General features: G+C 51.2%; 1 protein-coding gene across 1 annotated transcript; it reads left to right on the forward strand.

Annotated features, from left to right (window-relative positions):
• Positions 1 to 11826: 11826 nt before the first annotated feature.
• Positions 11827 to 53600, forward strand: LOC134341097 (alpha-1-syntrophin-like; the record flags this gene model as incomplete). The annotated part of the gene is made up of 5 exons (XM_063038847.1): positions 11827 to 12034; positions 14185 to 14315; positions 16534 to 16730; positions 51897 to 52087; positions 52264 to 53600. Coding segments are annotated over 5 exons (817 nt in total), but the record flags the coding sequence as incomplete, so codon positions are not given.
• Between the last annotated feature and the right edge of the window lie 18078 nt (positions 53601 to 71678).

Consider the following 71678-nt stretch of genomic DNA (forward strand, 5'->3'; position numbering starts at 1 on the left):
ATGCTGTCTGGATTAGAGAGCATGCAGAGGAGATTGACCAGGATGCTGTCTGGATTAGAGAGCATGCAGAGGAGATTTACCAGGATGCTGCCTGGATTAGAGAGGGTGGGGAGGAGATTGACTAGGGTGCTGCCTGGATTAGAGAGGGTGCAGAGGAGATTGACCAGGATGCTGTCTGGATTAGAGAGGGCGGAGAGGAGATTGACCAGGATGCTGTCTGGATTAGAGAGCATGCAGAGGAGATTTACCAGGATGCTGCCTGGATTAGAGCGGGTGCAGAAGAGATTGACCAGGCTGCTACCTGGATTAGAGAGGGTGCAGAGGAGATTGACCAGGGTGCTGCCTGGATTAGAGAGGGTGGGGAGGAGATTGACCAGGGTGCTGTCTGGATTAGAGAGGATGGGGAGGAGATTGACCAGGATGCTTCCTGGATTAGAGAAGGTGCGGAGGAGATTGACCAGGATGCTGCCTGGATTAGAGAGAGTGCAGACGAGATTGACCTGGATGCTGCCTGGATTAGAGAGGGTGCAGAGGAGATTGACCAGGCTGCTACCTGGATTAGAGAGGGTGCAGAGGAGATTGACCAGGATGCTGTCTGGATTAGAGAGCATGCAGAGGAGATTTACCAGGATGCTGCCTGGATTAGAGAGGGTGGGGAGGAGATTGACTAGGGTGCTGCCTGGATTAGAGAGGGTGCAGAGGAGATTGACCAGGATGCTGTCTGGATTAGAGAGGGTGCAGAGGAGATTGACCAGGATGCTGACCGGATTAGAGAGGGTGTGGAGGAGATTGACCAGGATGCTGACCGGATTAGAGAGGGTGGGGAGGAGATTGACCAGGATGCTGACCGGATTAGAGAGCATGCAGAGGAGATTGACCAGGCTGCTGCCCGGATGAGAGACAGCGTGGAGGAGATTTACCAGGATGCTGTCTGGATTAGAGAGGGTGTGGAGGAGATTGACCAGGATGCTGTCTGGATTAGAGACAGTGTGGAGGAGATTTACCAGGAAGCTAGCTGGATTAGAGAGGGTGTGGAGGAGATTTACCAGGATGCTGTCTGGATTAGAGAGGGTGTGGAGGAGATTGACCAGGCTGCTGTCTGGATTAGAGAGGGTGCAGAGGAGATTGACCAGGCTGCTACCTGGATTAGAGAGGGTGCAGAGGAGATTGACCAGGATGCTGCCTGGATGAGAGACAGCGTGGAGGAGATTTACCAGAAAGCTAGCTGGATTAGAGAGGGTGGGGAGGAGATTGACCAGGATGCTGTCTGGATTAGAGAGGGTGGGGAGGAGATTGACCAGGATGCTTCCTGGATTAGAGAAGGTGCGGAGGAGATTGACCAGGATGCTGTCTGGATTAGAGAGGGTGGGGAGGATGCTCTGGATTGACTGCAGGATGACCTGTCTGGATTAGAGAGCATGCAGAGGAGATTGACCAGGATGCTGTCTGGATTAGAGAGGGTGCAGAGGAGATTGACCAGGAGATTGCTGCTGCCTGGATTAGAGAGGGTGCAGAGGAGATTGACCAGGATGCTGTCTGGATTAGAGAGGGTGGAGAGGAGATTGACCAGGATGCTGCCTGGATTACCAGGAGAGAGGGGTGCAGAAGAGATTGACCAGGCTGCTACCTGGATTAGAGAGGGTGCAGAGGAGATTGACCAGGGTGCTGCCTGGATTAGAGAGGGTGGGGAGGAGATTGACCAGGGTGCTGTCTGGATTAGAGAGGATGGGGAGGAGATTGACCAGGATGCTTCCTGCGGAGGAGATTAGATTAGAGAGGTGCGAGATTGAGGAGATTGACCAGGATTGACCAGGCTGCTACCTGGATTAGAGAGGGTGCAGAGGAGATTGACCAGGGTGCTGCCTGGATTAGAGAGGGGAGCATGCAGAGAGATTGACCAAGGATGCTGCCTGGATTAGAGAGGGTGCAGAGGAGATTGACCAGGTGCTCCTGGATTAGAGAGGGTGCAGAGGAGATTGACCAGGATGCTGCTGTCTGGATTAGAGAGCATGCAGAGGAGATTGACCAGGATGCTGTCTGGATTAGAGAGCATGCAGAGGAGATTGACCAGGATGCTGTCTGGATTAGAGAGCATGCAGAGGAGATTTACCAGGATGCTGCCTGGATTAGAGAGGGTGGGGAGGAGATTGACTAGGGTGCTGCCTGGATTAGAGAGGGTGCAGAGGAGATTGACCAGGATGCTGTCTGGATTAGAGAGGGTGCAGAGGAGATTGACCAGGATGCTGACCGGATTAGAGAGGGTGTGGAGGAGATTGACCAGGATGCTGACCGGATTAGAGAGGGTGGGGAGGAGATTGACCAGGATGCTGACCGGATTAGAGAGCATGCAGAGGAGATTGACCAGGCTGCTGCCCGGATGAGAGACAGCGTGGAGGAGATTTACCAGGATGCTGTCTGGATTAGAGAGGGTGTGGAGGAGATTGACCAGGATGCTGTCTGGATTAGAGACAGCGTGGAGGAGATTTACCAGAAAGCTAGCTGGATTAGAGAGGGTGTGGAGGAGATTTACCAGGATGCTGTCTGGATTAGAGAGGGTGTGGAGGAGATTGACCAGGCTGCTGTCTGGATTAGAGAGGGTGCAGAGGAGATTGACCAGGCTGCTACCTGGATTAGAGAGGGTGCAGAGGAGATTGACCAGGATGCTGCCTGGATGAGAGACAGCGTGGAGGAGATTTACCAGAAAGCTAGCTGGATTAGAGAGGGTGGGGAGGAGATTGACCAGGATGCTGTCTGGATTAGAGAGGGTGGGGAGGAGATTGACCAGGATGCTTCCTGGATTAGAGAAGGTGCGGAGGAGATTGACCAGGATGCTGTCTGGATTAGAGAGGGTGGGGAGGAGATTGACCAGGATGCTGTCTGGATTAGAGAGCATGCAGAGGAGATTGACCAGGATGCTGTCTGGATTAGAGAGGGTGGGGAGGAGATTGACCAGGATGCTGTCTGGATTAGAGAGCATGCAGAGGAGATTGACCAGGATGCTGTCTGGATTAGAGAGCATGCAGAGGAGATTTACCAGGATGCTGCCTGTATTAGAGAGGGTGCAGAGGAGATTGACTAGGGTGCTGCCTGGATTAGAGAGGGTGCGGAGGAGATTCACTAGGACGCTGCCTGGATTAGAGAGGGTGCAGTGGAGATTTACCAGGACGCTGCCCGGATTAGAGAGGGTGGGGAGGAGATTGACCAGGCTGCTACCTGGATTAGCGAGGGTGCAGAGGAGATTGACCAGTGTGCTGCCTGGATTAGAGAGGGTGCAGAGGAGATTGACCAGGGTGCTGCCTGGATTAGAGAGGGTGCAGAGGAGATTGACCAGGATGCTTCCTGGATTAGAGAGGGTGCGGAGGAGATTGACCAGGATGCTGCCTTGAATAGAGAGGGTGCGGAGGAGATTAACCAGGGTGCTGCCTGGATTAGAGAGGGTGGGGAGGAGATTGACCAGGCTGCTACCTGGATTAGAGAGGGTGTAGTGGAGATTAACCAGGATGCTGCCTGGATGAGAGACAGCGTGGAGGAGATTTACCAGAAAGCTAGCTGGATTAGAGAGGGTGTGGAGGAGATTTACCAGGATGCTGTCTGGATTAGAGAGGGTGGGGAGTAGATTGACCAGGATGCTGTCTGGATTAGAGAGGGTGGGGAGGAGATTGACCAGGATGCTGTCTGGATTAGAGAGGGTGGGGAGGAGATTGACCAGGATGCTGTCTGGATTAGAGAGCATGCAGATGAGATTGACCAGGATGCTGTCTGGATTAGAGAGGGTGCAGAGGAGATTGACCAGGGTGCTGCCTGGATGAGAGACAGCGTGGAGGAGATTGACCAGGATGCTGCCCGGATTAGAGAGGGTGGGGAGGAGATTGACCAGGATGCTGTCTGGATTAGAGATGGTGCAGAGGAGATTGACCAGGATGCTGCCTGGATTAGAGAGGGTGGGGAGGAGATTGACCAGGATGCTGTCTGGATTAGAGATGGTGCAGAGGAGATTGACCAGGATGCTGCCCGGATTAGAGAGGGTGTGGAGGAGATTGACCAGGATGCTGTCTGGATTAGAGACAGCGTGGAGGAGATTTACCAGAAAGCTAGCTGGATTAGAGAGGGTGTGGAGGAGATTTACCAGGATGCTGTCTGGATTAGAGAGGGTGTGGAGGAGATTGACCAGGCTGCTGTCTGGATTAGAGAGGGTGCAGAGGAGATTGACCAGGCTGCTACCTGGATTAGAGAGGGTGCAGAGGAGATTGACCAGGATGCTGCCTGGATGAGAGACAGCGTGGAGGAGATTTACCAGAAAGCTAGCTGGATTAGAGAGGGTGGGGAGGAGATTGACCAGGATGCTGTCTGGATTAGAGAGGGTGGGGAGGAGATTGACCAGGATGCTTCCTGGATTAGAGAAGGTGCGGAGGAGATTGACCAGGATGCTGTCTGGATTAGAGAGGGTGGGGAGGAGATTGACCAGGATGCTGCCTGGATTAGAGAGGGTGCAGAGGAGATTGACCAGGATGCTGTCTGGATTAGAGAGCATGCAGAGGAGATTGACCAGGATGCTGTCTGGATTAGAGAGGGTGGGGAGGAGATTGACCAGGATGCTGTCTGGATTAGAGAGCATGCAGAGGAGATTGACCAGGATGCTGTCTGGATTAGAGAGCATGCAGAGGAGATTTACCAGGATGCTGCCTGGATTAGAGAGGGTGGGGAGGAGATTGACTAGGGTGCTGCCTGGATTAGAGAGGGTGCAGAGGAGATTGACCAGGATGCTGTCTGGATTAGAGAGGGTGCAGAGGAGATTGACCAGGATGCTGACCGGATTAGAGAGGGTGTGGAGGAGATTGACCAGGATGCTGACCGGATTAGAGAGGGTGGGGAGGAGATTGACCAGGATGCTGACCGGATTAGAGAGCATGCAGAGGAGATTGACCAGGCTGCTGCCCGGATGAGAGACAGCGTGGAGGAGATTTACCAGGATGCTGTCTGGATTAGAGAGGGTGTGGAGGAGATTGACCAGGATGCTGTCTGGATTAGAGACAGCGTGGAGGAGATTTACCAGAAAGCTAGCTGGATTAGAGAGGGTGTGGAGGAGATTTACCAGGATGCTGTCTGGATTAGAGAGGGTGTGGAGGAGATTGACCAGGCTGCTGTCTGGATTAGAGAGGGTGCAGAGGAGATTGACCAGGCTGCTACCTGGATTAGAGAGGGTGCAGAGGAGATTGACCAGGATGCTGCCTGGATGAGAGACAGCGTGGAGGAGATTTACCAGAAAGCTAGCTGGATTAGAGAGGGTGGGGAGGAGATTGACCAGGATGCTGTCTGGATTAGAGAGGGTGGGGAGGAGATTGACCAGGATGCTTCCTGGATTAGAGAAGGTGCGGAGGAGATTGACCAGGATGCTGTCTGGATTAGAGAGGGTGGGGAGGAGATTGACCAGGATGCTGTCTGGATTAGAGAGCATGCAGAGGAGATTGACCAGGATGCTGTCTGGATTAGAGAGCATGCAGAGGAGATTTACCAGGATGCTGCCTGGATTAGAGAGGGTGGGGAGGAGATTGACTAGGGTGCTGCCTGGATTAGAGAGGGTGCAGAGGAGATTGACCAGGATGCTGTCTGGATTAGAGAGGGCGGAGAGGAGATTGACCAGGATGCTGTCTGGATTAGAGAGCATGCAGAGGAGATTTACCAGGATGCTGCCTGGATTAGAGCGGGTGCAGAAGAGATTGACCAGGCTGCTACCTGGATTAGAGAGGGTGCAGAGGAGATTGACCAGGGTGCTGCCTGGATTAGAGAGGGTGGGGAGGAGATTGACCAGGGTGCTGTCTGGATTAGAGAGGATGGGGAGGAGATTGACCAGGATGCTTCCTGGATTAGAGAAGGTGCGGAGGAGATTGACCAGGATGCTGCCTGGATTAGAGAGAGTGCAGACGAGATTGACCTGGATGCTGCCTGGATTAGAGAGGGTGCAGAGGAGATTGACCAGGCTGCTACCTGGATTAGAGAGGGTGCAGAGGAGATTGACCAGGGTGCTGCCTGGATTAGAGAGGGTGGGGAGGAGATTGACAAGGATGCTGCCTGGATCAGAGTGGGTGCAGAAGAGATTGACCAGGCTGCTACCTGGATTAGAGAGGGTGCGGAGGAGATTGACCAGGCTGCTGCCCGGATGAGAGACAGCGTGGAGGAGATTTACCAGGATGCTGTCTGGATTAGAGAGGGTGTGGAGGAGATTGACCAGGATGCTGTCTGGATTAGAGACAGCGTGGAGGAGATTTACCAGAAAGCTAGCTGGATTAGAGAGGGTGTGGAGGAGATTTACCAGGATGCTGTCTGGATTAGAGAGGGTGTGGAGGAGATTGACCAGGCTGCTGTCTGGATTAGAGAGGGTGCAGAGGAGATTGACCAGGCTGCTACCTGGATTAGAGAGGGTGCAGAGGAGATTGACCAGGATGCTGCCTGGATGAGAGACAGCGTGGAGGAGATTTACCAGAAAGCTAGCTGGATTAGAGAGGGTGGGGAGGAGATTGACCAGGATGCTGTCTGGATTAGAGAGGGTGGGGAGGAGATTGACCAGGATGCTTCCTGGATTAGAGAAGGTGCGGAGGAGATTGACCAGGATGCTGTCTGGATTAGAGAGGGTGGGGAGGAGATTGACCAGGATGCTGTCTGGATTAGAGAGCATGCAGAGGAGATTGACCAGGATGCTGTCTGGATTAGAGAGCATGCAGAGGAGATTTACCAGGATGCTGCCTGGATTAGAGAGGGTGCAGAGGAGATTGACTAGGGTGCTGCCTGGATTAGAGAGGGTGCGGAGGAGATTCACTAGGACGCTGCCTGGATTAGAGAGGGTGCAGTGGAGATTTACCAGGACGCTGCCCGGATTAGAGAGGGTGGGGAGGAGATTGACCAGGCTGCTACCTGGATTAGCGAGGGTGCAGAGGAGATTGACCAGTGTGCTGCCTGGATTAGAGAGGGTGCAGAGGAGATTGACCAGGGTGCTGCCTGGATTAGAGAGGGTGCAGAGGAGATTGACCAGGATGCTTGCCTGGATTAGAGAGGGTGCAGAGGAGATTGACCAGGATGCTTCCTGGATTAGAGAGGGTGCGGAGGAGATTGACCAGGATGCTGCCTTGAATAGAGAGGGTGCGGAGGAGATTAACCAGGGTGCTGTCTGGATTAGAGAGGGTGGGGAGGAGATTGACCAGGATGCTGTCTGGATTAGAGAGGGTGGGGAGGAGATTGACCAGGATGCTGTCTGGATTAGAGAGCATGCAGAGGAGATTGACCAGGATGCTGTCTGGATTAGAGAGGGTGCAGAGGAGATTGACCAGGGTGCTGCCTGGATGAGAGACAGCGTGGAGGAGATTGACCAGGATGCTGCCCGGATTAGAGAGGGTGGGGAGGAGATTGACCAGGATGCTGTCTGGATTAGAGATGGTGCAGAGGAGATTGACCAGGATGCTGCCTGGATTAGAGAGGGTGGGGAGGAGATTGACCAGGATGCTGTCTGGATTAGAGATGGTGCAGAGGAGATTGACCAGGATGCTGCCCGGATTAGAGAGGGTGGGGAGGAGATTGACCAGGATGCTGCCTGGATTAGAGAGGGTGCAGAGGAGATTGACCAGGATGCTGTCTGGATTAGAGAGGGTGGGGAGGAGATTGACCAGGATGCTGCCTGGATTAGAGAGGGTGCAGAGGAGATTGACCAGGATGCTTCCTGGATTAGAGAGGGTGTGGAGGAGATTGACCAGGGTGCTTCCTGGATTAGAGAGGGTGGGGAGGAGATTGACCAGGATGCTGTCTGGATTTGAGAGGGTGGGGAGGAGATTGACCAGGATGCTGACCGGATTAGAGAGGGTGGGGAGGAGATTGACCAGGATGCTGACCGGATTAGAGAGGGTGGGGAGGAGATTGACCAGGATGCTGCCCGGATTAGAGAGGGCACGGAGGAGATTGACCAGGGTGCTGCATGGATTAGAGAGGGCACGGAGGAGATTGACCAGGATGCTGACCGGATTAGAGAGGGCACGTAGGAGATTGACCAGGATGCTGACCGGAGTGGAGAGGGTGGGGAGGAGATTGACCAGGGTGCTGCCTGGATTAGAGAGGGTGGGGAGGAGATTGACCAGGATGCTGACCGGAGTGGAGATGGTGCAGAGGAGATTGACCAGGATGCTGCCTGGATTAGAGAGGGTGGGGAGGAGATTGACCAGGATGCTGTCTGGATTAGAGAGGGTGTGGAGGAGATTGACCAGGATGCTGTCTGGATTAGAGAGGGTGGGGAGGAGATTGACCAGGATGCTGTCTGGATTAGAGAGGGTGGGGAGGAGATTGACCAGGATGCTGTCTGGATTAGAGAGGGTGGGGAGGAGATTGACCAGGATGCTGTCTGGATTAGAGAGGGTGGGGAGGAGATTGACCAGGCTGCTGTCTGGATTAGAGAGGGTGTGGAGGAGATTGACCAGGCTGATGTCTGGAGTGGAGAGGGTGGGGAGGAGATTGACCAGGCTGATGTCTGGAGTGGAGAGGGTGGGGAGGAGATTGACCAGGCTGATGTCTGGAGTGGGAGGGTGGGGAGGAGAGGGTGGGGAGGAGATTGACCAGGCTGATGTCTGGAGTGGAGAGGGTGGGGAGGAGATTGACCAGGCTGATGTCTGGAGTGGAGAGGGTGGGGAGGAGATTGACCAGGCTGATGTCTGGAGTGGAGAGGGTGGGGAGGAGATTGACCAGGCTGATGTCTGGAGTGGAGAGGGTGGGGAGGAGATTGACCAGGCTGATGTCTGGAGTGGAGAGGGTGGGGAGGAGATTGACCAGGCTGATGTCTGGAGTGGAGAGGGTGGGGAGGAGATTGACCAGGCTGATGTCTGGAGGAGTGGAGAGGGTGGGGAGGAGATTGACCAGGCTGATGTCTGGAGTGGAGAGGGTGGGGAGGAGATTGACCAGGCTGATGTCTGGAGTGGAGAGGGTGGGGAGGAGATTGACCAGGCTGATGTCTGGATTAGAGAGGGTGGGGAGGAGATTGACCAGGCTGATGTCTGGATTAGAGAGGGTGGGGAGGAGATTGACCAGGGTGCTGTCTGGATTAGAGAGGGTGCAGAGGAGATTGACCAGGATGCTGTCTGGATTAGAGAGGGTGTGGAGGAGATTGACCAGGATGCTGACCGGATTAGAGAGGGTGCAGAGGAGATTGACCAGGGTGCTGTCTGGATTAGAGAGGGTGTGGAGGAGATTGACCAGGATGCTGACCGGATTAGAGAGGGTGCAGAGGAGATTGACCAGGGTGCTGTCTGGATTAGAGAGGGTGTGGAGGAGATTGACCAGGGTGCAGACCGGATTAGAGAGGGTGCAGAGGAGATTGACCAGGATGCTGACCGGATTAGAGAGGGTGGGGAGGAGATTGACCAGGATGCTGTCTGGATTAGAGAGGGTGTGGAGGAGATTGACCAGGATGCTGTCTGGATTAGAGAGTGTGTGGAGGAGATTGACCAGGCTGATGTCTGGAGTGGAGAGGGTGGGGAGGAGATTGACCAGGCTGATGTCTGGAGTGGAGAGGGTGTGGAGGAGATTGACCAGGCTGATGTCTGGAGTGGAGAGGGTGGGGAGGAGATTGACCAGGCTGATGTCTGGAGTGGAGAGGGTGCGGAGGAGATTGACCAGGATGCTGTCTGGATTAGAGAGGGTGTGGAGGAGATTGACCAGGGTGCTGCCTGGATTAGAGAGGGTGCAGAGGAGATTGACCAGGGTGCTGCCCGGATTAGAGAGGGTGCAGAGGAGATTGACCAGGATGCTGCCCGGATTAGAGATGGTGCAGAGGAAATTGACCAGGATGCTGCCTGGATTAGAGAGGGTGCAGAGGAGATTGACCAGGGTGCTGCCCGGATTAGAGAGGGTGCAGAGGAGATTGACCAGGATGCTGCCCGGATTAGAGAGGGTGCAGAGGAAATTGACCAGGGTGCTGCCCGGATTAGAGAGGGTGCAGAGGAGATTGACCAGGATGCTGCCCGGATTAGAGAGGGTGCAGAGGAAATTGACCAGGGTGCTGCCCGGATTAGAGAGGGTGGGGAGGAGATTGACCAGGATGCTGCCCGGATTAGAGATGGTGCAGAGGAGATTGACCAGGATGCTGCCCGGAGTGGAGAGGGTGCAGAGGAGATTGACCAGGATGCTGTCTGGATTAGAGAGGGTGGGGAGGAGATTGACCAGGATGCTGCCCGGATTAGAGAGGGTGGGGAGGAGATTGACCAGGATGCTACCTGGATTAGAGAGGGTGGGGAGGAGATTGACCAGGATGCTGCCTGGATTAGAGAGGGTGGGGAGGAGATTGACCAGGATGCTACCTGGATTAGAGAGGGTGTGGAGGAGATTGACCAGGATGCTGCCCGGAGTGGAGAACATGTCTTTGAGGATAGGTTGAGTGAGATGGTGCTTTTCTCTTGAAAATCTGGAGCAGAATGTACAAAATGCTGGAGGAACTCAGCAGTTCATGCAGCATCTGTGGAATGAAATGGATAATGTCCTGATGGCTTTGTGCATCTACTAAAATACAAAACCTATTACTGGTTAGATTGTCACTGAAAGAGCAGGGCTGGACTTTTCTAAATTAGTTAATAATATATCATCTGATGTATTGTGCGAGGTAGAAAAGGTAAAGTACGATTTATTAATAACAACTACAGCTGGGAGGATGTATGTAAAAGACAGATTAAAAACTAAATGCAAGAGCATGTCCAAAAGATCACGACGTTGACTGCTCGTTCGCTCCCCACCATAGGTGGTGCCTGACGGGCTGTGATCCCCAGCGGTTTCTGTGTTACTCTGACTTTCTGTACGGTCGCCTGTGTGGACCGTACCAAGGTGAGGTGATGCTCAGAGGAGCTGCACGGCACCTGGCAGGAGTAAACCACCTGGCCCATCAAGGCTGCTCAACCCAGCCTTGAAAAAGGCCAATGACCCCAGAGGGAGAGAATATATTCAATTCATAGTGCTGTGGGTGGGTAGAAATGCCCCCTCCCTCCAATTTAACGTCCACCTGACTCGTCCTGGAGAACTGGCCAGTCCGCAGGTGGCAAATAACTCCTCCCTCCTCCCTCTACTGATACCCCCACCTCTTGATTCCTGAGATCCCCGCACCAGCTCCAAGCCCTGCTGATTAAGTTATGAGACAGAAATTGCTAGAATCACTCAACGGGTCAGACAGCGTCTGTGGAGGTGGAGAGGGTGAATGTTTCAAGTCAGACCAAGGGCCTGCCACTTGAAACATGTCAATCCTGTCTCTTGCTACAGACGCTGCCTGCTGTGCTCGAGGTACCGAACATTCCTGCTGTTGTTTTACATTTCCAGCTTCTGCGGTGTGTTTCATTTTCAGTTCCCTGCAGATTATTTTTTAGAATGAAAATCAGAGCTTGTCATTTTGAAATTCTGTGTGGATAACCCTCTCATTTCTGCCCGTTTCACTCCCTGCCTTTCTCCCCTCTGCTCTCACCCCACCCATACCTTTCTTACTCCTACCCTTCTTTCTCCCCCCTCCTCCCTCTCTCCCCCTCCTCCCTCTCTCCCCCTCCTCCCTCTCTCCCCCTCCTCCCTCTCTCCCCCCTCCTCCCTCTCTCCCCCCTCCTCCCTCTCTCCCCCCTCCTCCCTCTCTACCCCCTCCTCCCTCTCTACCCCCTCCTCCCTCTCTACCCCCTCCTCCCTCTCTACCCCCTCCTCCCTCTCTACCCCCCCTCCCCCCTCCTCCCTCTCTCCCCCTCCTCCCTCTCTCCCCCCCTCCTCCCTCTCTTCCCCCTCCTCCCTCTCTCCCCTCTCTCCCCTTCCCCCTCTCCCCTCCCCCCCGGTCAGGTACATTGACCTGGCTCCGGCAGAAGGCAGCTCCTCAGTGAGGCTTCGGTTGAAGGATGGGGCAGCTGCTCACTCCTGGTTCACTGCCCTCCTCTCCGCTGCCGCCGCGCTGCTGCCCCGGGTGAAGTCCGATCTGCGTGCACTGGCGGGCTCGGCTGGGATCGCGGGAAATGCCGAGCTGCGCCACGTGGGCTGGCTGACAGAGCAGGTAGCATCGGGTTCGGTCTCTGATCCAACCCCGGAGCCCCCTTCACCCCACCAGGCAGTGCTCACCATCCCACCCTCCTCCCGAGATCAGCCTCACTCCAGTCTGTCCGTCCGTCCCCTCAACCACGTATCCGCCCCGTCCAGTATTGTCCATGGTTGCCCCGCTCCCGAGATTGGATCCGGTCAGGTCACAGCTGGCAATGCCCCTCCACTACCACCAACACACCAGCTCCCTTCGTGCAGAAACCGCTCTGGTGATTTATACAGCTTGCAATGAAGTCAAATTTGACCACTGCTTCCTGAAAATGACCCTTTGTCATCATCCCACCACTGTCCCCCATTCCCGTCCCCTGCATCCAAACCCTCCCAGAAGGAGAGGAAATGAATCCCCACCATGATGGTTTCAGCCGCCTACCGGGTGGGAGAAGTGGGAGGAGAGGCTCCCTCCATAAATCTCCACCCTTGGGCCATGTAACACTCCCCATCTCCCAGGGCTGTCTGTCAATTCTCACCACCCCCAGTTCCACTTAAACATACATATCTTGTTGCTCTTTTTGCACTAATTGAATGTAATTGTTATTGTAATTACATTGCTCTGTACTGCTGGAAAACGTTAGCACGCCTCTCTTGGAGCTCAAGGGAGTTCCATTCCAGTAAGAAGTTTGTATGTTTGCACCTGGGTTTTCCCCGGGTGCTCCGTTCCTCCCACAGTCAGGGTAGGTTGGTTGGTCATTGTAAATTGCCCCGTGATAGGCTGGGTGTGCGGCTGGGTGCTGCAGTTCGGTGGGTGACCTGTGATTAGGCTGGGTGCTGTGGTTCGGTGGGTGCCCCTGATCAGGCTGGGTGTGCGGCTGGGTGCTGCGGTTCGGTGGGTGCCCTGTGATAGGGCTGGGTGCTGTGGTTCGGGTGGGTGCCCCGTGTTGGGACTGGGTGCTGTGGTTCGGTGGGTGCCCTGTGATTAGGCTGGGTGCTGTGGTTTGGTGGGTGCCCCGTGATGGGGCTGGGTGCTGTGGTTCGGTGGGTGCCCCGTGATGGGGCTGGGTGCTGTGGTTTGGTGGGTGCCCTGTGTTGGGACTGGGTGCTGTGGTTCGGTGGGTGCCCTGTGATTAGGCTGGGTGCTGTGATTTGGTGGGTGCCCCGTGATGGGGCTGGGTGCTGTGGTTCGGTGGGTGCCCCGTGATGGGGCTGGGTGCTGTGGTTTGGTGGGTGCCCTGTGTTGGGACTGGGTGCTGTGGTTCGGTGGGTGCCCTGTGATTAGGCTGGGTGCTGTGATTTGGTGGGTGCCCCGTGATGGGGCTGGGTGCTGTGGTTTGGTGGGTGCCCTGTGATGGGGCTGGGTGCTGCGGTTCGGTGGGTGCCCCGTGTTGGGGCTGGGTGCTGTGGTTTGGTGGGTGCCCTGTGATGGGGCTGGGTGCTGTGGTTCGGTGGGTGCCCCGTGTTGGGGCTGGGTGCTGTGGTTCGGTGGGTGCCCCGTGTTGGGGCTGGGTGCTGTGGTTCGGTGGGTGCTCTGTGTTGGGGCTGGGTGCTGTGGTTCGGTGGGTGCCCCGTGTTGGGGCTGGGTGCTGTGGTTCGGTGGGTGCCCCGTGATTAGGCTGGGTGCTGCGGTTCGGTGGGTGCTCTGTGTTGGGGCTGGGTGCTGTGGTTCGGTGGGTGCCCTGTGATTAGGCTGGGTGCTGTGATTTGGTGGGTGCCCCGTGATGGGGCTGGGTGCTGTGGTTTGGTGGGTGCCCTGTGATGGGGCTGGGTGCTGTGGTTCGGTGGGTGCCCCGTGTTGGGGCTGGGTGCTGTGGTTCGGTGGGTGCCCCGTGATTAGGCTGGGTGCCGCGATTCGGTGGGTGCTCTGTGTTGGGGCTGGGTGCTGTGGTTCGGTGGGTGACCCGTGATGGGGCTGGGTGCTGTGGTTCGGTGGGTGACCCGTGATGGGGCTGGGTGCTGTGGTTCGGTGGGTGCCCCGTGATGGGGCTGGGTGCTGTGGTTCGGTGGGTGCCCTGTGATTAGGCTGGGTGCTGTGGTTCGGTAGGCTTGTTTCATGCTGGTAACAGACAACACATCTGACAGTGTTGTATAATAAAGCTGCTGCTCTCTGCACCTGCCCGGGGCTGACGGTCTGCCCTTTCCACACTGCTGACACTGGGTGTGTTCCTCCCCCAGGTCTCCGGTGAGCTGGAGAAGCCGGTCCTCGCTCTCCTCACTGAGAAGGAGCTGCTGCTGTACAGCTGTTTGCCCCAGACCAGAGAACAGCTGGACAACCCCTGCTCCCGGCACCCCCTCATTGCCACCAGGTGAGATCACAGCGCCTCCCCCTGGCCACTGGCAGTGTTGCAGGCAGAGCAGGTCACAGTTACCACCTGAGTCCCCTGAGGTGACTTTGCTGGGAGAAGTGCATGCAGATCTGGCCCCCACACTACAGCAAGGATGTGGTTATGCTGGAGAGGGTGCAGGAACCGTACATCATTAAGGCCCCTTCATTGCCCAGATGCTCATTGCTACCATCTGGGAGGAGGTACACACTCAGCGATTCAGGAACAGCTTCTTGCCCTCTGCCACCCGATTTCTGAACAGACAATGAACCCATGAACACTACTTCGCTTTCTTCCTCTCCTTCTGCACTACTTTTCTAATGTTAATCTTAAACATACTACTTACTGTAATTTATGGTTTTTGACTATTATGGACTGTAATGTACTGCTGCCCCATGATGTCTGCCAGAGATAGTAGACCTGATCCTGATTCTGACATTCTCCAGGCTGTTGTGTGGAATGGAGGGCTTCAGTGTCGGGCAGAGACTGAGGAGGTCTGGTTAGATTTGCTTGCGGTTCCGTGTTCTGTGGGTGAGTGGAGAGGTGGTTGTGGAGGAGGAGTTAAATCCAGGGGCAGGCCCTTGCCGGAGTACTCGGGAACCAGGTGACCGCTTACTGAGTTCTTCAGTGTTGTGAAGGTTCCCGACATGCTCTAAGGGAGGCCTGGGAAGCAGGTGTTTGGTTAGGGTACTGTAGGCTGGGGCAGCAGAGAGGGTTTTCCAGGAGCTCGGGAGGGTCCCAGCTATTTCTAGACCCATGGATCAATGAAAGAATGGGCATCACTGAACTGGGAGCAGGGGTATGGGTAAGTGTAAGTTAGGACTAAGCGTGGTGCAGACGTTTCCTGGGACCCGGTACATCATAGCACCTTGTATTTTCTTCAGCCCATGATGTTCTGCCAACCTTTTAACCCACTCTAAGATCAATCTAGCCCTTCCCTCCGACATAACCCTTCATTTTTTCTATCATCCATGTGCCTATCTAAGAGTTTCTTAAATGTCCCTGATGTATCTGCAAGTGGAACAAGTTCGACACCCCCTCCCTCACTACCATTCAAGGCCCCAAAGAGTCCTTCCAGGTGAGGCGACACTTCACCTGGGAGTCTGTTGGGTCATCGACTGGATCCAGTGCTCGCAGTGTGTCCTCCTGTATATCCGTGAGACCCGACGTAGATTGGGAGACAATTTCGCCGAGCACCTACGCTCCATCCGCCAGAATACGCGTGATCTCCCGGTGGCCGCTCATTTCAATTCTACTTCCCATCGCCATTCCGACATCTACTGTCGCGATGAGGCCACACTCAGGTTGGAGGAACAACCCCTTATATTCCATCTGGGTAGTCTCCAACCTGAAGGCATGAATAGAGATTTCTCAAACTCCTGGTATTTGCCACCATTCCCCCCGCCTCCCACCATTCCCTTTCTCACAAAATCAACTTCCTAGCTCTTGACTTCACCCCTCCTCTTCTCTCAGTTTCACCCTCACCCACCACCCAGTTATTCCTCCTCCCCACCCCCAACTTCCTGATCTGACTTCAAATCGACTTTTCCAGTCCTGATGAAGGGTCTTGGCCTGAAACGCCGACTGTTTATTCCTCTCCACATTTATTCCTGCTGATCTGAGTTCCTCCAGCAATTTGTGTGTGTTGCTCTGGGTTTCCAGCGTCTGCACAATCTCTCATCCTACTGATTCCACACTACCACTGACCCTGGAAGTGCGTTCCACACCCACAGCTCTCTGTTGTGAAAAGGCCTACCCCTGACATTCACCCCCCCACCCCATACTTCCCTCCAATCACCTTAAAATTACGCCCCCTCCTGTCTTTGCTATTTCCGCCCCGAGGAAAAGTCTCTGGCTGTGAATGCCTCTTATCATCTTGTACACCTCTGTCAAGTCACCCCTCACCTCCTCCACTCCAAAGAGAAAAGCCCCAGCTCACTCAACCTTACAGAGAGGTTGTGTGTGGGGTGGGGTGGTATGGAGAGGGTGATTTTGTGGGTCTGATATCCAACGACTCTGGGTGATTGGGGTTAGACATACCCCTGGGTCTGGATGATGGGGACGGGGTGGTGAGGCACTATCGAGGGACTGGGTGTTGTCACCAGAGTTGAGCCTTGAGCTCTGACAGCACTGGGGGCTCGTGACTCAGCCCTGGGCCTGTGTATTCCAAGGGTTAATGTCACTGTATGCTGTGTTTTAGACTGGTTCACTCCGGCCCTGCCAGGGGGCCACTGGCGACAGACACTGACCTGTCCTTCGTGCTGAGGGCTGGCACAAGGCGCGGAGTGGAGACGCGCCTCTTCTCCACAGCGACTCCTGCCGACCTGGGGCTGTGGACACGACTTCTGGTGGACGGGTGTCACAGTGCGGCTGAGATGGTGCAGGAGGTGCTCACTGGTGAGAACTGTGCATGACTGTCTGTCACCCCATCTTCCAATCTTTATGTCAGCAATCCTCAAACCCCTCCACTCTCCAAATTTCGATCACAACCCCCCCAACCGCTGATCTTTGTCTCAACTTTCCCCGCTGCCATCTCCAGTCCCCATTCTCCAGTGCAAAGTTACAACATTCCCACATTCCTCTCCCCATTCTCTAGTCTAAAGTAACAACATTCCACCCATCTCCTCTCTCCATCCTCAAGTCTAAAGTTACAACATCCCCTCCGTCCATCTCCTATCCCCATTCTCCAGTCTAAAGTGGCAACATTCCCTCCATCTCCTCTCCCCATTCTCCAGTCTAAAGTAATACCATTCTCCCCATCCTCCAGTCTAAAGTAACAACATTCCCCCATCTCCTCTCCCCATTCTCCAGTCTAAAGTAACAAGATTCTCCCGATCTCCTCTCCCGAATCTCCAGTCGAAAGGAACAACATAACCTCCCTCCATCTCCTCTCCCCATCCTTCAGTCTAAAGTAACAACATCCCCTCCACCCATCTCCTCTCCCCATCCTCCAGACTAAAGTAACATTCCCCCCATTCCTTCTACCCATTCTCCAGTCTAAAGTAATAACATTCTCCCCATCCTCCAGTCTAAAGTAACACAAAATTCCCCCATCTCCTCTCCCCATTCTCCAGTCTAAAGAACAAGATTCCCCCCATTCCTTTTAGCCATTCTCCAGTCTAAAGTAAAAACATTCCCCCACGTCTTCTCCCCATTCTACAGTCTAAAGTAACAACATCCCCTCCCTCCATCTTCTCTCCCCATTCTCCAGTCTAAAGTAACAACATTACCCCCATCTCCTCTCCCCATTCCCCAGTCTAAAGTAACAATATTCCCCTATTTCCTCTCCCCATTCCCCAGTCTAAAGGAACAACATTCCCCCATCTCTTCTCCCCATCCTCCAGTCTAAAGTAACAACATTCCCCCCATCTCCTCTCCCCATTCTCCAGTCTAGTAACAACATTCCCTCCATCTCCTCTCCCCATTCTCCAGTCTAAAGTAATAACATTCTCCACATCCTCCAGTCTAAATTAACAACATTCCCCCCATCTCCTCTCCCCAATCTCCAGTCAAAAGTAACAACATTCCCCCCATCTCCTCTCCCCATTCTCCAGTCTAAAGTAACAAGATTCCCCCCATCTCCTCTCCCAATTCTGCAGTCTAAAGTTACAACATCCCCTCCCCGCATCTCCTCTCCCCATTCTCCAGTCTAAAGTAACAACATTCCCCCCATCTCCACTCCCCATTCTCCAGTCTAAAGTAACAAACTTCCCTCCATCTCCTCTCCACATTCTTCAGTCTAAAGTAACAACATCGCCTCCCTCCATCTCCTCTCCCCATTCTCCAGTCTAAAGTAACAACATCCCCTCCATCTCCTGTCCCCATTCTCATCTAAAGTAATAACAATCTCCCCATCTCCTCTCCCCATTCTCCAGCCTAAAGTAAAAACATTCCCCTCATTTCTTCTAACCATTCTCCAGTCTAAAGTAACAACATTCCCTCCGTCCATCTCCTCTCCCCATTTTCCAGTCTAAAGTAACAACATCCCCTCCTCCCATCACCTTTCCCATTCTGCAGTCTAAAGTAACCACATTCCCTCCGTCCATCACCTCTCCCCATCCTCCAGTCGAAATTAACAACATTCCCTCCATCTCCTCTCCCCGTTCTCCAGTCTAAAGTAACAACATTCCCCCATCTCCTCTCCCCATTCTCCAGTCTAAAGTAACAACATCCCCTCCATCTCCTGTCCCCATTCTCATCTAAAGTAATAACAATCTCCCCATCTCCTCTCCCCATTCTCCAGCCTAAAGTAAAAACATTCCCCTCATTTCTTCTAACCATTCTCCAGTCTAAAGTAACAACATTCCCTCCGTCCATCTCCTCTCCCCATTTTCCAGTCTAAAGTAACAACATCCCCTCCTCCCATCACCTTTCCCATTCTGCAGTCTAAAGTAACCACATTCCCTCCGTCCATCACCTCTCCCCATCCTCCAGTCGAAATTAACAACATTCCCTCCATCTCCTCTCCCCGTTCTCCAGTCTAAAGTAACAACATTTCCCCATCTCCTCTCCCCATCCTTCAGTCTAAAGTAACAACATTCCCCCCATCTCTACTCCCCATCCTTCAGTCTACAGTAACAACATGCCCTCCCCCCATCTCCTCTCCCCATTCTCCAGTCTAAAGTAATAACATTCTCCCCATCCTCCAGTCTAAAGTAACACAAGATTCCCCCATCTCCTCTCCCCATTCTCCAGTCTAAAGTAACAAGATTCCCCCCATTCCTTTTAGCCATTCTCCAGTCTAAAGTAAAAACATTCCCCCACGTCTTCTCCCCATTCTACAGTCTAAATTAACAACATCCCCTCCCTCCATCTTCTCTCCCCATTCTTCAGTCTAAAGTAACAACATTACCCCCATCTCCTCTCCCCATTCCCCAGTCTAAAGAAACAATATTCCCCTATTTCCTCTCCCCATTCCCCAGTCTAAAGGAACAACATTCCCCCCATCTCCTCTCCCCAATCTCCAGTCAAAAGTAACAACATTCCCCCCATCTCCTCTCCCCATTCTCCAGTCTAAAGTAACAAGATTCCCCCCATCTCCTCTCCCAATTCTGCAGTCTAAAGTTACAACATCCCCTCCCCGCATCTCCTCTCCCCATTCTCCAGTCTAAAGTAACAACATTCCCCCCATCTCCACTCCCCATTCTCCAGTCTAAAGTAACAAACTTCCCTCCATCTCCTCTCCACATTCTTCAGTCTAAAGTAACACCATCGCCTCCCTCCATCTCCTCTCCCCATTCTCCAGTCTAAAGTAACAACATCCCCTCCATCTCCTCTCCACATTCTTCAGTCTAAAGTAACACCATCGCCTCCCTCCATCTCCTCTCCCCATTCTCCAGTCTAAAGTAAAAACATTCCCCTCATTTCTTCTAACCATTCTCCAGTCTAAAGTAACAACATCCCCTCCTCCCATCACCTCTCCCATTCTGCAGTCTAAAGTAACAACATTCACCCATCTCAGCTCCACATTCTCCAGTCTAAGTTAACAACATCCCCTCCATCCATCACCTCTCCCATTCTCCAGTCTAAAGTAACCACATTCCCTCCGTCCATCACCTCTCCCCATCCTCCAGTCGAAATTAACAACATTCCCTCCATCTCCTTTCCCCGTTCTCCAGTCTAAAGTAACAACATTCCCCCATCTCCTCTCCCCATTCTCCAGTCTAAAGTAATAACATTCTCCACATCCTCCAGTCTAAATTAACAACATTCCCCCCATCTCCTCTCCCCAATCTCCAGTCAAAAGTAACAACATTCCCCCCATCTCCTCTCCCCATTCTCCAGTCTAAAGTAACAAGATTCCCCCCATCTCCTCTCCCAATTCTGCAGTCTAAAGTTACAACATCCCCTCCCCGCATCTCCTCTCCCCATTCTCCAGTCTAAAGTAACAACATTCCCCCCATCTCCACTCCCCATTCTCCAGTCTAAAGTAACAAACTTCCCTCCATCTCCTCTCCACATTCTTCAGTCTAAAGTAACAACATCGCCTCCCTCCATCTCCTCTCCCCATTCTCCAGTCTAAAGTAACAACATCCCCTCCATCTCCTGTCCCCATTCTCATCTAAAGTAATAACAATCTCCCCATCTCCTCTCCCCATTCTCCAGCCTAAAGTAAAAACATTCCCCTCATTTCTTCTAACCATTCTCCAGTCTAAAGTAACAACATTCCCTCCGTCCATCTCCTCTCCCCATTTTCCAGTCTAAAGTAACAACATCCCCTCCTCCCATCACCTTTCCCATTCTGCAGTCTAAAGTAACCACATTCCCTCCGTCCATCACCTCTCCCCATCCTCCAGTCGAAATTAACAACATTCCCTCCATCTCCTCTCCCCGTTCTCCAGTCTAAAGTAACAACATTCCCCCATCTCCTCTCCCCATCCTTCAGTCTAAAGTAACAACATTCCCCCCATCTCTACTCCCCATCCTTCAGTCTACAGTAACAACATGCCCTCCCCCCATCTCCTCTCCCCATTCTCCAGTCTAAAGTAATAACATTCTCCCCATCCTCCAGTCTAAAGTAACACAAGATTCCCCCATCTCCTCTCCCCATTCTCCAGTCTAAAGTAACAAGATTCCCCCCATTCCTTTTAGCCATTCTCCAGTCTAAAGTAAAAACATTCCCCCACGTCTTCTCCCCATTCTACAGTCTAAATTAACAACATCCCCTCCCTCCATCTTCTCTCCCCATTCTTCAGTCTAAAGTAACAACATTACCCCCATCTCCTCTCCCCATTCCCCAGTCTAAAGAAACAATATTCCCCTATTTCCTCTCCCCATTCCCCAGTCTAAAGGAACAACATTCCCCCATCTCTTCTCCCCATTCTCCAGTCTAAAGTAACAACATTCCCTCCATCTCCTCTCCCCATTCTCCAGTCTAAAGTAATAACATTCTCCGCATCCTCCAGTCTAAATTAACAACATTCCCCCCATCTCCTCTCCCCAATCTCCAGTCAAAAGTAACAACATTCCCCCCATCTCCTCTCCCCATTCTCCAGTCTAAAGTAACAAGATTCCCCCCATCTCCTCTCCCAATTCTGCAGTCTAAAGTTACAACATCCCCTCCCCGCATCTCCTCTCCCCATTCTCCAGTCTAAAGTAACAACATTCCCCCCATCTCCACTCCCCATTCTCCAGTCTAAAGTAACAAACTTCCCTCCATCTCCTCTCCACATTCTTCAGTCTAAAGTAACACCATCGCCTCCCTCCATCTCCTCTCCCCATTCTCCAGTCTAAAGTAACAACATCCCCTCCATCTCCTGTCCCCATTCTCATCTAAAGAACTAACAATCTCCCCATCTCCTCTCCCCATTCTCCAGCCTAAAGTAAAAACATTCCCCTCATTTCTTCTAACCATTCTCCAGTCTAAAGTAACAACATCCCCTCCTCCCATCACCTCTCCCATTCTGCAGTCTAAAGTAACAACATTCACCCATCTCAGCTCCACATTCTCCAGTCTAAGTTAACAACATCCCCTCCATCCATCACCTCTCCCATTCTCCAGTCTAAAGTAACCACATTCCCTCCGTCCATCACCTCTCCCCATCCTCCAGTCGAAATTAACAACATTCCCTCCATCTCCTTTCCCCGTTCTCCAGTCTAAAGTAACAACATTCCCCCATCTCCTCTCCCCATTCTCCAGTCTAAAGTAATAACATTCTCCGCATCCTCCAGTCTAAATTAACAACATTCCCCCCAGCTCCTCTCCCCAATCTCCAGTCAAAAGTAACAACATTCCCCCCATCTCCTCTCCCCATTCTCCAGTCTAAAGTAACAAGATTCCCCCCATCTCCTCTCCCAATTCTGCAGTCTAAAGTTACAACATCCCCTCCCCGCATCTCCTCTCCCCATTCTCCAGTCTAAAGTAACAACATTCCCCCCATCTCCACTCCCCATTCTCCAGTCTAAAGTAACAAACTTCCCTCCATCTCCTCTCCACATTCTTCAGTCTAAAGTAACAACATCGCCTCCCTCCATCTCCTCTCCCCATTCTCCAGTCTAAAGTAACAACATCCCCTCCATCTCCTGTCCCCATTCTCATCTAAAGAACTAACAATCTCCCCATCTCCTCTCCCCATTCTCCAGCCTAAAGTAAAAACATTCCCCTCATTTCTTCTAACCATTCTCCAGTCTAAAGTAACAACATCCCCTCCTCCCATCACCTCTCCCATTCTGCAGTCTAAAGTAACAACATTCACCCATCTCAGCTCCACATTCTCCAGTCTAAGTTAACAACATCCCCTCCATCCATCACCTCTCCCATTCGCCAGTCTAAAGTAACCACATTCCCTCCGTCCATCACCTCTCCCCATCCTCCAGTTGAAATTAACAACATTCCCTCCATCTCCTCTCCCCATTCTCCAGTCTAAAGTAACAACATTCCCCCATCTCCTCTCCCCATCCTTCAGTCTAAAGTAACAACATTCCCCCCATCTCTACTCCCCATCCTTCAGTCTACAGTAACAACATGCCCTTCCCCCATCTCCTCTCCCCATTCTCCAGCCTAAAGTAACAACATTCCCCCTATTTCTCCTGCCCATTCTCCAGTCTAAAGTAACAACATTCCCCCATCTCCTCTCCCCATTCTCCAGTCTAAAGTAACAACATTCCCCCCAACTCTTATCCCCATCCTTCAGTCTAAAGTAACAACATCCCTTCACCCTATCTCCTCTCCCCATTCTCTAGTCTAAAGTAACAACATTCCCTCATCATTTCTCCCTGTTCTTCAGTCTAAGCTAACAATATTCCCCCCATCTTCTTCCCCATTCTCCAGTCTAAAGTAATAAAATTCCCTCCATGTCCTCTCCCCATTAATCAGTCTAAAGTAACAAAATTCTGTCCCTCCATCTCCTCTTCCCATTATCCAGTCTGCAGGAACAACATTCCCCTCCATCTCCTGTCCCATTCTCCAGTCTAAAATTACAACATTCCCTCCATCTCCTCTCCCCATTTTCCAGTCTAAATTAACAACATCCCCTCCGTCTATCTCCTCTCCCCATTTTCCAGTCTAAATTAACAACATCCCCTCCGTCCATCTCCTCTCCCCATTCTCCAGTCTAAAGTAACAACATTCCCTCCATCTCCTCTCCCCATTCTACAGTGTAAACTAACAACATTCCCTCCGTCCATCTCCTCTCTCCATTCTCCAGTCTGAAGTAACAACAATCCCCCATCTCCTCTCTCCATTCTCCAGTCTGAAGTAACAACATTCCCCCATCTCTTTTCCCCATCCTTCAGTCTGAAGTAACAACATTCCCTCCGTCCATCTCCTCTCTCCATTCTCCAGTCTGAAGTAACAACATTCCCTCCGTCCATCTCCTCTCTCCATTCTCCAGTCTGAAGTAACAACATTCCCCCTATCTCTTTTCCCCATCCTTCAGTCTGAAGTAACAACATTCCCCCATCGCCTCTCCCCATTCTCCAGTCTAAAGTAACAGTATTCTCTCCATCTCTTCTCCCCATTCTCCAGTCTAAAGTAACAACATTCCCTCCGTCTCCTCTCCCCATTCTACAGTCTAACGTAACAACATTCCCCCATGTCTCCTCTCCCAATTCTCCAGTCTAAAGTAACAACATTTCCTCCATCTCCTCTCCCCATTCTACAGTCTGAAGTAACAACATTCCCCCATCTCTTCTCTCCATTCTCCAGTCTGAACTAACAACATTCCCCCAATCTCTTTTCCCCATCCTTCAGTCTGAAGTAACAACATTCCCCCATCGCCTCTCCCCGTTCTCCAGTCTAAAGTAACAACATTCCCCCATCTCCTCTCCCCATTCTCCAGTCTAAAGTAATAACATTCCCCCCATCTCCTCTCCCCATTCTCCAGTCTAAAGTAATAACATTCCCCCCATCTCCTCTCCCCATTCTCCAGTCTAAAGTAATAACATTCCCCCCATCTCCTCTCCCCATTCTCCAGTCTAAAGTAACAATATTCCCCCCATCTTCTCTCCCCATTCTCCGGTCTAAAATAACAACATCCCCTCCATCTCCTCTCCCCATTCTCCAGAGTAAAGTAACAACATTTCCACCATCTCCTCTCCCTATTCTCCAGTAGAAAGTAACAACATTCCCCCCATCTCAGCTCCCCATTCTCCAGTCTAAAGTAACAACTTCCCCTCCATCCATCTCCTCTGCCCATTTTCCAGTCTAAAGTAACCACATTCACTCCGTCCATCTCCTGTCCCAATTCTCCAGTCGAAAGTTACAACATTCCCTCCATCTCCTCTCCCAATTCTCCACTCTAAAGTAACAACATTCCCTCCGTCCATCTCCTCTCCACATTCCCCAGTCTAAGCGAACAACATTCACCTCCATCTCCTCTCCCATTCTCCAGTCTAAAGTTACAACATTCCCTCCATCTCCTCTCCCCATTCACCAGTCTAAAGTAACAACATACTCCCCATCTCCTCTTCACATTCTCCAGTCTAAAGTAACAACATTCCCCCATCTTTTCTCCCAATTCTTCAGTCTAAAGTAACAATATTCCCCCCATCTCACTCCCCATTCTCCAGTCTAAAGTAACAACATCCCCTCCGTCCATCTCCTCTCTCCATTCTCCAGTTTAAAGTTACACATTCCCTCCATCTCCTCTCCCCATTCGCCAGTCTAAAGCAACAACATTCCCTCCATCTCCTCTCCCCATTCTCCAGTCTAAAGGAACAACATTCGCTCCATCTCCTCTCTCCATTCTCCAGTCTAAAGTTACACATTCCCCCCATCTCTTTTCCCCATCCTTCAGTCCAAAGTAATAACATGCCCTCCCCCCATCTCCTCTCCCCATTCTCCAGTCTAAAGTAACAATATTCCCTCCATCTCTTCTCCCCATTCTCCAGTTTAAAGTAACAACATTCCCTCCATCTCCTCTCCCCATTCTCCAGTCTAAACTAACAACATCCGCTCCGTCCATCTCCGTTCCCCATTCTCCAGTCTAAAGTAACAACATTCCCTCCGTCCATCTCCTCTCTCTATTCTCCAGTCTAATATAACAACATTCCCTCCGTCCATCTCCTCTCCCTATTCTCCAGTCAAAACTAACAACATTCCCTCCACTCCTCTCCCCATTCTCCAGTATAAAGTAACAACATTCCCTCCATCCATCTCCTCTCCCCATCCTCCAGTCTAAAATAACAACAGTCCCCCCATCTCCCCTCCCCATTCTACAGTCTAACGTAACAACATCCCCTCCATCCTTCTCCACTCCCCATTCTCCAGTCTAAAGTAACAACATTCCCTCCGTCCATCTCCTCTCCCCATTCTCCAGTCTAAAGTAATAACATTCCCCCCATCTCCTCTCTGCATTTTCCAGTCTAAAGTAACAACATTCCCTCCATCTCTTCTCCCCATTCACCAGTCTAAAGTAACAACATCCCCTCCTCCCATCTCCTCTCCCCATTCACCAGTCTAAATTAACAACATTCCCAAATCTTCTCTACCCAGTCTCCAGTCTAAAGTAATAACATTCCCCCCATTTTCTCTCCCCATTCTCCAGTCTAAAGTAACAAAATTCCCTCCATGTCCTCTCCCTATTCATCAGTCTAAAGTAACAAAATTCCGTCCCTCCATCTCCTCTTCCCATTATCCAGTCTAAAGGAACAACATTCCCTCCATCTCCTCTCCCCATTCTCCAGTCTAAAGTAACAACATTCGCTCCATCTCCTCTCTCCATTCTCCTGTCTAAAGTTACACATTCCCCCCATCTCTTTTCCCCATCCTTCAGTCCAAAGTAATAACATGCCCTCCCCCCATCTCCTCTCCCCATTCTCCAGTCTAAAGTAACAACATTCCCTCCATCTCCTCTCCCAATTCTCCAATCTAAAGTAACAACATTCCCTCCATCTCCTCTCCCCATTCTCCAGTCTGAAGTAACAACATTCCCACACTCCATCTCCTCTCCCCATTCTCCAGTCTAAATTAACAACATCCCCTCCCTCCATCTCCTCTCCCCATTCTCTAGTCGAAAGTAACAACATACCCTCCGTCCATCTCCACTCCACATTTTCCAGTCTAAAGTAACAACATTCCCTCCATCTCCTCTCCCCATTCTCCAGTCTAAAGTAACAACATTCCCTCCATCCATCTCCTCTCTCTATTTTCCAGTCTAATATAACAACATTCCCTCCATCCATCTCCTCTCCTTATTCTCCAGTCTAAAGTAACAACATTTCCTGCATCTCCTCTCCCCATTCTCCAGTCTAAACTAACAACATCCCCTCCGTCCATCTCCGTTCCCCATTGCCCAGTCTAAAGTAACAACATTCCCCCATCTCCTCTCCCCATTTTCCAGTCTAAATTAACAACATCCCCTCCGTCCATCTCCTCTCCCCATTCTCCAGTCTAAAGTAACAACATTCCCACCATCTCCTCTCCCCATTTTCCAGTCTAAAGTAACAACATTCCCCCCATCTCCTCTTCCCATTCTCCAGTCTAAAGTAACAACATTCCCCCATCTCCTCTCCCTATTCTCCAGTCTAAAGTAACAACATTCCCCCCATCCTTCAGTCTAAAGTAACAACATCCCCTCCCCCATCTCCTCTCCCCATTCTCCAGTCTAAAGTAAAATCATTCCCACATCTTTTCTCCCAATTCTTCAGTCTAAAGTAACAATATTCCCCCCATCTTCCTCCCCATTCTCCAGTCTAAAGTAACCACATTCCCTCCGTCCATCTCCTGTCCCAATTCTCCAGTCGAAAGTTACAACATTCCCTCCATCTCCTCTCCCAATTCTCCAGTAGAAAGTAACAACATTCCCTCCGTCCATCTCCTCTCCTCATTCTCCAGTCTGAAGTAACAACATTCCCACACTCAATCTCCTCTCCCCATTCTCCAGTCTAAATAAACAACATCCCCTCCCTCCATCTCCTCTCCCCATTCTCTAGTCTAAAGTAAAAACATCCCCTCCGTCCATCTCCACTCCCCATTCTCCAGTCTAAAGTAACAACATTCCCTCCATCTCCTCTCCCAATTCTCCAGTCTAAAGTAAGAACATTCCCTCCGTCCATATCCTCTCCCCATTCTCCAGTCTAAAGTAACAACATTCCCCCCATCTCCTCTCCCCATTCTCCAGTCTAAAGTAACAATATCCCCTCCATCTCCTCTCCCTATTCTCCAGAGTAAAGTAACAACATCTCCTCCCTCCATCTCCTCTCCCCATTCTCCAGTCTAAAGTAACAACATTCCCCCATCTACTCTCCCCATTCTCCAGTCTAAAGTAACAACATTCCCCCATTTCCTCTCCCCATTTTCCAGTCTAAATTAACAACATCCCCTCCGTCCATCTCCTCTCCCCATTCTCCAGTCTAAAGTAACAACATTCCCCCATCTCCTCTCCCCATTTTCCAGTCTAAATGGACAACATTCCCCCTCTCTCCTCATTCTCCAGTCTAAATGAACAACATTCCCCCATCTCCTCTCCTCATTCTCCAGTCTAAAGTAACAACATTCCCTCCCTCCATCTCCTCTCCCCATTCTCCAGTCTAAAATAACAACATTCCCCGATCTCCTCTCCCCATTCTCCAGTCTGAAGTAACAACATTCCTTCCATGTCCTCTCCCCATTCTCCAGTCTAATGTAACAACATTTCCCCCATTTCCTCTCCCCATTCTCCAGTCTAAAGTAAAAACATTCCTCCCATCTCGGCTCCCCATTCTCCAGTCTAAAGTAACAACATTACCCCCATCTCTTCTCCCCATTCTCCGGTCTAAATTAACATCATACCCCCCATTTCCTCTCCCCATTCTCCTGTCTAAAGTAACAACATTCCCCCCATCTCCTCTCCCCATTCTCCAGTCTAAAGTAACAAACTTCCCTCCATCTCCTCTCCCTATTCTCCAGAGTAAAGTAACAACATCTCCTCCCTCCATCTCCTCTCCCCATTCTCCAGTATAAAGTAACAACATTCCCCGATCTTTTCTCCCCATTCTCCAGTCTAAAGTAACAACATTCCTTCCATGTCCTCTCCCCATTCTCCAGTCTAATATAACAACATTCCCTCCGTCCATCTCCTCTCCTTATTCTCCAGTCTAAAGTAACAACATTTCCTCCATCTCCTCTCCCCATTCTCCAGTCTAAAGTAACAACATTCCCCCATTTCCTCTCCCCATTTTCCAGTCTAAATTAACAACATCCCCTCCGTCCATCTCCTCTCCCCATTCTTCCAGTCTAAAGTAACAACATTCCCCCATCTCCTCTCCCCATTTTCCAGTCTAAATGGACAACATTCCCCCTCTCTCGTCATTCTCCAGTCTAAATGAACAACATTCCCCCATCTCCTCTCCTCATTCTCCAGTCTAAAGTAACAACATTCCCTCCCTCCATCTCCTCTCCCCATTCTCCAGTCTAAAATAACAAACATTCCCTCCCCATCTCCTACAACATTCCCCATTCCTCTCCCCATTCCCCTAAGTAACAACATTCCCCCATTCCCTCCCCATTCTCCAGTCTAAAGTAACAACATTCCTCCCATCTCCTCTCCCCATTCTCCAGTCTAAAGTAACAACATTCCCCCATCTCTCTCCCCATTCTCGTCTAAATAACAACATCCCCCCATTCCTCTCCCCATTCTCCGTCTAAAGTAACAACATTCCCCCATCTCCTCTCCCCTTTCCTCTAAATTAACAACATACCCCCCATTTCCTCTCCCCATTCTCCAATCTAAAGTAACAACATTCCCCCCCATCTCCAGTCCCCATCCTCCAGTCTAAACTAACAACATTCCTCCCATCTCCTCTCCCCATTCTCCAGTCTAAAGTAACAACATCCCCTCCGTCCATCTCCTCTCCCCATTCTTCAGTCTAAAGTAACAGCATTCGCCCCATCTCCTCTCCCTATTCTCCAGTCTAAAGTAACAACATCCCCTCCGTCCATCTCCTCTCCCCATTCTTCAGTCTAAAGTAACAGCATTCTCCCCATCTCCTCTCCCCATTCTCCAGTCTAAAGTAACAACATTCCTCCATCTCCTCTCCCCAGTCTCCAGTCTATGGTAACAACATTCTAACATCTCCTCTCCCCATTCTCCAGTCTAAATTAACAACATTCCTTCCATCTCGGCTCCCCATTCTCCAGTCTAAAGTAACAACATTACCCCCATCTCTTCTCCCCATTCTCCGGTCTAAATTAACATCATACCCCCCATTTCCTCTCCCCATTCTCCTGTCTAAAGTAACAACATTCCCCCCATCTCCTCTCCCCATTCTCCAGTCTAAAGTAACAATATCCCCTCCATCTCCTCTCCCTATTCTCCAGACTAAAGTAACAACATCTCCTCCCTCCATCTCCTCTCCCCATTCTCCAGTATAAAGTAACAACATTCCCCGATCTTTTCTCCCCATTCTCCAGTCTAAAGTAACAACATTCCTTCCATGTCCTCTCCCCATTCTCCAGTCTAATATAACAACATTCCCTCCGTCCATCTCCTCTCCTTATTCTCCAGTCTAAAGTAACAACATTTCCTCCATCTCCTCTCCCCATTGTCCAGTCTAAAGTAACAACATTCCCCCATCTACTCTCCCCATTCTCCAGTCTAAAGTAACAACATTCCCCCATTTCCTCTCCCCATTTTCCAGTCTAAATTAACAACATCCCCTCCGTCCATCTCCTCTCCCCATTCTCCAGTCTAAAGTAACAACATTCCCCCATCTCCTCTCCCCATTTTCCAGTCTAAATACAACATTCCCCCTCTCTCTCATTCTCCTCATTCATCCAGTCTAAAGTAACAACATTCCCTCCCTCCATCTCCTCTCCCCATTCTCCAGTCTAAAATAACAACATTCCCCGATCTCCTCTCCCCATTCTCCAGTCTGAAGTAACAACATTCCTTCCATGTCCTCTCCCCATTCTCCAGTCTAATGTAACAACATTTCCCCCATTTCCTCTCCCCATTCTCCAGTCTAAAGTAAAAACATTCCTCCCATCTCGGCTCCCCATTCTCCAGTCTAAAGTAACAACATTACCCCCATCTCTTCTCCCCATTCTCCGGTCTAAATTAACATCATACCCCCCATTTCCTCTCCCCATTCTCCTGTCTAAAGTAACAACATTCACCCCATCTCCTCTCCCCTTTCCCCTTTCTAAATTAACAACATACCCCCCATTTCCTCTCCCCATTCTCCAATCTAAAGTAACAACATTCCCCCCCATCTCCAGTCCCCATCCTCCAGTCTAAACTAACAACATTCCTCCCATCTCCTCTCCCCATTCTCCAGTCTAAAGTAACAACATCCCCTCCGTCCATCTCCTCTCCCCATTCTTCAGTCTAAAGTAACAGCATTCTCCCCATCTCCTCTCCCCATTCTCCAGTCTAAAGTAACAACATTCCTCCATCTCCTCTCCCCAGTCTCCAGTCTATGGTAACAACATTCTAACATCTCCTCTCCCCATTCTCCAGTCTAAATTAACAACATTCCTTCCATCTCCTCTCTCCATCTTCCAATCTAAAGTAACAATAACTCCTCCATCTCCACTCACCATTCTCCAGTCTAAAGTAACAACATTTCTCCATCTCCTCTGCTCATTCTCCAGTCTAAATGAACAACATTCCCCCCATCTCCTCTTCTCATTCTCGAGTGTAAAGTAACAACATTCCCTCCGTCCATCTCCTCTCCCCATTCTCCAGTCTAAAGTAACAACATTCCCACCATCTTCTCTCCCCATTTTCCAGTCTAAAGGAACAAAATTCCCCCCATCTCCTCTTCCCATTCTCCAGTCTAAAGTAACAACATTCCCCCATCTCCTCTCCCCATTCTCCAGTCTAAAGTTACAACATTCCCCCCATCCTTCAGTCTAAAGTAACAACATCCCTTCCCCCATCTCCTCTCCCCATTCTCCAGTCTAAAGTAAAAACATTCCCACATCTTTTCTCCCAATTCTTCAGTCTAAAGTAACAATATTCCCCCCATCTTCCCTCCCCATTCTCCAGTCTAAAGTAACAACATCCCCTCCATCTCCTCTCCCCATTCTCCAGAGTAAAGTAACAACATTCCCCCCATCTCAGCTCCCCATTCTCCAGTCTAAAGTAACAACTTCCCTTCCATCCATCTCCTCTGCCCATTCTCCAGTCTAAAGTAACCACATTCCCTCCGTCCATCTCCTGTCCCAATTCTCCAGTCGAAAATTACAACATTCCCTCCATCTCCTCTCCCAATTCTCCAGTCTAAAGTAACAACATTTCCTCCGTCCATCTCCTCTCCCCATTCTCCAGTCTGAAGTAACAACATTCCCACACTCAATCTCCTCTCCCCATTCTCCAGTCTAAATAAACAACATCCCCTCCCTCCATCTCCTCTCCCCATTCTCTAGTCTAAAGTAAAAACATCCCCTCCATCCATCTCCACTCCCCATTCTCCAGTCTAAAGTAACAACATTCCCTCCATCTCCTCTCCCTATTCTCCAGTCTAAAGTAAGAACATTCCCTCCGTCCATATCCTCTCCCCATTCTCCAGTCTAAAGTAACAACATTCCCCCCATTTCCTCTCCCCATTCTCCAGTCTAAAGTAACAATATCCCCTCCATCTCCTCTCCCTATTCTCCAGAGTAAAGTAACAACATCTCCTCCCTCCATCTCCTCTCCCCATTCTCCAGTATAAAGTAACAACATTCCCCGATCTTTTCTCCCCATTCTCCAGTCTAAAGTAACAACATTCCTTCCATGTCCTCTCCCCATTCTCCAGTCTAATATAACAACATTCCCTCCGTCCATCTCCTCTCCTTATTCTCCAGTCTAAAGTAACAACATTTCCTCCATCTCCTCTCCCCATTGTCCAGTCTAAAGTAACAACATTCCCCCATCTCCTCTCTCCATTCTCCAGTCTAAAGTAACAACATTCCTTCCATGTCCTCTCCCCATTCTCCAGTCTAATATAACAACATTCCCTCCGTCCATCTCCTCTCCTTATTCTCCAGTCTAAAGTAACAACATTTCCTCTATCTCCTCTCCCCATTGTCCAGTCTAAAGTAACAACATTCCCCCATCTACTCTCCCCATTCTCCAGTCTAGAGTAACAACATTCCCCCATTTCCTCTCCCCATTCTCCAGTCTAAAGTAACAACATTCCCCCATCTCCTCTCTCCATTCTCCAGTCTAAAGTAACAACATTCCCCCCATCCTTCAGTCTAAAGTAACAACATCCCCTCCATCTCCTCTCCCCATTCTCCAGAGTAAAGTAACAACATTTCCTCCATCTCCTCTCCCCTTTCTCCAGTATAAAGTATGAACATTCCCCCCATCTCAGCTCCCCATTCTCCAGTCTAAAGTAACAACTTCCCTTCCATCCATCTCCTCTGCCCATTCTCCAGTCTAAAGTAACCACATTCCCTCCGTCCATCTCCTCTCCCAATTCTCCAGTCTAAAGTAACAACATTCCCTCCGACCATCTCCTCTCCCCATTCTCCAGTCTGAAGTAACAACATTCCCACACTCCATCTCCTCTCCCCATTCTCCAGTCTAAATTAACAACATCCCCTCCCTCCATCTCCTCTCCCCATTCTCTAGTCGAAAGTAACAACATCCCTTCCGTCCATCGCCACTCCCCATTCTCCAGTCTAAAGTAACAACATTCCCTCCATCTCCTCTCCCCATTCTCCAGTCTAAAGTAACAACTTCCCTTCCATCCATCTCCTCTGCCCATTCTCCAGTCTAAAGTAACCACATTCCCTCCGTCCATCTCCTCTCCCCATTCTCCAGTCTAAACTAACAACATCCCCTCCGTCCATCTCCGTTCCCCATTCCCCAGTCTAAAGTAACAACATTCCCCCATCTACTCTCCCCATTCTCCAGTCTAAAGTTTACAACATTCCCGCATGTCCTCTCCCCATTCTCCAGTCTAAAGTAACAACATTCCCTCCGTCCATCTCCTCTCCCAATTCTCCAGTCTAAAGTAACAACATTCCCTCCGACCATCTCCTCTCCCCATTCTCCAGTCTGAAGTAACAACATTCCCACACTCAATCTCCTCTCCCCATTCTCCAGTCTAAATTAACAACATCCCCTCCCTCCATCTCCTCTCCCCATTCTCTAGTCGAAAGTAACAACATCCCCTCCGTCCATCTCCACTCCCCATTCTCCAGTCTAAAGTAACAACATTCCCTCCATCTCCTCTCCCCATTCTCCAGTCTAAAGTAACAACATTCCCTCCATATTTCTCCTCTCTCTATTCTCCAGTCTAATATAACAACATTCCCTCCGTCCATCTCCTCTCCTTATTCTCCAGTCTAAAGTAACAACATTTCCTCCATCTCCTCTCCCCATTCTCCAGTCTAAACTAACAACATCCCCTCCGTCCATCTCCGTTCCCCATTCCCCAGTCTAAAGTAACAACATTCCCACATCTCCTCTCCCCATTTTCCAGTCTAAATTAACAACATCCCCTCCGTCCATCTCCTCTCCCCATTCTCCAGTCTAAAGTAACAACATTCCCCCATCTCCTCTCCCCATTTTCCAGTCTAAATGGACAACATTCCCCCTCTCTCCTCATTCTCCAGTCTAAATGAACAACATTCCCCCATCTCCTCTCCCCATTCTCCAGTCTAAAGTAACAAGATTCCCCCTCCATCTCCTCTCCCCATTCTCCAGTCTAAAATAACAACATTCCCCGATCTCCTCTCCCCATTCTCCAGTCTGAAGTAACAACATTCCTTCCATGTCCTCTCCCCATTCTCCAGTCTAAAGTAAAAACATTCCTCCCATTTCGGCTCCCCATTCTCCAGTCTAAAGTAACAACATTACCCCCATCTTTCCTCCAGTCTAAATAACATCTACCCCCATTTCCTCTCCCCATCTCTCCAGTCTAAAGTAACAACATTCACCCCCATCTCTCTCCCCATTTCCCCTTTCTAAATTAACAACATACCCCCCATTTCCTCTCCCCATTCTCCAATCTAAAGTAACAACATTCCCCCCATCTCCTCTCCCCATTCTCCAGTCTAAAGTAACAACATTCCTCCCATCTCCTCTCCCCATTCTCCAGTCTAAAGTAACAACATCCCCTCCGTCCATCTCCTCTCCCCATTCTCCAGTCTAAAGTAACAACATTCCCCCCATCTCCTCTCCCCATTCTCCAGTCTAAAGTAACAACATCCCCTCCGTCCATCTCCTCTCCCCATTCTTCAGTCTAAAGTAACAGCAGTCTCCCCATCTCCTCTCCCCATTCTCCAGTCTAAAGTAACAACATTCCTCCATCTCCTCTCCCCAGTCTCCAGTCTATGGTAACAACATTCTAACATCTCCTCTCCCCATTCTCCAGTCTAAATTAACAACATTCCTTCCATCTCCTCTCTCCATCTTCCAATCTAAAGTAACAATAACTCCTCCATCTCCACTCACCATTCTCCAGTCTAAAGTAACAACATTTCTCCATCTCCTCTGCTCATTCTCCAGTCTAAATGAACAACATTCCCCCATCTCCTCTTCTCATTCTCGAGTCTAAAGTAACAACATTCCCTCCCTCCATCTCCTCTCCCCATTCTCCAGTCTATAGTAACAACATTCGCCCCATCTCCTCTCCCCATTCTCCAGTCAAAAGTATCAACATTCCTCCATCTCCTCTCCCTATTCTCCAGTCTAAAGTAACAGCATCCTTCCCTCCATCTCCTCTCCCCATTATCCAGCTAAATGAACAACATTCCCCCTTCTCTCTCTTCATTCACCAGTCTAAATGAACAACATTCCCCCATCTCCTCTCATTCTCCAGTCTAAAGTAACATCAATTCCCCCCTCCATCTCCTCTCCCCATTCTCCAGTCTATAGTAACAACATTCCCCCATCTCTTCTCCCCATTCTCCAGTCTAAAGTTACAACATCCCCTCCCTACATCTCCTCTCCCCATTCTCCAGTCTAAAGTAACAGCATCCCTCCCTCCATCTCCTCTCCCCAATATCCAGTCTAAATGAACAACATTCCCCCTTCTCTCTCCTCATTCACCAGTCTAAATGAACAACATTCCCCCATCTCCTCTCCTCATTCTCCAGTCTAAAATAACAACATTCCCCCATGTCCTCTCCCCATTCCCCAGTCTATAGTAACAACATTCCCCCCTCCACCTCCTCTCCCCATTCTCCAGTATACAGTAACAACATTTCCCCATCTCCTCTCCCCATTCTCCAGTCTAAAGTAACAACATTCCTTCCATGTCCTCTCCCCATTCTCCAGTCTAATGTAACAACATTTCCCCCAATTCCTCTCCCCATTCTCCAGTCTAAAGTAAAAACATTCCTCCCATCTCGGCTCCCCATTCTCCAGTCTAAAGTCACAACATTCCCTCCGTCCATCTCCTCTGCCCGTCCGCCAGTCTAAAGTAACAACATTGCCCCATCTCCTCTCCCCATTCTCCAGTCTAAAGTAACAACATTACCCCCATCTCCTCTCCCCATTCTCCAGTCTAAATAACACATCCCCCCATTCCTCTCCAGTCCATTCTCCCCCGTCTCCATTCTCCGTCTAAAGTAACATTCACCCCATCTCCTCTCCCCATTCTCCAGTCTAAATTAACAACATTCCTTCCATCTCCTCTCCCCATCCTCCAATCTAAAGTAACAATATCTTCTCCATCTCCACTCCCCATTCTCCAGTCTAAAGTAACAACATTTCTCCATCTCCTCTGCTCATTCTCCAGTCTAAATGAACAACATTCCCCCATCTCCTCTCCCCATTCTCCAGTCTAAAGTAACAACATTCCTCCCATCTCCTCTCCCATTCTCCAGTCTAAACTAACAACATTCCTCCCATCTCCTCTCCCCATTCTCCAGTCTAAAGTAACAACATTCCCCCCATCTCCTCTCCCCAATCTCCAGTCAAAAGTAACAACATTCCCCCCATCTCCTCTCCCCATTCTCCAGTCTAAAGTAACAAGATTCCCCCCATCTCCTCTCCCAATTCTGCAGTCTAAAGTTACAACATCCCCTCCCCGCATCTCCTCTCCCCATTCTCCAGTCTAAAGTAACAACATTCCCCCCATCTCCACTCCCCATTCTCCAGTCTAAAGTAACAAACTTCCCTCCATCTCCTCTCCACATTCTTCAGTCTAAAGTAACACCATCGCCTCCCTCCATCTCCTCTCCCCATTCTCCAGTCTAAAGTAACAACATCCCCTCCATCTCCTGTCCCCATTCTCATCTAAAGAACTAACAATCTCCCCATCTCCTCTCCCCATTCTCCAGCCTAAAGTAAAAACATTCCCCTCATTTCTTCTAACCATTCTCCAGTCTAAAGTAACAACATCCCCTCCTCCCATCACCTCTCCCATTCTGCAGTCTAAAGTAACAACATTCACCCATCTCAGCTCCACATTCTCCAGTCTAAGTTAACAACATCCCCTCCATCCATCACCTCTCCCATTCTCCAGTCTAAAGTAACCACATTCCCTCCGTCCATCACCTCTCCCCATCCTCCAGTCGAAATTAACAACATTCCCTCCATCTCCTTTCCCCGTTCTCCAGTCTAAAGTAACAACATTCCCCCATCTCCTCTCCCCATTCTCCAGTCTAAAGTAATAACATTCTCCGCATCCTCCAGTCTAAATTAACAACATTCCCCCCATCTCCTCTCCCCAATCTCCAGTCAAAAGTAACAACATTCCCCCCATCTCCTCTCCCCATTCTCCAGTCTAAAGTAACAAGATTCCCCCCATCTCCTCTCCCAATTCTGCAGTCTAAAGTTACAACATCCCCTCCCCGCATCTCCTCTCCCCATTCTCCAGTCTAAAGTAACAACATTCCCCCCATCTCCACTCCCCATTCTCCAGTCTAAAGTAACAAACTTCCCTCCATCTCCTCTCCACATTCTTCAGTCTAAAGTAACAACATCGCCTCCCTCCATCTCCTCTCCCCATTCTCCAGTCTAAAGTAACAACATCCCCTCCATCTCCTGTCCCCATTCTCATCTAAAGAACTAACAATCTCCCCATCTCCTCTCCCCATTCTCCAGCCTAAAGTAAAAACATTCCCCTCATTTCTTCTAACCATTCTCCAGTCTAAAGTAACAACATCCCCTCCTCCCATCACCTCTCCCATTCTGCAGTCTAAAGTAACAACATTCACCCATCTCAGCTCCACATTCTCCAGTCTAAGTTAACAACATCCCCTCCATCCATCACCTCTCCCATTCGCCAGTCTAAAGTAACCACATTCCCTCCGTCCATCACCTCTCCCCATCCTCCAGTTGAAATTAACAACATTCCCTCCATCTCCTCTCCCCATTCTCCAGTCTAAAGTAACAACATTCCCCCATCTCCTCTCCCCATCCTTCAGTCTAAAGTAACAACATTCCCCCCATCTCTACTCCCCATCCTTCAGTCTACAGTAACAACATGCCCTTCCCCCATCTCCTCTCCCCATTCTCCAGCCTAAAGTAACAACATTCCCCCTATTTCTCCTGCCCATTCTCCAGTCTAAAGTAACAACATTCCCCCATCTCCTCTCCCCATTCTCCAGTCTAAAGTAACAACATTCCCCCCAACTCTTATCCCCATCCTTCAGTCTAAAGTAACAACATCCCTTCACCCTATCTCCTCTCCCCATTCTCTAGTCTAAAGTAACAACATTCCCTCATCATTTCTCCCTGTTCTTCAGTATAAGCTAACAATATTCCCCCCATCTTCTTCCCCATTCTCCAGTCTAAAGTAATAAAATTCCCTCCATGTCCTCTCCCCATTAATCAGTCTAAAGTAACAAAATTCTGTCCCTCCATCTCCTCTTCCCATTATCCAGTCTGCAGGAACAACATTCCCCTCCATCTCCTGTCCCATTCTCCAGTCTAAAATTACAACATTCCCTCCATCTCCTCTCCCCATTTTCCAGTCTAAATTAACAACATCCCCTCCGTCTATCTCCTCTCCCCATTTTCCAGTCTAAATTAACAACATCCCCTCCGTCCATCTCCTCTCCCCATTCTCCAGTCTAAAGTAACAACATTCCCTCCATCTCCTCTCCCCATTCTACAGTGTAAAGTAACAACATTCCCTCCGTCCATCTCCTCTCTCCATTCTCCAGTCTGAAGTAACAACAATCCCCCATCTCCTCTCTCCATTCTCCAGTCTGAAGTAACAACATTCCCTCCGTCCATCTCCTCTCTCCATTCTCCAGTCTGAAGTAACAACATTCCCTCCGTCCATCTCCTCTCTCCATTCTCCAGTCTGAAGTAACAACATTCCCCCTATCTCTTTTCCCCATCCTTCAGTCTGAAGTAACAACATTCCCCCATCGCCTCTCCCCATTCTCCAGTCTAAAGTAACAGTATTCTCTCCATCTCTTCTCCCCATTCTCCAGTCTAAAGTAACAACATTCCCTCCGTCTCCTCTCCCCATTCTACAGTCTAACGTAACAACATTCCCCCATGTCTCCTCTCCCAATTCTCCAGTCTAAAGTAACAACATTTCCTCCATCTCCTCTCCCCATTCTACAGTCTGAAGTAACAACATTCCCCCATCTCTTCTCTCCATTCTCCAGTCTGAACTAACAACATTCCCCCAATCTCTTTTCCCCATCCTTCAGTCTGAAGTAACAACATTCCCCCATCGCCTCTCCCCGTTCTCCAGTCTAAAGTAACAACATTCCCCCATCTCCTCTCCCCATTCTCCAGTCTAAAGTAATAACATTCCCCCCATCTCCTCTCCCCATTCTCCAGTCTAAAGTAATAACATTCCCCCCATCTCCTCTCCCCATTCTCCAGTCTAAAGTAATAACATTTCCCCCATCTCCTCTCCCCATTCTCCAGTCTAAAGTAACAATATTCCCCCCATCTTCTCTCCCCATTCTCCGGTCTAAAATAACAACATCCCCTCCATCTCCTCTCCCCATTCTCCAGAGTAAAGTAACAACATTTCCACCATCTCCTCTCCCTATTCTCCAGTAGAAAGTAACAACATTCCCCCCATCTCAGCTCCCCATTCTCCAGTCTAAAGTAACAACTTCCCCTCCATCCATCTCCTCTGCCCATTTTCCAGTCTAAAGTAACCACATTCACTCCGTCCATCTCCTGTCCCAATTCTCCAGTCGAAAGTTACAACATTCCCTCCATCTCCTCTCCCAATTCTCCACTCTAAAGTAACAACATTCCCTCCGTCCATCTCCTCTCCACATTCCCCAGTCTAAGCGAACAACATTCACCTCCATCTCCTCTCCCATTCTCCAGTCTAAAGTTACAACATTCCCTCCATCTCCTCTCCCCATTCACCAGTCTAAAGTAACAACATACTCCCCATCTCCTCTTCACATTCTCCAGTCTAAAGTAACAACATTCCCCCATCTTTTCTCCCAATTCTTCAGTCTAAAGTAACAATATTCCCCCCATCTCACTCCCCATTCTCCAGTCTAAAGTAACAACATCCCCTCCGTCCATCTCCTCTCTCCATTCTCCAGTTTAAAGTTACACATTCCCTCCATCTCCTCTCCCCATTCGCCAGTCTAAAGCAACAACATTCCCTCCATCTCCTCTCCCCATTCTCCAGTCTAAAGGAACAACATTCGCTCCATCTCCTCTCTCCATTCTCCAGTCTAAAGTTACACATTCCCCCCATCTCTTTTCCCCATCCTTCAGTCCAAAGTAATAACATGCCCTCCCCCCATCTCCTCTCCCCATTCTCCAGTCTAAAGTAACAATATTCCCTCCATCTCTTCTCCCCATTCTCCAGTTTAAAGTAACAACATTCCCTCCATCTCCTCTCCCCATTCTCCAGTCTAAACTAACAACATCCGCTCCGTCCATCTCCGTTCCCCATTCTCCAGTCTAAAGTAACAACATTCCCTCCGTCCATCTCCTCTCTCTATTCTCCAGTCTAATATAACAACATTCCCTCCGTCCATCTCCTCTCCCTATTCTCCAGTCAAAACTAACAACATTCCCTCCACTCCTCTCCCCATTCTCCAGTATAAAGTAACAACATTCCCTCCATCCATCTCCTCTCCCCATCCTCCAGTCTAAAATAACAACAGTCCCCCCATCTCCCCTCCCCATTCTACAGTCTAACGTAACAACATCCCCTCCGTCCTTCTCCACTCCCCATTCTCCAGTCTAAAGTAACAACATTCCCTCCGTCCATCTCCTCTCCCCATTCTCCAGTCTAAAGTAATAACATTCCCCCCATCTCCTCTCCGCATTTTCCAGTCTAAAGTAACAACATTCCCTCCATCTCTTCTCCCCATTCACCAGTCTAAAGTAACAACATCCCCTCCTCCCATCTCCTCTCCCCATTCACCAGTCTAAATTAACAACATTCCCAAATCTTCTCTACCCAGTCTCCAGTCTAAAGTAATAACATTCCCCCCATTTTCTCTCCCCATTCTCCAGTCTAAAGTAACAAAATTCCCTCCATGTCCTCTCCCTATTCATCAGTCTAAAGTAACAAAATTCCGTCCCTCCATCTCCTCTTCCCATTATCCAGTCTAAAGGAACAACATTCCCTCCATCTCCTCTCCCCATTCTCCAGTCTAAAGTAACAACATTCGCTCCATCTCCTCTCTCCATTCTCCTGTCTAAAGTTACACATTCACCCCATCTCTTTTCCCCATCCTTCAGTCCAAAGTAATAACATGCCCTCCCCCCATCTCCTCTCCCCATTCTCCAATCTAAAGTAACAACATTCCCTCCATCTCCTCTCCCCATTCTCCAGTCTGAAGTAACAACATTCCCACACTCCATCTCCTCTCCCCATTCTCCAGTCTAAATTAACAACATCCCCTCCCTCCATCTCCTCTCCCCATTCTCTAGTCGAAAGTAACAACATACCCTCCGTCCATCTCCACTCCACATTTTCCAGTCTAAAGTAACAACATTCCCTCCATCTCCTCTCCCCATTCTCCAGTCTAAAGTAACAACATTCCCTCCATCCATCTCCTCTCTCTATTTTCCAGTCTAATATAACAACATTCCCTCCATCCATCTCCTCTCCTTATTCACCAGTCTAAAGTAACAACATTTCCTGCATCTCCTCTCCCCATTCTCCAGTCTAAACTAACAACATCCCCTCCGTCCATCTCCGTTCCCCATTGCCCAGTCTAAAGTAACAACATTCCCCCATCTCCTCTCCCCATTTTCCAGTCTAAATTAACAACATCCCCTCCGTCCATCTCCTCTCCCCATTCTCCAGTCTAAAGTAACAACATTCCCCCCATCTCCTCTTCCCATTCTCCAGTCTAAAGTAACAACATTCCCCCATCTCCTCTCCCTATTCTCCAGTCTAAAGTAACAACATTCCCCCCATCCTTCAGTCTAAAGTAACAACATCCCCTCCCCCATCTCCTCTCCCCATTCTCCAGTCTAAAGTAAAATCATTCCCACATCTTTTCTCCCAATTCTTCAGTCTAAAGTAACAATATTCCCCCCATCTTCCTCCCCATTCTCCAGTCTAAAGTAACCACATTCCCTCCGTCCATCTCCTGTCCCAATTCTCCAGTCGAAAGTTACAACATTCCCTCCATCTCCTCTCCCAATTCTCCAGTAGAAAGTAACAACATTCCCTCCGTCCATCTCCTCTCCTCATTCTCCAGTCTGAAGTAACAACATTCCCACACTCAATCTCCTCTCCCCATTCTCCAGTCTAAATAAACAACATCCCCTCCCTCCATCTCCTCTCCCCATTCTCTAGTCTAAAGTAAAAACATCCCCTCCGTCCATCTCCACTCCCCATTCTCCAGTCTAAAGTAACAACATTCCCTCCATCTCCTCTCCCAATTCTCCAGTCTAAAGTAAGAACATTCCCTCCGTCCATATCCTCTCCCCATTCTCCAGTCTAAAGTAACAACATTCCCCCCATCTCCTCTCCCCATTCTCCAGTCTAAAGTAACAATATCCCCTCCATCTCCTCTCCCTATTCTCCAGAGTAAAGTAACAACATCTCCTCCCTCCATCTCCTCTCCCCATTCTCCAGTCTAAAGTAACAACATTCCCCCATCTACTCTCCCCATTCTCCAGTCTAAAGTAACAACATTACCCCATTTCCTCTCCCCATTTTCCAGTCTAAATTAACAACATCCCCTCCGTCCATCTCCTCTCCCCATTCTCCAGTCTAAAGTAACAACATTCCCCCATCTCCTCTCCCCATTTTCCAGTCTAAATGGACAACATTCCCCCTCTCTCCTCATTCTCCAGTCTAAATGAACAACATTCCCCCATCTCCTCTCCTCATTCTCCAGTCTAAAGTAACAACATTCCCTCCCTCCATCTCCTCTCCCCATTCTCCAGTCTAAAATAACAACATTCCCCGATCTCCTCTCCCCATTCTCCAGTCTGAAGTAACAACATTCCTTCCATGTCCTCTCCCCATTCTCCAGTCTAATGTAACAACATTTCCCCCATTTCCTCTCCCCATTCTCCAGTCTAAAGTAAAAACATTCCTCCCATCTCGGCTCCCCATTCTCCAGTCTAAAGTAACAACATACCCCCATCTCTTCTCCCCATTCTCCGGTCTAAATTAACATCATACCCCCCATTTCCTCTCCCCATTCTCCTGTCTAAAGTAACAACATTCCCCCCATCACCTCTCCCCATTCTCCAGTCTAAAGTAACAATATCCCCTCCATCTCCTCTCCCTATTCTCCAGAGTAAAGTAACAACATCTCCTCCCTCCATCTCCTCTCCCCATTCTCCAGTATAAAGTAACAACATTCCCCGATCTTTTCTCCCCATTCTCCAGTCTAAAGTAACAACATTCCTTCCATGTCCTCTCCCCATTCTCCAGTCTAATATAACAACATTCCCTCCGTCCATCTCCTCTCCTTATTCTCCAGTCTAAAGTAACAACATTTCCTCCATCTCCTCTCCCCATTGTCCAGTCTAAAGTAACAACATTCCCCCATTTCCTCTCCCCATTTTCCAGTCTAAATTAACAACATCCCCTCCGTCCATCTCCTCTCCCCATTCTCCAGTCTAAAGTAACAACATTCCCCCATCTCCTCTCCCCATTTTCCAGTCTAAATGGACAACATTCCCCCTCTCTCGTCATTCTCCAGTCTAAATGAACAACATTCCCCCATCTCCTCTCCTCATTCTCCAGTCTAAAGTAACAACATTCCCTCCCTCCATCTCCTCTCCCCATTCTCCAGTCTAAAATAACAACATTCCCCGATCTCCTCTCCCCATTCTCCAGTCTGAAGTAACAACATTCCTTCCATGTCCTCTCCCCATTCTCCAGTCTAATGTAACAACATTTCCCCCATTTCCTCTCCCCATTCTCCAGTCTAAAGTAAAAACATTCCTCCCATCTCGGCTCCCCATTCTCCAGTCTAAAGTAACAACATTACCCCCATCTCTTCTCCCCATTCTCCGGTCTAAATTAACATCATACCCCCCATTTCCTCTCCCCATTCTCCTGTCTAAAGTAACAACATTCACCCCATCTCCTCTCCCCTTTCCCCTTTCTAAATTAACAACATACCCCCCATTTCCTCTCCCCATTCTCCAATCTAAAGTAACAACATTCCCCCCCATCTCCAGTCCCCATCCTCCAGTCTAAACTAACAACATTCCTCCCATCTCCTCTCCCCATTCTCCAGTCTAAAGTAACAACATCCCCTCCGTCCATCTCCTCTCCCCATTCTTCAGTCTAAAGTAACAGCATTCGCCCCATCTCCTCTCCCTATTCTCCAGTCTAAAGTAACAACATCCCCTCCGTCCATCTCCTCTCCCCATTCTTCAGTCTAAAGTAACAGCATTCTCCCCATCTCCTCTCCCCATTCTCCAGTCTAAAGTAACAACATTCCTCCATCTCCTCTCCCCAGTCTCCAGTCTATGGTAACAACATTCTAACATCTCCTCTCCCCATTCTCCAGTCTAAATTAACAACATTCCTTCCATCTCGGCTCCCCATTCTCCAGTCTAAAGTAACAACATTACCCCCATCTCTTCTCCCCATTCTCCGGTCTAAATTAACATCATACCCCCCATTTCCTCTCCCCATTCTCCTGTCTAAAGTAACAACATTCCCCCCATCTCCTCTCCCCATTCTCCAGTCTAAAGTAACAATATCCCCTCCATCTCCTCTCCCTATTCTCCAGAGTAAAGTAACAACATCTCCTCCCTCCATCTCCTCTCCCCATTCTCCAGTATAAAGTAACAACATTCCCCGATCTTTTCTCCCCATTCTCCAGTCTAAAGTAACAACATTCCTTCCATGTCCTCTCCCCATTCTCCAGTCTAATATAACAACATTCCCTCCGTCCATCTCCTCTCCTTATTCTCCAGTCTAAAGTAACAACATTTCCTCCATCTCCTCTCCCCATTGTCCAGTCTAAAGTAACAACATTCCCCCATCTACTCTCCCCATTCTCCAGTCTAAAGTAACAACATTCCCCCATTTCCTCTCCCCATTTTCCAGTCTAAATTAACAACATCCCCTCCGTCCATCTCCTCTCCCCATTCTCCAGTCTAAAGTAACAACATTCCCCCATCTCCTCTCCCCATTTTCCAGTCTAAATGGACAACATTCCCCCTCTCTCGTCATTCTCCAGTCTAAATGAACAACATTCCCCCATCTCCTCTCCTCATTCTCCAGTCTAAAGTAACAACATTCCCTCCCTCCATCTCCTCTCCCCATTCTCCAGTCTAAAATAACAACATTCCCCGATCTCCTCTCCCCATTCTCCAGTCTGAAGTAACAACATTCCTTCCATGTCCTCTCCCCATTCTCCAGTCTAATGTAACAACATTTCCCCCATTTCCTCTCCCCATTCTCCAGTCTAAAGTAAAAACATTCCTCCCATCTCGGCTCCCCATTCTCCAGTCTAAAGTAACAACATTACCCCCATCTCTTCTCCCCATTCTCCGGTCTAAATTAACATCATACCCCCCATTTCCTCTCCCCATTCTCCTGTCTAAAGTAACAACATTCACCCCATCTCCTCTCCCCTTTCCCCTTTCTAAATTAACAACATACCCCCCATTTCCTCTCCCCATTCTCCAATCTAAAGTAACAACATTCCCCCCCATCTCCAGTCCCCATCCTCCAGTCTAAACTAACAACATTCCTCCCATCTCCTCTCCCCATTCTCCAGTCTAAAGTAACAACATCCCCTCCGTCCATCTCCTCTCCCCATTCTTCAGTCTAAAGTAACAGCATTCTCCCCATCTCCTCTCCCCATTCTCCAGTCTAAAGTAACAACATTCCTCCATCTCCTCTCCCCAGTCTCCAGTCTATGGTAACAACATTCTAACATCTCCTCTCCCCATTCTCCAGTCTAAATTAACAACATTCCTTCCATCTCCTCTCTCCATCTTCCAATCTAAAGTAACAATAACTCCTCCATCTCCACTCACCATTCTCCAGTCTAAAGTAACAACATTTCTCCATCTCCTCTGCTCATTCTCCAGTCTAAATGAACAACATTCCCCCCATCTCCTCTTCTCATTCTCGAGTGTAAAGTAACAACATTCCCTCCGTCCATCTCCTCTCCCCATTCTCCAGTCTAAAGTAACAACATTCCCACCATCTTCTCTCCCCATTTTCCAGTCTAAAGGAACAAAATTCCCCCCATCTCCTCTTCCCATTCTCCAGTCTAAAGTAACAACATTCCCCCATCTCCTCTCCCCATTCTCTAGTCTAAAGTTACAACATTCCCCCCATCCTTCAGTCTAAAGTAACAACATCCCTTCCCCCATCTCCTCTCCCCATTCTCCAGTCTAAAGTAAAAACATTCCCACATCTTTTCTCCCAATTCTTCAGTCTAAAGTAACAATATTCCCCCCATCTTCCCTCCCCATTCTCCAGTCTAAAGTAACAACATCCCCTCCATCTCCTCTCCCCATTCTCCAGAGTAAAGTAACAACATTCCCCCCATCTCAGCTCCCCATTCTCCAGTCTAAAGTAACAACTTCCCTTCCATCCATCTCCTCTGCCCATTCTCCAGTCTAAAGTAACCACATTCCCTCCGTCCATCTCCTGTCCCAATTCTCCAGTCGAAAATTACAACATTCCCTCCATCTCCTCTCCCAATTCTCCAGTCTAAAGTAACAACATTTCCTCCGTCCATCTCCTCTCCCCATTCTCCAGTCTGAAGTAACAACATTCCCACACTCAATCTCCTCTCCCCATTCTCCAGTCTAAATAAACAACATCCCCTCCCTCCATCTCCTCTCCCCATTCTCTAGTCTAAAGTAAAAACATCCCCTCCATCCATCTCCACTCCCCATTCTCCAGTCTAAAGTAACAACATTCCCTCCATCTCCTCTCCCTATTCTCCAGTCTAAAGTAAGAACATTCCCTCCGTCCATATCCTCTCCCCATTCTCCAGTCTAAAGTAACAACATTCCCCCCATTTCCTCTCCCCATTCTCCAGTCTAAAGTAACAATATCCCCTCCATCTCCTCTCCCTATTCTCCAGAGTAAAGTAACAACATCTCCTCCCTCCATCTCCTCTCCCCATTCTCCAGTATAAAGTAACAACATTCCCCGATCTTTTCTCCCCATTCTCCAGTCTAAAGTAACAACATTCCTTCCATGTCCTCTCCCCATTCTCCAGTCTAATATAACAACATTCCCTCCGTCCATCTCCTCTCCTTATTCTCCAGTCTAAAGTAACAACATTTCCTCCATCTCCTCTCCCCATTGTCCAGTCTAAAGTAACAACATTCCCCCATCTCCTCTCTCCATTCTCCAGTCTAAAGTAACAACATTCCTTCCATGTCCTCTCCCCATTCTCCAGTCTAATATAACAACATTCCCTCCGTCCATCTCCTCTCCTTATTCTCCAGTCTAAAGTAACAACATTTCCTCTATCTCCTCTCCCCATTGTCCAGTCTAAAGTAACAACATTCCCCCATCTACTCTCCCCATTCTCCAGTCTAGAGTAACAACATTCCCCCATTTCCTCTCCCCATTCTCCAGTCTAAAGTAACAACATTCCCCCATCTCCTCTCTCCATTCTCCAGTCTAAAGTAACAACATTCCCCCCATCCTTCAGTCTAAAGTAACAACATCCCCTCCATCTCCTCTCCCCATTCTCCAGAGTAAAGTAACAACATTTCCTCCATCTCCTCTCCCCTTTCTCCAGTATAAAGTATGAACATTCCCCCCATCTCAGCTCCCCATTCTCCAGTCTAAAGTAACAACTTCCCTTCCATCCATCTCCTCTGCCCATTCTCCAGTCTAAAGTAACCACATTCCCTCCGTCCATCTCCTCTCCCAATTCTCCAGTCTAAAGTAACAACATTCCCTCCGACCATCTCCTCTCCCCATTCTCCAGTCTGAAGTAACAACATTCCCACACTCCATCTCCTCTCCCCATTCTCCAGTCTAAATTAACAACATCCCCTCCCTCCATCTCCTCTCCCCATTCTCTAGTCGAAAGTAACAACATCCCTTCCGTCCATCGCCACTCCCCATTCTCCAGTCTAAAGTAACAACATTCCCTCCATCTCCTCTCCCCATTCTCCAGTCTAAAGTAACAACTTCCCTTCCATCCATCTCCTCTGCCCATTCTCCAGTCTAAAGTAACCACATTCCCTCCGTCCATCTCCTCTCCCCATTCTCCAGTCTAAACTAACAACATCCCCTCCGTCCATCTCCGTTCCCCATTCCCCAGTCTAAAGTAACAACATTCCCCCATCTACTCTCCCCATTCTCCAGTCTAAAGTTTACAACATTCCCGCATGTCCTCTCCCCATTCTCCAGTCTAAAGTAACAACATTCCCTCCGTCCATCTCCTCTCCCAATTCTCCAGTCTAAAGTAACAACATTCCCTCCGACCATCTCCTCTCCCCATTCTCCAGTCTGAAGTAACAACATTCCCACACTCAATCTCCTCTCCCCATTCTCCAGTCTAAATTAACAACATCCCCTCCCTCCATCTCCTCTCCCCATTCTCTAGTCGAAAGTAACAACATCCCCTCCGTCCATCTCCACTCCCCATTCTCCAGTCTAAAGTAACAACATTCCCTCCATCTCCTCTCCCCATTCTCCAGTCTAAAGTAACAACATTCCCTCCATATTTCTCCTCTCTCTATTCTCCAGTCTAATATAACAACATTCCCTCCGTCCATCTCCTCTCCTTATTCTCCAGTCTAAAGTAACAACATTTCCTCCATCTCCTCTCCCCATTCTCCAGTCTAAACTAACAACATCCCCTCCGTCCATCTCCGTTCCCCATTCCCCAGTCTAAAGTAACAACATTCCCACATCTCCTCTCCCCATTTTCCAGTCTAAATTAACAACATCCCCTCCGTCCATCTCCTCTCCCCATTCTCCAGTCTAAAGTAACAACATTCCCCCATCTCCTCTCCCCATTTTCCAGTCTAAATGGACAACATTCCCCCTCTCTCCTCATTCTCCAGTCTAAATGAACAACATTCCCCCATCTCCTCTCCTCATTCTCTAGTCTAAAGTAACAACATTCCCTCCCTCCATCTCCTCTCCCCATTCTCCAGTCTAAAATAACAACATTCCCCGATCTCCTCTCCCCATTCTCCAGTCTGAAGTAACAACATTCCTTCCATGTCCTCTCCCCATTCTCCAGTCTAAAGTAAAAACATTCCTCCCATTTCGGCTCCCCATTCTCCAGTCTAAAGTAACAACATTACCCCCATCTCTTCTCCCCATTCTCCAGTCTAAATTAACATCATACCCCCCATTTCCTCTCCCCATTCTCCTGTCTAAAGTAACAACATTCACCCCATCTCCTCTCCCCTTTCCCCTTTCTAAATTAACAACATACCCCCCATTTCCTCTCCCCATTCTCCAATCTAAAGTAACAACATTCCCCCCATCTCCAGTCCCCATCCTCCAGTCTAAACTAACAACATTCCTCCCATCTCCTCTCCCCATTCTCCAGTCTAAAGTAACAACATCCCCTCCGTCCATCTCCTCTCCCCATTCTTCAGTCTAAAGTAACAGCATTCGCCCCATCTCCTCTCCCTATTCTCCAGTCTAAAGTAACAACATCCCCTCCGTCCATCTCCTCTCCCCATTCTTCAGTCTAAAGTAACAGCAGTCTCCCCATCTCCTCTCCCCATTCTCCAGTCTAAAGTAACAACATTCCTCCATCTCCTCTCCCCAGTCTCCAGTCTATGGTAACAACATTCTAACATCTCCTCTCCCCATTCTCCAGTCTAAATTAACAACATTCCTTCCATCTCCTCTCTCCATCTTCCAATCTAAAGTAACAATAACTCCTCCATCTCCACTCACCATTCTCCAGTCTAAAGTAACAACATTTCTCCATCTCCTCTGCTCATTCTCCAGTCTAAATGAACAACATTCCCCCATCTCCTCTTCTCATTCTCGAGTCTAAAGTAACAACATTCCCTCCCTCCATCTCCTCTCCCCATTCTCCAGTCTATAGTAACAACATTCGCCCCATCTCCTCTCCCCATTCTCCAGTCAAAAGTATCAACATTCCTCCATCTCCTCTCCCTATTCTCCAGTCTAAAGTAACAGCATCCTTCCCTCCATCTCCTCTCCCCATTATCCAGCTAAATGAACAACATTCCCCCTTCTCTCTCTTCATTCACCAGTCTAAATGAACAACATTCCCCCATCTCCTCTCATTCTCCAGTCTAAAGTAACATCAATTCCCCCCTCCATCTCCTCTCCCCATTCTCCAGTCTATAGTAACAACATTCCCCCATCTCTTCTCCCCATTCTCCAGTCTAAAGTTACAACATCCCCTCCCTACATCTCCTCTCCCCATTCTCCAGTCTAAAGTAACAGCATCCCTCCCTCCATCTCCTCTCCCCAATATCCAGTCTAAATGAACAACATTCCCCCTTCTCTCTCCTCATTCACCAGTCTAAATGAACAACATTCCCCCATCTCCTCTCCTCATTCTCCAGTCTAAAATAACAACATTCCCCCATGTCCTCTCCCCATTCCCCAGTCTATAGTAACAACATTCCCCCCTCCACCTCCTCTCCCCATTCTCCAGTATACAGTAACAACATTTCCCGATCTCCTCTCCCCATTCTCCAGTCTAAAGTAACAACATTCCTTCCATGTCCTCTCCCCATTCTCCAGTCTAATGTAACAACATTTCCCCCAATTCCTCTCCCCATTCTCCAGTCTAAAGTAAAAACATTCCTCCCATCTCGGCTCCCCATTCTCCAGTCTAAAGTCACAACATTCCCTCCGTCCATCTCCTCTGCCCGTCCGCCAGTCTAAAGTAACAACATTGCCCCATCTCCTCTCCCCATTCTCCAGTCTAAAGTAACAACATTACCCCCATCTCCTCTCCCCATTCTCCAGTCTAAATTAACATCATACCCCCCATTTCCTCTCCCCATTCTCCTGTCTAAAGTAACATTCACCCCATCTCCTCTCCCCATTCTCCAGTCTAAATTAACAACATTCCTTCCATCTCCTCTCCCCATCCTCCAATCTAAAGTAACAATATCTTCTCCATCTCCACTCACCATTCTCCAGTCTAAAGTAACAACATTTCTCCATCTCCTCTGCTCATTCTCCAGTCTAAATGAACAACATTCCCCCATCTCCTCTCCCCGTTCTCCAGTCTAAACGAACAACATTCCTCCCATCTCCTCTCCCATTCTCCAGTCTAAACTAACAACATTCCTCCCATCTCCTCTCCCCATTCTCCAGTCTAAAGTAACAACATTCCTCCATCTCCTCTCCCCAGTCTCCAGTCTATGGTAACAATATTCTAACATCTCCTTTCCCCATTTTCCAGTCTAAATTAACAACATTCCTTCCATCTCCTCTCCCCATTCTCCAATCTAAAGTAACAATATCTCCTCCATCTCCACTCACCATTCTCCAGTCTAAAGTAACAACATTTCTCCATCTCCTCTGCTCATTCTCCAGTCTAAAGTAACAATATTCCCTCCCTCCAACTCCTCTCCCATTCTCCAGTCTAAAGTAACAACATTCCTTCCATCTCCTCTCCCCATTCTCCAATCTAAAGTAACAATATCTTCTCCATCTCCACTCACCATTCTCCAGTCTAAAGTAACAACATTTCTCCATCTCCTCTGCTCATCCTCCAGGCTAAATGAACAACATCCCCTCCATCTCCACTCCCCATTCTCCAGTCTAAAGTAACAACATTCCTCCATCTCCTCTCCCCATTATCCAGTCTAAAGTAACAACATCCCCTCCATCTCCTCTCCCCATTCTCCAGTCAAAAGTATCAACATTCCCCCCATCTCCTCTCCCCATCGTCCAGTCTAAACTAACAACATTCCCTCCAGCTCCTCTCCTCATTCTCCAGTCTAATGTAACAACATTTCCCCCATTTCCTCTCCCCATTCTCCAGTCTGAAGTAAAAACATTCCCCCCATCTCAGCTCCCCATTCTCCAGTCTAAAGTCACAACATTCCCTCCGTCCATCTCCTCTGCCTGTCCTCCAATCTAAACTAACAACATTCCCCCATCTCCTCTCCCCATTCTCCAGTCTAAGTTAACAACATACCCCCCATTTCTTCTCCCCATTCTCCTGTCTAAAGTAACAACATTCACCCCTTCTCCTCTCCCCAGTCTCCAGTCTAAAGTAAGAACATTCCCACCCCCCCAAACCTGGCGCCAACAGTCCCACACACCCTCCACCCCTACTGCCTCCATTACCCCCTCCACCAACCTCCAGTTTCAGAGGCGGAGTCTGTGGTTTATCGACTGTGTTGTTTCCCCCCCGCTGTGTTTCAGCTTGTACCTGGAATGGGAGGAGCTGCCAGTTGGGGGTTCACCTGGAGAAGGGGTTCAGCATCTACCCGGACACCGCCGACCAGGGCCGGCTCCAGCCCCTCCTTAGCCAACCCTTCCAGAAGCTCCGCATGTCCTCCGACGACGGGCTCCGCCAGCTGTTTCTGGACTTTGGTGGTCCTGAGGGTGAGATTGTGAGTACCCCAGCGGTGGGGAGGAACACGATGGGGGCAGGGTCACTGGGCGGGGAGGTGCATGATGGAGAAGGGTCACTGTGGGGGGGGGAGGTGCATGATTGTATATGGTGACTGTATGATCTGAACTTTGATAGTAAATTGTCTCTGAAAAATTTGAAATTCTCTTGCAGCAGTTGAACCTGGAGACCTGCCCCAAGACCATAGTCTTTATCATTCATTCCTTCTTGTCGGCCAAAGTGACCCGCCTCGGCCTGCTTGCTTAGCCCACCGGAGCCGGAGCTGGCGCTGTCAACGGGGAGGGACGGAGACAGTGGCAGCTTCTCTGACCCTCGTTCACAGTAACCCATGTGGAGGAGTAACATTAACTGGGCCCCTCCACACCTGCTCAACAACGTTGCCATTACTGATGTCAACTTTTCTAACAATATGAAGCACAGTTTCTATAGTTTATGCAAATTAAATCTCTAATACTGAATATTTTAAGGTCGGAACGGATGGAATCGCGCTTTGCTCGCAGCGTTCAGGTATTTCCCGTGTGATGCACGTTTACACCGAGGACTGATGAGGACTTGGAGCGCACAGCTCTCTCCTCAGTCTGGCCGACATTCCCTGGTGCTTTCGGTTGGCTCACTGTTCAGTGTGCAGACCCACACAGAGTGAGGGCTGGTGACAACCCTGTGCCTCACCACTGCTACAGGACCGTCCCCGCGCGCGTGGCCCTCCACTGCCTGCTTTGGAACAAGTGGCACAACTTCCCTCCACACAGGCTAGGCCCTTGGCCAACCACACCAGGTGTCAGCTGCTGGGTACCATGGGATTCCTGGCTGTGCAAAGTTCCTTTATGGGCTGTCAGTATTTCACAAGTTAAACTCCTCCAGACTGGTGCATGCCAAGGCCAGAATATCCTCCCTTCCCACCCTCTCGTCTCCTTGCCTCTGTCGCTCTGAGGACTGCGTACAGTCAGTGTAAACTCTGGGCTCATTCTGACAAACACCCACTTTTCTCCTTTGTCAAGTATTCACTGGCCGTGTTAACCCTCAGCTGTAAATCCTAAAGTGGTGGCATGGTTTATATTTTCTCCAGGCCCCCTCAGGCTGGAGAGGGAGAGAAATCTTGCAGCTGCTTGAAGCCCAGGTGCAGAGTTAGAGATGGTCTGTCGGGTTCAGGCAGTGGGTGGGATGAACCTTCCTGTTTAGAGCTGGTGACATTAACCAAACCAGTGAACCAGAAGCAGAGGGGAGACTCTTTTTATCTCTCCCCTCCTCCCCGGTGGCCAGAGAGAGTCCCAATTCTGGGGGCAAGGGTGGGGTCCAAGGAGCTGGGCTCCTCTGAGCTGGAGGCTTCAGGATTCCCAATTGTTGGGGGTCAGCCGGGAATAATTCCCACATTTTTTCTGAGCCTATATCTCACAACAAGCTTTGTACATTATATCCTCACTAATTTAAGAATTAAGAATAAGCTTTGCCAATTTTGCTGTAAATACCTCAAATATGGAATTAAAACTAAGACATTTATAATCACTCCTTATTGGCTGAGTTGTCAAGTTCCAGTCTGGTGTGTTGTGGGGTCACACTGAGGGAGGGGATCACAGTGGGAGGGGCTGTACTGAATGAGGGTCAGACCGAGGGAGGGGCTGTACTGAATGAGGGTCTCACTGTGGGAGGAGTCACGATGGGAGGGGCTGTACTGAACGAGGGTCTCAATGGGAGGGGCCGTACTGAATGAGGGTCTCACTGTGGGAGGAGTCACGATGGGAGGGACTGTACTGAACGAGGGTCTCAATGGGAGGGGCCGTACTGAATGAGGGTCTCACTGTGGGAGGAGTCACGATGGGAGGGGCTGTACTGAACGAGGGTCTCAATGGGAGGGGCCGTACTGAATGAAGGTCTCAATGGGAGGGGCCGAACTGAATATGGGTCTCACTGTTGGCGCTTTCTTTCCTAACGTTGAAAATTTGAGGCAAAATTGCCGAAGAACAGTTCTGGAGACTGTCAGAGATTTTTGCGATGCAAAGCTGGGCTGAGAAGTGGCAGATGGAGTTCAACCCAGATAAGTGTGAAGTGGTTCATTTTGGTAGGTCAAATATGACGGAATATAGACTCTTGGCAGTGTGGAGGATCAGAGGGATCTTGGGGTCTGAGTCCATAGGAGACTCAAAGCTGCTATGCAGGTTGACTCTGTAGTTAAGAAGGCATAGGGTGCATTGGCCTTCATCAGCTGTGGGACTGAGTTTAAGAGCCGAGAGGTAATGTTATAGCTATATAGGACCCTGGTCAGACCCCACTTGGAGTACTGTGCTCAGTTCTGGTCGCCTCACTATAGGAAGGATGTGGAAACCATAGAAAGAGTGCAGAGGAGATTAACAAGGATATTGCCTGGATTGGAGAGCATGTCTTATGAGAATAGGTTGAGTGAACTTGGCCTTTTCTCCTTGGAGCGACGGAGGATGACAGGTATCCTGTTAGAGGTGTATAAGATAATGAGAGGCATTGATCATGTTGATCGTTCGAGGCTTTTCCCCAGGGCTGAGATGGCTAACACGAGAGGGTACAGTTTTAAGGTGCTTGGAAGTACGTACAGAGGAGATGTCAGGGATAATTTTTTTATGCAGGGTGGTGAGTGCGTGGAATGGGCTGCCGGCGGTGGTGGTGGAGGCGGAAACGATAGGGTCTTTTAAGAGACTCCTGGATAGGTACATGGAGCTTCGAAGAATAGAGGGCTATGGGTAAAGCCTAGGTAGTTCTAAGGTAGGGACATGTTCGGAACAGCTTTGTGGGCCGAAGGGCCTGTATTGTGCTGTAGGTTTTCTATGTTTCTAAGGAGGTCTGGGGGTGATGTCGGCTCACAGATTGATCATCTGTACATCTCAAGTGCGTACGGGTCCTGGGTGTTGGCCGCCTCCATGAGGCCAGTTGCGTGACCGTACCAGCACCTGGCGTGGGCGGAGCTGAATGCGCTGCCTCCACGGGGGGTGGGGGGTGGGGTCCGTGTACTGGCATGTCAACAACCGGCTGCTGGAGGATGGCCGGTTCCGAGATTCGTTCCGACTGTTCAGAAAGTCCTGGCGGGAGGAGCGGGGAAGTTTCCCCTCATTGCGGCTCTGTTGGGATGTGGGCAAGGCTCACATCCGAGTGTCCTGCCAGGAATACGCGTGCGGCTGGACCAGGCGGCGGATGTCTGGAATCGATCGGCTCGAGAGGGAGTTGACTGACAGAGTCCTGGCTGGGGTCGACTGATGGGGACCAGCCCCTCTGGGGTGGGTACCCACGGAGGAAAGAGGCACTGGGGCACCTGCAGCTTGAGAGGAGCCGGGGCGCTAACGTGAGTTCGCGGGTCCCGATACTGCAGGATCTGGACCTCGCCTTGCCTTTCCTTTACCCTCTCGAGAAGTGGAGGGGTGTCCGCAGGTAGTTGGTGGAATTGTCGGAAGATGGCTCCTCCGTCACCGATCTGACGAGAATTGTTGCGGAAGTCCATTCCTTTAAGGAGGCTCTCTTCTCGCCGGACAGGTGCGGTGAGGATGCACACAGGGCTCCGTGGGAGGACTTACCAAGGGTCAGCCCTGGGGGTGCTGATGGGCTCAATGCACCGCTGTCTTTAGCGGAGCTGACCAGTGCCCCCACTCAGCTGCAGAGAGCCGTCCCCGGCGTTAGATGGGTTAGTGGTCGAATTTCTTCAGGCCTGGGACATCCTAGGGACCGATTATTCAGGGGAACTGGAGGAGAGCCTGGTGACAGCTGAGATGCCTTTCTCTTGGCACAGAGTAGTCATGGCCCTGGTGCCAAAGAAGGGGGATCTCCATTGCCTGCGGAATTGGCGCCCAGTATTCCTCCTCAGCGCGGAGTACAAGGTCTTTGCCTGGGCGATGACCGAGTGTCTGGGCTCAGTGCTGGAGGAAGTGCTCCACCCTGACCAGTCCTCCACGGTCCCGGGGTGGTCCATCCAAGACAATATCCACCTTGTCCGGGATCTGATCTACCTGTGCCGGGAGGCTGGTCTGTCGGTCGCCTTTCTCTCTCTCTCGACCAAGAGAAAGTGTTTGATAGGGTGGACCACGAGTATCCCTTTGGGGCTCTGTGAGCGTTCGGGCTTGGGCTAGATTTTGAACCCTGCATCCGACTGCTGTACGCCGCTGCGGTGAGCCTAGTGAAGGGGAGCGGGTCCTTGACAGCGCGTTGTGCTTTGGGACGGGGGTGTGTTGGGGGTGCCCCATGTCGGGACAGTTGTACTTGGTCTGTGTGGAGCCATTCCTGTGCTTTCTCCGTAAGAGGTTAATGGGTTTGGTTCTGCGCGAACCGGACATGGAGGTTGTACTCTCGGCTTACGCCGACCGCATCCTCCTTATGGTCACCGACCCGGTTGACTTGCAGAAGGTGCAAGAATGCCTGCAGGTATTCTCGGCTGCGTCCTCTGCAAGGGTCATCTGGGAGAAGAGCGCGGTCCTCCTGGTGAGTCAATGGCAGGTGGACTCTCCACCTGAGGGTTGAGGGCGTTTGTGTGGAGCATCACGCACCTCCTCTTCTTGGGAGTCTACCTGAGCGTGTCGGAGGAGGCCTGGCCGGCGAACTGGCGGGATTTGGCGACGAAGATCTCTGCCCTGTTGGGGAGCTGCTCGGGCCTCCTTCGCGCAATCTCGTACCGTGTGTGGGCTTTAGTGATCAATCAGCTGGTCGCCTCCATGGCGTGGTACTGGCTGTCTGCGTTGGTCCCACCCAAGGAGTTTGTGTCTAGGACCTAGAAGAGGCTGTTGGACCTCTGGGGAAACAGGAGGCATTGGGTCCCTGCCGCCCTTAGTCTTCCCCGTCACGGACCCCGCGAGAATTGTTGAGGAAGTCCATTCCTTTTACGAGACTCTATTCTCGTCGACCCTGTGCAGTGAGGGTGAACGCAGGGCTCTGTGGGAGGACTTACCAAAGGCTAGCCCTGGGGGTGTTGAGTGGCTAGATGCCCCGATTTCTTTGGAGGAGCTGACCAGTGCCCTCAACCAGCTGCAGAAAGGCACGTCCCCGGGGCTAGATGGGTTGACTGTTGAGTTTCTCTGGGCCTACTGGGACGTCCTTGAGTTTGATTATGCAAGGGTTTGCGGGCGATGCCTGGCAACGGATGAGATGCCGCTCTCGGCGCGAAGCAATTGTAGCCCTGCTGCCAAAGAAGGGAGATCTCCATTGTCTAAGGAGTTGGAGGTCAGTATCCCTCCTCAGTGCGGAGTTTAAGCTATTTGCCCGGGCGATGACCGAGTGTCTGAGCTCCGTGCTGGTTCAAGTGCTCCACCCTGACCAGCGCTCCACGGTCCCGGAGTGGTCTATCCAGGACAATATCCATCTGATCTACCTGTACCGGGAACTGGTCTGTCAGTCGTCTTTTCTCCCTCTTGTCCAGAAGAAAAACAGGGTAGACCACCAGTAACTTCTGGGGATTCTGCAAACGTTCCAGTTAGGGTAAACTGCTGCCGAGTGCCTCGTTATGGTTAATGGGTCCTCCTTGACAGCGCCATTGTGCTTTGGGAGAGGGGTGTGTCAGGGGTGCCCCATGTCCATAAGACCACACGATATAGGAGCAGAAGTAGCCCATTCGGCCCATCCAGTCTGCTCTGCCATTCAATCATGGGCCGATCCAATTCTTCCAGTCAATCCACTCCCCTGTCTTCACCCATACCCTTTGATGCCCCTGTTAATCAAGAACCTATCTATCTCTGCCTTATGTGAGGGGATCCTGGAGTGCCCCTATTAACTGTTTGAAAAGAGAGAGAGAGAGACGAAGATTAACGGTTGGACTGTCACTTTAAGGCATTGGAAGTAACTTTGGATTTTTACTGAGTTTGGAGTTGGAGACAGCACCGAGCAGTTCGTAAGTTGCTATGGTGACCTAAGGCAGTGTTATTTAATGGACACTCGATGTTATGATTTTCAGCAGCTTGTTGATATTTCTTCAAGGACTTGTTGCCTGCTTGAGCACTTCTTTGCAGAAAAGGAGGGAGGGAGTCTTTCAATGACAGGTGATGCTCAGCACAGAGAAATAAATAGGAGGTCAGATTATACAGACCTCAGACACATGTTCTGGACACTGAATGAACATTGTTGTGCCCGCAGAGAAAGTGGGTTTTGGAGGATCGATCAGGTGGATCGATCCAAGTTGCTATTCCAACGGTGAAGAAGGGGTTGACTGGTGGGGAGTTGTCTATGTGTCCACCCTCGCCTGGGTGATAGCTCCACCACAGAAGACCGGTCCCCCTGGTTAAAGTCACAGTCGGTGACTTGTAAAGGATTTCGGAGGACGACGAGAAGATCGGCGGCATTAGCCACCTGAGGACTCATCTATCTATCTATCTATCTATCTATCTATCTATCTATCTATCTATCTCTATCTCTCTCTCTCTCTCTCTCTCCCCCCCCCCCTAACAAGGGAGAGGGACGTGTCTCCGTTTTCCACCGGAGAGCTGGGAGACATTACAAACAACTCGCTGGTTTACGATGTTAAATGTCCGTTACGCCGCTTTTTCCGAGCTCTATGCCCGAAGATCGCAAAGATCTCGAGTCTTCGGGCCCACAGCAGATATCCTGACTCCCCCGATGCCGTGATGCCGACCCTTGATCGGCCCGTCTCCAGAGCCCCGGGATTTTAGGCTTCCGAATTCGAGCCGGATTCTCAGGCCGAGCCCTTGACGTGCCGAACAACAGCCAGTTATGGAACCCGAGAGCGGCTCCCATTCCCGCAAAGAACCGTAGTCAGCGTGTAACTCCAGGTCACGGTCTTCAAAAGAACCCTGAAAGGTAAAAATAAAGATATTAAAGATGGAAATAGAGCTGTTTCCGAAGATGCAAACAAAGCAGTCGCCGTTTAGCGCCGTTTTATCTTCGCCCTGCCTCAGCCTGGAGGTTAATCTTTAGGGTATCTTGCACGAGGAATCCCAAGTCCCTTTGTGTCTCTGCATTTTGAATTTTCTCCAAATCTTAATAATAGTCTGCCCGTTTACTTCTTCCACCAAAGTGCACGACCATACACTTTCCAACATTGTATTTTATTTGCCAATTCTTTGCTCGGTCCCCTAAACTATCTAAGTCTCTCTAACAACAGGAATTCTGCAGATGCTGGAAATTCAAGCAACATACATCAAAGTGAACGCAGCAGGCCAAGCAGCATCTATAGGAAGAGGCGCAGTCGACGTTTCAGGCCGAGACCCTTCGTCAGCTCTCCGGTGAAATTATATTGTATCTGTTAAACAGGGGCCGTGGACAATTCTGATTTGATGAAGACAGACGTGAAAGCACAGAGCAACATCTGGAGAAATTTCTGTATTGCCTGGTTCGCTGCTGCTGCTACTGTGCGATCCAAAATCTGCGGAGGGAAGGCCCGAAAATCCCCGACTTTGCCTGCTGCTGGCGACCGAGGCTGAGGTCGAATCGTTCAGATAGAGATGGTGCTCGGTGGTGTCGGAGGGCTGGTCGGAGGCTCGAAGTTTTTAGACGACTCAGAGTTGGACTGTGGTCGGGCATGGCAGGGAGAGTTTTCTTCCTTCTCCCGTCTGCGTGAGATGTGGGGCTTTCGAGAGACTTTGAACTTTTTTACTGTGCCATGACCTGTTCTTCATCAAGTTATGGTATTGTTGCACTGTTGTAACTATATGTTATAATTATGTGGTTTTTGTTAGTTTTTCAGTCTTGGTCTGTCCTGTGTTTCTGTGATATCACACCGGAGGAATATTGTATCATTTCCTAGTGCATGCATTACTAAATGACAATAAAAGAGGACTGCGTGTCCTCATAATCTAGTACACTTTCCAACATTGTATTTCATTTGCCACTTCTTTGGCCATTCCCCTAAACTATCTAAGTCTCTCTGCAGGCTCTCTGTTTCCTCAACACTACCCGCTCCTCCACCTATCTTTGTATCATCGGCAAATTTAGCCACGAATCCATTAATACTGTGTTCCAAGTCATCGACATACATCGTAAAAAGCAGCGGTCCCAACACCGACCCCTGTGGAACTCCACTGGTAACCAGCAGCCAGTCAGAATAGGATCCCTTTATTCCCACTCTCTGTTTTCTGCCGACCAGCCAATGCTCCAACCATGTTAGTAACTTCCCTGTTATTCCATGGGCTCTTATCTCGCTAAGCAGCCTCATGTGCGGCACCTTGTCAAAGGCCTTCTGAAAATCCAAGTACAGCACATCTACTGCATCTCCTCTGTCTATCCTGCTTGTAATTTCCTCAAAGAATTGCAGTAGGTTTGTCAGGCAGGATTTTCCTCTCAGGAAACCATGCTGGCTTTGGCCTATCTTGTCACGTGCCTCCAGGTATTCTGTAATCTCACCCCTAACAATCAATTCCAACAGCTTCCCAGCCACTGATGTCAGGCTAACAGGTCTATAGTTTCCTTTCTGCTGCCACCCATCCTTCTTTGAATAACAGAGTAACATTTGAAAATTTTCCGGTCATTCAGTACAATGCCAGAATCTATCGATTATTGAAAGATCATTAATGCCTCCGCAATCTCCCCAGCTACTTCCTTCAGAGCCTGAAGGTGCATTCCATCAGGTCTGGGAGATTTATCCACCCTCAGACATCTCTCAGAATGTAGACTCCATAGAAGTAAAACTCCCTCTGGAGGTCGACGCGACCCAGGGTCTGATGAGACGCTGAGTAACCTGGGTCACAGTCCTCACCGAATGAGCAGAGTGCCAGGGTGGTGATAAGTGTGGTGTTTGCCACTCCTACACGTGTTACCCCAGGGGCGGCTCACCATGGAGACCTTGGTGCGAAGATGGACAAGGCCAGGTGGCTCAACTCCTTCTGGGATTTGCGGAGGCCGACACGATGTCCATTCCGGGGCCGCCAGACTCATTAAAGAGCAGTTTCGGTGAGCAGGGTCACGTCCTGCCCCACAACACAAACAGGCAGCGGGTCTTGTTGAGGATCTGGCGAGTGGAGTCTACCCCGGCTCCGATCCTGATGTAGGTGCCAAGCCTGTAGTGGGGTCACTCTAACGGACCATTTCAGGTAGTGGGGTGAGTGTGGGAACGGGACACTGAGGGTGGGGACTGGGACAGTGAGGGTGGGGACTAGGGTGAGTGTCGGAATGGGACAGTGAGGGTGAGGACTGGGGTGAGTGTGTGGGAACGGGACAGTGAGTGTGGGGACTGGGACAGTGAGGATGGGGACTGGGGTGAGTGTGGGATCGGGACAGTGAGGGTGAGGACTGGGGTGAGTGTGGGAACGGGACAGTGAGGGTGAGGACTGGGTTGAGTGTGGGAACGGGACAGTGAGGGTGAGGAATGGGGTGAGTGTGGGAACGGGACAGCGAGGGTGAGGACTGGGGTAAGTGTGGGAACGGGACAGTGAGGGTGAGGACTGGGTTGAGTGTGGGAACGGGACAGTGAGGGTGAGGAATGGGGTGAGTGTGGGAACGGGACAGCGAGGGTGAGGACTGGGGTAAGTGTGGGAACGGGACAGTGAGGGTGAGGACTGAGGTGAGTGCGGGAATGGGACAATGAGGATGAGGAAAGGGGAGAGTCAGTAAACAGGAAACTGAGGCTGAGGACTGGGCTGAGTGAGGGAATGGGACAGTAAGGGTGAGGACTGATTCGAGTGTGGGAACAGGACAGTGAGAGTGAGGACTGGGGTGAGTGTGGGAACGGGACAGTGAGGGTGAGGACTGGGGTGAGTGCGTTAACGGGACAGTGAGGGTGAGGTCTCGGGTGATTTTGGGAACGGGATAGTGAGGGTGAGGTCTGGGGAGAGTGTGGGAACGGGACGTGAGGGTGAGGACTCGGGTGAGTGGGGGAGCGGTAGCGTTAGGGTGAGGACTGACTCGAGTGTGGGAATGGGGCAGTGAGGGTGAGGAATGGGGTGAGTGTGGGAATGGAAACACTGAGGGTGAGGACGAGGGTGAGTGTGGGAACCGGACCATGAGGGTGGGGACTGCGGTGAGTATGTGAACTGGACAGTGAGGTTGTGGACAAGGGTGAGTGTGGGAACGGGACACTGAGGGAGAGGACAAGGGTGAGTGTGGTAACGGGACAGTGACGGTGATGACTGGGGTGAGTGTGTGGGAACGGGACACTGAGGGTGGGGACTGGCGTGAGTGTGGGAACGGGACAGTGAGGGTGAGGAATGGGGTGAGTGTGGGAATGGGACAGTGAGGGTGAGAACTGTGGTGAGTGTGGGAACAGGACAGCGAGGGTGAGGACTGGGGTGAGTGTGGGAACAGGACACTGAGGGTGGGGACTGGCGTCAGTGTGGGAACAGCACAGTGAGGGTGAGGGCTGGTGTGAGTGTGGGAACGGGAAAGTGAGGGTGAGGACTGACTCGAGTGTGGGAATGGGGCAGTGACGGTGAGGACTAGGGTGAGTGTGGTAACGGAAAAGTGAGGCTGAGGAGTGGGGTGAGTGCGGGAATGGGACAGTGAGGGTGAGGACGGGTGAGTTTGGGAACGGGACAGTGAGGGTGAGGACGGATGAGTGTGGGAACGGGACAGTGAGGGTGAGGAGTGGGGTGAGTGTGGGAATGGGACAGTGAGGGTGAGGATGGGTGAGTGTGGGAATGGGACTGTGAGGGTTTGGAGTGACTCGAGTATATGAGAGCGGGACTGTGAGGGTGAGGACTGGGGTGAGTCTGGGAACGGGACACTGAGGGTGAGGACTGACTCGAATGTGGGAATGTGGCAGTGACGGTGAGGACTAGGGTGAGTGTGGTAACGGGAAAGTGATGGTGAGGAGTGGGGTGAGTGCGGGAATGGGACAGTGAGGGTGAGAAATGGGGTGAGTGTGGGAATGGGAACACTGAGGGAGACGATTAGGGTGAGTGTGGGAATGCGACTGTAAGGGTGAGGACTGGGGTAGTGTGGGAACGGGACACTGAGGGTGGGGACTGGGGTGAGTGTGGGAACTGGACAGTGAGGATGAGGACTGGGGTGAGTGTGGGAACGGGAAAGTGAGGGTGGGGACTGGGGTGTGTGAACGGGACAGTGAGGGTGGGGACTGGGGTGAGTGTGGGAACGGGACAGTGAGGGTTAGGGCTGGGGAGAGTGTGTGGCACTGGGACAGTGAGGGTGAGGAATGGCGTGAGTGTGGGAACGGGACAGTGAGGGTGAGGACTGTGGTGAGTGTGGGAACGGGACAGCGAGGGTGAGAACAGGGCTGAGTGTGTGAACGGGAGAGTGAGGGTGGGGACTGGGGTGAGTGTGGGAACAGGACAGTGAGGGTGGGGACTTGTGTGAGTGTGGGAATGGGACAGTGAGGGTGAGGACTCGGGTAAGTGGGGGAACTGTAGCATGAGGGTGAGGACTGACTGGAGTGTGGGAATGTGACAGTGACTGTTAGGACTAGGGTGAGTGTGGTAACGGGAAAGTGAGGGTGAGGAGTTGAGGGAGTGTGGGAACGGGACAGCGAGTGTGAGGACTGGGGTAAGTGTGTGAACACACAGTGAGGGTGAGGACTGAGGTGAGTGCGGGAATGGGACAATGAGGATGAGGAAAGGGGAGAGTCAGTAAACAGGAAACTGAGTCTGAGGACTGGGGTGAGTGTGAGAACGGGACACTGAGGGTGAGGACTGATTCGAGTGTGGGAATAGGACAGTGAGGGTGAGGACTGTGGTGAGTGTGGAAACGGGACAGTGAGGGTGAGGACTGGGGTGAGTGTGGGAACGGGACAGTGAGGGTGAGGACTGGGTTGAGTGTCGGAACGGGACAGTAAGGGTGAGGACAGGTGAGTGCGGGAACGGGTCAGTGAGGGTGAGGACTGGTGTGAGTGTGGGAATGGGACAGTGAGGGTGAGGACTGGGGTCAGTGTGGGAACGGGACAGTGAGGGTGAGGACTGGGGTGAGTGTGGGAATGTGACAGTGAGGATGAGGAATGGAGTGAGTGTGGGAATGGGACTGTGAGGGTTTGGAGTGACTCGAGTGCATAGGAGCGGGACTGTGAGGGTGAGGACTGGGGTGAGTGTGTGAATGGGACGGTGAGGGTGAGGACGGGTGAGTGTGGGAACTAGATAGTGAGGGTGAAGACTGGGGTGAATGTGCGGGAACGGGAAAGTTAGTGTGAGGACTGGGGTGAATGTGTGGGAATGGGACAGTGAGGGTGAGGACTGGGGTGAGTATGGGAACAGGACAGTGATGGTGAGGACTGGGGAGAGTGTGTGGGAATGGCACAGTGAGGATGAGGACTCGGGTAAGTGTGGGAACGGTAGCGTGAGGGTGGGTACTGTGGTGTGTGAACGGGACAGTGAGGGTGAGGACTGGGGTCAGTGTGGGAACGGGACAGTGAGGGTGAGGACGGGGGTGAGTGTGGGAACGGGACAGTGAGGGTGAGGATTGGGGTGAGTGCAGGAACGGGATAGTGAGGGTGGGGACTGGGGTGAGTGTTGGAACGGGAAAGTGAGGGTGAGGACTGGGGTGAGTGTGGGAACGGGACAGTGAGGGTGAGGACTGGGGTGAGTGTGGGAACGGGACAGTGAATGTGAGGACTGCGGTGAGTATGGGAACGGGACAGTGAGGGTGAGGACTGGGGTGAGTTTGGGAATGGGACATTGAGGGTGAGGCCTGAGTCGAGTGTGGGAATGGGGCAGTGACGGTGAGGACTCGGGTGAGTGCGGGAATGGGACAGTGAGGGTGAGAAATGGGTTGAGTGTGGGAATGGGACAGTGAGTGTGGTAATTGGGGTGAGTATGGGAACGGGACAGTGAGGGTGAGGACTGGGTTGAGTGTCGGAATGGGACAGTGAGGGTGAGGTCTCGGGTGATTTTGGGAACGGGATAGTGAGGGTGAGGAGTGGGGAGAGTGTGGGAATGGGACAGTCAGGGTAAGGACTGGGCAGAGTGTGGGAACGGGGCCTGAGGGTGAGGACTCGGGTGACTGGGGGAGCGGCAGCGTGAGGGTGAGGACTGACTCGAGTGTGGGAACGGGACAGTCAGGGTGAGCAATGGGCTGAGTGTGGGAATGGAAACACTGAGGGTGAGGACCAGGGTGAGTATGGGAAACGGACAGTGAGGGTGGAGATTGGGGTGGGTGTCTGAACTGGACAGTGAGGGTGAGGACTGGGCTGAGTGTGGAAACGGGACAGTGAGGGTGAGGACGGGTGAGTGTGGGAACGGGACAGTGAGGGTGAGGACTGGGGAGAGTGTGGGAACGGGACCTGAGGGTGAGGACTCGGTTGAGTGGGGGAGCGGTAGCGTGAGGGTGAGGACTGACTCGAGTGTGGGAACGGGACAGTGAGGGTGAGGACTGGGGTGAGTGTGTGTGAACGGGACAGTGAGGGTGAGGACTGACTCGAGTGTGGGAACAGGACAGTGAGGGTGAGGAATGGGGTGAGTGTGGTAACGGGACTGTGATGGTGACGACTGGGAAGAGTGTGGGAATGGGACAGTGAGGGTGAGGACTGGTGTGAGTGTGGGAATGGGACAGTGAGGGTGAGGACGGGTGAGTGTGGGAACGGGACAGTGAGGGTGAGGACTGGGGTGAGTGTGCTAATGGGACACTGAGGATGAGGACTGGGGTGAGTGTGGGAATGGGACAGTGAGAGTGAGGACAGGTGAGTGTGGGAACGGGACAGTGAGGGTGAGGATGGGTGAGTGTGGGAACGGGACAGTGAGGGTGAGGACTGGGGTGAGTGTGGGAATGGGACAGTGAGGGTGAGGATTGGTGAGTGTGGGAATGGGACTGTGAGGGTTTGGAGTGACTCAAGTTTATGGGAGCGGGACTGTGAGGGTGAGGACTGGGGTGAGTGTGGGGACGGGACACTGAGGGTGGGGACTGGGGTGAGTGTGGGAACTGGACAGTGAGGATGAGGACTGGGGTGAGTGTGGGAACGGGAAAGTGAGGGTGGGGACTGGGGTGTGTGAACGGGACAGTGAGGGTGGGGACTGGGGTGAGTGTGGGAATGGGACAGTGAGAGTGAGGACGGGTGAGTTTGGGAACGGGACAGTGAGGGTGAGGACGGGTGAGTGTGGGAACGGGACAGTGAGGGTGAGGACTGGGGTGAGTGTGGGAATGGGACAGTGAGGGTGAGGATGGGTGAGTGTGGGAATGGGACTGTGAGGGTTTAGAGTGACTCGAGTATATGAGAGCGGGACTGTGAGGGTGAGGACTGGGGTGAGTCTGGGAACGGGACACTGAGGGTGAGGACTGACTCGAATGTGGGAATGTGGCAGTGACGGTGAGCACTAGGGTGAGTGTGGTAACGGGAAAGTGATGGTGAGGAGTGGGGTGAGTGCGGGAATGGGACAGTGAGGGTGAGAAATGGGGTGAGTGTGGGAATGCGACTGTAAGGGTAAGGACTGGGGTAGTGTGGGAACGGGAAAGTGAGGATGGGGACTGGGGTGTGTGAACGGGACAGTGAGCGTAAGGACTGGGCAGAGTGTGGGAACGGGGCCTGAGGGTGAGGACTCGGGTGACTGGGGGAGCGGCAGCGTGAGGGTGAGGACTGACTCGAGTGTGGGAACGGGACAGTGAGGGTGAGGAATGGGGTGAGTGTGGGAATGAAAACACTGAGGGTGAGTACCAGGGTGAGTATGGGAAACGGACAGTGAGGGTGGAGATTGGGGTGGGTGTGTGAACTGGACAGTGAGGGTGAGGACTGGGCTGAGTGTGGGAACGGGACAGTGAGGATGAGGAATGGAGTGAGTGTGGGAATGGGACTGTGAGGGTTTGGAGTGACTCGAGTGCATGGGAGCGGGACTGTGAGGGTGAGGACTGGGGTGAGTGTGTGAATGGGACAGTGAGGGTGAGGACGGGTGAGTGTGGGAACCAGATAGTGAGGGTGAAGACTGGGGTGAATGTGCGGGAACGGGAAAGTTAGTGTGAGGACTGGGGTGAATGTGTGGTAATGGGACAGTGAGGGTGAGGACTGGGGTGAGTATGGGAACAGGACAGTGATGGTGAGGACTGGGGTGAGTGTGGGAACGGGACAGTGAGGGTGAGGACTGGGGAGAGTGTGTGGGAATGGGACAGTGAGGATGAGGACTCGGGTAAGTGGGGGAACGGTAGCGTGAGGGTGAGGCCTGTCGAGTGTGGGAATGGGGCAGTGACGGTGAGGACTCGGGTGAGTGCGGGAATGGGACAGTGAGGGTGAGAAATGGGCTGAGTGTGGGAATGGGACAGTGAGGGTGAGGACTGGGGTGAGTGTGGGAACGGGACAGTGAGGATAAGGACTGGGGTGAGTGTGGGAACGGGACAGTGAGGGTGGGTACTGTGGTGTGTGAACGGGACAGTGAGGGTGTGGACTGGGGTGAGTGTGGGAACGGGACAGTGAGGGTGAGGATTGGGGTGAGTGCAGGAACGGGACACTGAGGGTGGGGATTGGGGCGTGTGAACGGTACAGTGAGGGTGGGGACTCGGTTGAGTGTGGGAACGGGACAGTGAGGGTGAGGACTGGGGTGTGTGTGGGAGCGGGACAGCGAGGGTGCGTCTGGGGTAAGTGTGGGAACGGAACAGTGAGGGTGAGGACTGGGGTGAGTGTGGGAATGGGAGAGTGAGGGTGAGGAAGGGTGAGTGTGGGAACCAGAAAGTGAGGGTGAAGACTGGGGTAAATGTGCGGGAACGGGACAATTAGGGTGAGGAATGGCGTGAGTGTGGGAACGGGACAGTGAGGGTGAGGACTGTGGTGAGTGTGGGAACGGGACAGTGAGGGTGGGGACTTGTGTGAGTGTGGGAATGGGACAGTGAGGGTGAGGACTCGGGTAAGTGGGGGAACTGTAGCATGAGGGTGAGGACTCGGGTAAGTGGGGGAACTGTAGCATGAGGGTGAGGACTGACTGGAGTGTGGGAATGTGACAGTGACGGTTAGGACTAGGGTGAGTGTGGTAACGGGAAAGTGAGGGTGAGGAGTTGAGGGAGTGTGGGAACGGGACAGCGAGTGTGAGGACTGGGGAAGTGTGTGAACACACAGTGAGGGTGAGGACTGAGGTGAGTGCGGGAATGGGACAATGAGGATGAGGAAAGGGGAGAGTCAGTAAACAGGAAACTGAGTCTGAGGACTGGGGTGAGTGTGAGAACGGGACATTGAGGGTGAGGACTGATTCGAGTGTGGGAATAGGACTGTGAGGGTGAGGACTGTGGTGAGTGTGGAAACGGGACAGTGAGGGTGAGGACTGGGGTGAGTATGGGAACGGGACAGTGAGGGTGAGGACTGGGTTGAGTGTGTGGGAACGGGACAGTGAGGGTGAGGTCTCGGGTGATTTTGGGAACAGGATAGTGAGGGTGAGGAGTGGTGAGAGTGTGGGAATGGGACAGTAAGGGTAAGGACTGGGCAGAGTGTGGGAACGGGGCCTGAGGGTGAGGACTCGGATGACTGGGGGAGCGGCAGCGTGAGGGTGAGGACTGACTCGAGTGTGGGAACGGGACAGTGAGGGTGAGGAATGGGGTGAGTGTGGGAATGAAAACAATGAGGGTGAGGACCAGGGTGAGTATGGGAAACGGACAGTGAGGGTGGAGATTGGGGTGGGTGTGTGAACTGGACAGTGAGGGTGAGGACTGGGGTGAGTGTGGGAACGGGACAGTGAGGGTGAGGACTGGGTTGAGTGTGTGGGAACGGGACAGTGAGGGTGAGGTCTCGGGTGATTTTGGGAACAGGATAGTGAGGGTGAGGAGTGGTGAGAGTGTGGGAATGGGACAGTCAGGGTAAGGACTGGGCAGAGTGTGGGAACGGGGCCTGAGGGTGAGGACTCGGATGACTGGGGGAGCGGCAGCGTGAGGGTGAGGACTGACTCGAGTGTGGGAACGGGACAGTGAGGGTGAGGAATGGGGTGAGTGTGGGAATGAAAACACTGAGGGTGAGGACCAGGGTGAGTATGGGAAACGGACAGTGAGGGTGGAGATTGGGGTGGGTGTGTGAACTGGACAGTGAGGGTGAGGACTGGGGTGAGTGTGGGAACGGGACAGTGAGGATGAGGACTGGGGTGAGTGTGGGAACGGGACAGTGAGGGTGGGTACTGTGGTGTGTGAACGGGACAGTGAGGGTGAGGACTGAGTCGAGAGTGGGAATGGGGCAGTGACGGTGAGGACTCGGGTGAGTGCGGGAATGGGACAGTGAGGGTGAGAAATGGGGTGAGTGTGGGAATGGGACAGTGAGGGTGAGGACTGGGGTGAGTGTGGGAACGGGACAGTGAGGATGAGGACTGGGGTGAGTGTGGGAACAGCACAGTGAGTGTGAGGACTGGTGTGAGTGTGGGAACGGGTCAGTTGGGGTGAAGACTGGGGTGAGTGTGGGATCGGGACAGTGAGGGTGAGGACTGGCGTGAGTGTGGGAACAGCACAGTGAGGGTGAGGGCTGGTGTGAGTGTGGGAACGGGAAAGTGAGGGTGAGGACTGACTCGAGTGTGGGAATGGGGCAGTGACGGTGAGGACTAGGGTGAGTGTGGTAACGGGAAAGTGAGGGTGAGGAGTGGGGTGAGTGTGGGAATGGGAACACTGAGGGAGACAATTAGGGTGAGTGTGGGAACCAGACAGTGAGGGTGAAGACTGGGGTGAATGTGCGGGAACGGGACAATTAGGGTGAGGACTGGGGTGAATGTGTGGGAACGGGACAGTGAGGGTGAGGAATTGGGTGAGTGTGGGAACGGGACACTGAGGGTGAGGACTGACTCGAGTGTGAGAATGGGGCAGTGACGGTGAGGACTAGGGTGAGTGTGGTAACGGGAAAGTGAGGGTGAGGAGTGGGGTGAGTGCGGGAATGGGACAGTGAGGGTGAGAAATGGGGTGAGAGTGGGAATGGGAACACTGAGGGAGACAATTAGGGTGAGTGTGGGAACCAGACAGTGAGGGTGGGGACCGGGGTGAGTGTGGGAATGGGACAGTGAGGGTGAGGACTGGGTGTGTGAACGGGACAGTGAGGGTGGGGACTGGGGTGAGTGTGGGAACGGGACAGCGCGGGTGAGGACTGGGGTGAGTGTGGGAACGGGACAGGGAGGGTGAGGACTGGGGTGAGTGTGGGAACGGGACAGTGAGGGTGAGGAATGGCGTGAGTGTGGGAACGGGACAGTGAGGGTGAGGACTGGGGTGAGTGTGGGAATGGGACAGTGAGGGTGAGGAATGGCGTGAGTGTGGGAACGGGAACACTGAGGGAGACGACTAGGGTGAGTGTGGGAACTGGACAGTGAGGATGAGGACTGGGGTGAGTGTGGGAACGGGACAGTGAGGGTGAGGACTGGGGTGAGTGTGGGAATGGGACAGTGAGGGTGAGGACTGGGGTGAGTGTGCTAATGGGACAGTGAGAGTGAGGAGTGGGGTGAGTGCGGGAATGGGACAGTGAGGGTGAGAAATGGGGTGAGAGTGGGAATGGGAACACTGAGGGAGACAATTAGGGTGAGTGTGGGAACCAGACAGTGAGGGTGGGGACCGGGGTGAGTGTGGGAATGGGACAGTGAGGGTGAGGACTGGGTGTGTGAACGGGACAGTGAGGGTGGGGACTGGGGTGAGTGTGGGAACGGGACAGCGCGGGTGAGGACTGGGGTGAGTGTGGGAACGGGACAGGGAGGGTGAGGACTGGGGTGAGTGTGGGAACGGGACAGTGAGGGTGAGGAATGGCGTGAGTGTGGGAACGGGACAGTGAGGGTGAGGACTGGGGTGAGTGTGGGAATGGGACAGTGAGGGTGAGGAATGGCGTGAGTGTGGGAACGGGAACACTGAGGGAGACGACTAGGGTGAGTGTGGGAACTGGACAGTGAGGATGAGGACTGGGGTGAGTGTGGGAACGGGACAGTGAGGGTGAGGACTGGGGTGAGTGTGGGAATGGGACAGTGAGGGTGAGGACTGGGGTGAGTGTGCTAATGGGACAGTGAGAGTGAGGACTGGGGTGAGTGTGGGAATGGGACAGTGAGAGTGAGGTCTGGGGTGAGTGTGGGAACGGGACACTGAGGGTGGGGACTGGGGAGAGTGTGGGAATGTGACAGTGAGGGTGAGGACTGGGGTGAGTGTGGGAATGGGACAGTGAGGCTGAGGACTGAGGTGAGTGTGCTAATGGGACAGTGAGATTGAGGACTGGGGTGAGTGTGGGAATGGGACAGTGAGAGTGAGGACGGGTGAGTTTGGGAACGGGACAGTGAGGGTGAGGACGGGTGAGTGTGGGAACGGGACAGTGAGGGTGAGGACTGGGGTGAGTGTGGGAATGGGACAGTGAGGGTGAGGATGGGTGAGTGTGGGAATGGGACTGTGAGGGTTTAGAGTGACTCGAGTATATGAGAGCGGGACTGTGAGGGTGAGGACTGGGGTGAGTCTGGGAACGGGACACTGAGGGTGAGGACTGACTCGAATGTGGGAATGTGGCAGTGACGGTGAGCACTAGGGTGAGTGTGGTAACGGGAAAGTGATGGTGAGGAGTGGGGTGAGTGCGGGAATGGGACAGTGAGGGTGAGAAATGGGGTGAGTGTGGGAATGCGACTGTAAGGGTAAGGACTGGGGTAGTGTGGGAACGGGAAAGTGAGTATGGGGACTGGGGTGTGTGAACGGGACAGTGAGCGTAAGGACTGGGCAGAGTGTGGGAACGGGGCCTGAGGGTGAGGACTCGGGTGACTGGGGGAGCGGCAGCGTGAGGGTGAGGACTGACTCGAGTGTGGGAACGGGACAGTGAGGGTGAGGAATGGGGTGAGTGTGGGAATGAA

Source organism: Mobula hypostoma (genome assembly GCF_963921235.1).
Source record: "Mobula hypostoma chromosome 2 unlocalized genomic scaffold, sMobHyp1.1 SUPER_2_unloc_2, whole genome shotgun sequence".
Lineage (NCBI taxonomy): Eukaryota > Metazoa > Chordata > Chondrichthyes > Myliobatiformes > Myliobatidae > Mobula > Mobula hypostoma.